This window comes from Vicia villosa, linkage group LG2 (assembly GCF_029867415.1).
Source record: "Vicia villosa cultivar HV-30 ecotype Madison, WI linkage group LG2, Vvil1.0, whole genome shotgun sequence".
Classification (NCBI taxonomy): domain Eukaryota; kingdom Viridiplantae; phylum Streptophyta; class Magnoliopsida; order Fabales; family Fabaceae; genus Vicia; species Vicia villosa.
Genome location: NC_081181.1, coordinates 92,587,597 through 92,656,929, shown reverse-complemented (window position 1 = coordinate 92,656,929; position 69,333 = coordinate 92,587,597). Strand labels below are relative to the sequence as shown.

At 37.0% G+C, this 69,333-nt stretch overlaps 5 protein-coding genes across 7 annotated transcripts; 4 read left to right on the top strand and 1 right to left on the bottom strand.

Annotated features, from left to right (window-relative positions):
• Positions 1-6,470: 6,470 nt before the first annotated feature.
• Positions 6,471-8,868, bottom strand: LOC131646433 (pentatricopeptide repeat-containing protein At2g02980, chloroplastic-like). Its single transcript, XM_058916464.1, has one exon. It carries the CDS (start codon positions 8,693-8,695, stop codon positions 6,866-6,868), a length of 1,830 nt encoding a protein of 609 aa, XP_058772447.1. The 5' UTR covers positions 8,696-8,868; the 3' UTR covers positions 6,471-6,865.
• An 11,881-nt stretch (positions 8,869-20,749) lies between these two features.
• On the top strand, positions 20,750-24,197 carry LOC131646432 (uncharacterized). 3 transcript variants are annotated; one of them, XM_058916463.1, is made up of 6 exons: positions 20,750-20,824; positions 21,762-22,177; positions 22,578-22,940; positions 23,125-23,646; positions 23,736-23,847; positions 23,943-24,197. In XM_058916463.1, the coding sequence occupies exons 2-5, from the start codon at positions 21,838-21,840 to the stop codon at positions 23,843-23,845; spliced, it is 1,335 nt and encodes a 444-aa protein (XP_058772446.1). In that variant the 5' UTR covers positions 20,750-20,824; positions 21,762-21,837; the 3' UTR covers positions 23,846-23,847; positions 23,943-24,197. The 3 variants fall into 3 exon arrangements, with proteins under 3 accessions (XP_058772446.1, XP_058772445.1, XP_058772444.1); XM_058916462.1 differs by having other exon boundaries at positions 23,724-23,847; positions 23,946-24,197; XM_058916461.1 differs by having other exon boundaries at positions 23,724-23,847.
• Positions 24,198-26,290: 2,093 nt separating this feature from the next.
• Positions 26,291-34,954, top strand: LOC131651650 (probable apyrase 6). Its single transcript, XM_058921319.1, has 8 exons — positions 26,291-27,108; positions 28,039-28,151; positions 28,348-28,455; positions 28,803-28,857; positions 29,415-29,606; positions 29,714-29,811; positions 31,015-31,211; positions 34,256-34,954. The coding sequence occupies exons 1-8, from the start codon at positions 26,505-26,507 to the stop codon at positions 34,524-34,526; spliced, it is 1,638 nt and encodes a 545-aa protein (XP_058777302.1). The 5' UTR covers positions 26,291-26,504; the 3' UTR covers positions 34,527-34,954.
• A 152-nt stretch (positions 34,955-35,106) lies between these two features.
• LOC131651649 (PHD finger protein MALE STERILITY 1-like) lies at positions 35,107-39,031 on the top strand. Its single transcript, XM_058921318.1, has 3 exons — positions 35,107-36,298; positions 37,084-37,369; positions 37,639-39,031. Exons 1-3 carry the CDS (start codon positions 36,001-36,003, stop codon positions 39,029-39,031), a joined length of 1,977 nt encoding a protein of 658 aa, XP_058777301.1. The 5' UTR covers positions 35,107-36,000.
• Positions 39,032-50,319: 11,288 nt separating this feature from the next.
• Positions 50,320-51,882, top strand: LOC131649590 (uncharacterized). Its single transcript, XM_058919344.1, has one exon. The coding sequence runs from the start codon at positions 50,320-50,322 to the stop codon at positions 51,880-51,882; it is 1,563 nt and encodes a 520-aa protein (XP_058775327.1).
• The last annotated feature ends 17,451 nt before the right edge of the window (positions 51,883-69,333 follow it).

The window sequence follows — 69,333 nt, the reverse complement described above, 5'->3', positions numbered from 1 at the left end:
CGGAGGTAGTATCGCACTAATCCCTGTGGAAACGATAAAGGAAATACTTACCCTTCTAACAGAAATGAAAAATCTATGGCAATAAAATAAAATTGCACTCATTAAGTTGGGTAACAATCACCCGATTATTCAACCCAATGGTGATTGAACCTCAAAGAAAAAAAAAGAACAACCAAGTTTGCTTATGTGGTGTACCAAATAAAAACCCTCGATCGATCTTGCATGCATGTGAAGATTATCATAATTCAAAAATGTCTTAAGTTGATTGTAAAATGAAAAGGGAAGAAAATCGAAAAGAGACTTAAGTCCAAATCGTAGCTAGACATGTGACCTAAGTAAGAAACGGTTGACTATATCTATTTTATGATTTTATGTTCCGGTAATGCTTTTGGTATTAGTGAGTAAGGGAGAACTTGAATCTCTGTTAGTCACAATAATGAATCGCCTATGAGTATCGATAGATTTCATCTTTTTGAACCTTTGAAGATCTGAAAACCGCTTGATCTTAATTCTTTCTAATCAAGCTTATTGCTTGAGAACAAGCAACGGTTCAAGTTTGGAGGTATTTGATAAGCGGTAAATGCATCATATTTATTGCTTGTTTTTCTTTTGATTTCATGTGTGTTTTCATCATTCTAGTTCATTTTTATGCATTTTTGTCCCAAATGTTTTTTCAGGTAATAAGAGGTCAATTGAGCGAATTGGGACAAAAAAGACCGAAGATCGCACAAAAAGGAATGTTTTCAGTGCAAAATTCCTGAGACCAACACGACCTGATAGTGCCCCATGACATAGGTCGTGTTGTCCCCTTGATGCCCCATCCATACAAGCAGCCATAGGATGACATGGCCAGCCTGTGTTGCCTAACACGACTCGTGTCAGTACTCAGACAATTACGAACCTTTGATCTTTTGACAGTGTTCTGTGACCTTTTGGCGTTTGTAACTTCCAAAACTTTAGTGATTATTGTCCATTAAACTCAAATTTAGTGTCAATAATTAGTGATTTCTGTCTTGGATTAGTATAAATAGAACTTATAGAAGCTTGAGTATCAAGAGAATGCATCATCTTTTACTACTATCACTCATAACAATTGTTGTTCTTTGTTCTTAGCTTAAGTTCTTACTAGTTTTCTTGTAATTTATGCACTTGTGATATTATAATCTTGCCTTCATTTTCCTTTTGCTATTTCTTTTCTTATTTTCAATTATTTATTTTTCTTGCAATGCCCCTAAACTTGTTTATTGTTGTTGTTCATATCACCATGCGTGAGTAGATCCTTAGGAACATGGGGATATGAGAATCCATCACATGATGAACCCCTACTAATTCATCTATTTGCAATCATAAGAAATATAAGTTTTCTTTATTTTAGAATTCAAATTCTAATTCATATCTATGTCGGTTGTGAAAGCAAAGGCAAAATACATGTTGATCATGTATCGAAAGATAACGATTTAACATCCGAAAGAAGATTACTAAACAACTAAGTTCGAGCGCCACTGACAATGCAACTTGATTTTAGTTCAGAAACAATCAAGATGCAACATCGCGTGACAAGGCGTAACGCTCTTGATTGAAATGTTTAGTCGTACTTGAAACACGTTTAGATGTTCATGCCACGAAATTAGATGTCACACATATGTATCTAAAATTTCTATAAAAATAACTTAGAAATTCTCTTGATTAAAATATAGATAATTATAGGGTTAAGTCTTGATGGATGCTCATAGTCCCTAGTCCTGATTTTTATTATTTGTTAAAATCTATTTTCAATCTGCATTAAATAAAGTTTTCCGATCGCTTTAGATAGACATAGTTGAGGTAAGATTTGATAATCATACATCTCCATGTGGGTTCAATTCTTTTTACTAATTGACACAACTGCGCACTTACGATTCACACACGATCATGGAGTGGTAGGTTTTGAGTCTTTGGCCGACACGGAACAATGGATTTTTCAACAAAAATACGTTATAGATCTATATAAAGAAACATGAATGAGTGGTAGTAGGATAGCTAACACTATATGAATCCTATTGTAAAGTTTTAGGGAGAAAGAAGTGTTTCTATTGATATCGGAAGATACTAGAGGTTAGTTTGTAAGATAAGTACTTATTTTACACTAAACCTGACATTTTCTTTGCAATCATTATGGCTCGAAAATTTATGCATTCTTTTTATGAATAACAACTAGTGGTAGATGGTAGTATATAGAAAACTGAGATAATTGAAGACCACTTCCAAAAATGTTCTTATATTTTATGAAGACAGATGAAAGAAATGTGAATATCTATATTAATGCAAGCTGAACAGATTCACTTTTAGATAGAAGATCAACCTCTACATATTATCATTTGTCTAGGGAAATCGTGTGACCATGAGAAGAAAAAAATAAATAATTGTAAAATTAAGTAGTACGGAAGTCGAGTTTTGGTTTATGGCTTGAGGAATTTGTAAAGGACTATGGATCTACAGAGAATTTGAGAAACTTAAGATGAAAATTGAGCTTCCAATAAAATTATATTCTCACAGTAAAGATGTTATTAGCAGAGTCCACAATCCATTTTAACATGATAGAAACAAACATTCTGAGATTGACTTTAATTTTATAAAAGAGAAGTTAGATGTTGAAATTATATGCTTGCCTTTGTAACTTTTAGTAAAAAAACTGAGGATGTTTTAAAAACTTAAGAAGATAGAATCTACACACCAACTTGAAGGGTGAGTTTTCTTCAAAAAGAAACCATGTGACTCTTTTAGTTAATGCATATTTTACTTCCTCAATGACAAATAAAACATAATGGTGTCTATTACTTGATATATTTATAATAAATTATTTTTAAAAGGGACAAGATTAGTTACATATTTATACATTATACTCATGCATACCTCCATTTCATTTGAGAAATGGAAATGTGAGATATTGGATCGAACTCTAGTATGGCCTAAGGGTAGTTTCTTGGTTCGACAGGATTAAGCATGAAGTCGAAGGTTGTTCACATGCTTGTGTCGAAGATGCTAGGGTTGTTAGCATGTTAAATTAGGTTTTAGTGTTTAAACCCTAATTTGTTAAGTTAGCTTGTTTATTAAGTTGACTTGTGTAATGGGCCTTGTGAAAAAAGCCCATTAGTTAGTATGTTAGGTTTTATTATAAATAGCATACTAGTCTCTCATCATTGCTCATGCTGATCTTTGGGGGCCTGCAAAGTGTCCATCACATTCAGGAGCAAGGTATTTTCTATCCATAGTTGATGACTATTCCAGGAAGTTATGGGTATTCATCCAGAAGACTAAGGATGAAACTTTTGAGAATTTCAAAAGTTGGAAGAATCTGGTCGAAAATTAGACTAGCAGAAAGGTCAAGAGGTTGAGAACAGACAATGGCCTTGAATTTTGCAATGAGGCGTTCGATAGTTTTTTTGCGGCCTCTGGTATTGCAAGGCACAGAACTACTGCAGGTACTCCACAGCAAAATGGTTTGGCTGAAAGGTTTAATCGAATTATTTTGGAGAGAGTCAGATGCATGTTGACGAGTGCTGGACTAAAGAAGGTGTTCTGGGCTGAGGCTGTTTCGACGGCAACATATCTGATAAACATATGTCCTTCGACAGTGTTAGATATGAAGACACCTAAAGAAGTTTGGTCGGGACATCCACCAGATCTCGACAAACTGAGAGTATTTGGCTGCGTAGCCTATCCTCACATTAGGCAAGACAAGGTCGAACCTAGAGCTCTGAAATGCATGTTCATGGGATACCCTGAAGGAGTCAAAGCTTATAGGCTATGGTGTCTAGAGCTAGGTCACAGGAGGTGTATCACCAGTTGAGATGTAGTTTTCAATGAAGCTGAAATGGCTTTCAAGAAAACGGATGATGATGATGATCGAAGTGCAGAAGAGCTGGAATAGGTAGAAATTCCTGTTGAGGTGGAGCATGTTGATGATGAATTGTATATCCCTGATGAAGTCGAAGAAGAGGCAGAAGATGTTGAGGATGAGGAAACTGTAGACGACTACCTATTGTCGAGAGATAGGTCGAGAAGAGTCATCAAAGCACCTCAGAGACTTGGGTATGCAAATCTTATAGCTTATGTCTTAATCTCTGCAAGTGAGGTTCTAGACGAAGAACCTAGAGACTACAAGGAAGTTATGAGGAGTCGAAATAAGACTGAATGGCTGAAGGCCATGGATGATGAGATGAAATCCCTTCATGATAATCATACTTGGGAACTGATCAAGAAACCTGTTGGGGTAAGGTTAGTCAGCTGTAAATGGATTTTCAAAGTTAAGGAAGGAATTGAAGGAGTGACGTCGAAAAGATACAAGGCAAGGTTAGTTGCAAGGGGTTTCACTCAAAAAGAAGGTGTCGACTTCAATGATGTGTTTTCTCCTGTTGTGAAGCATATGTCCATTCGAATGTTGCTTGCCATGGTGGCACAGTTCGACCTTGAGCTTGAATAGGTGGATGTGAAGACTGCGTTCTTGTATGGTGATCTAGATGAAACGATCCTGATGAGGCAACCTGAAGTGTATGTCGAAAGGGGGAAGGAAGATTATGTGTGCAGGCTAAAGAGATCTTTATATGGACTAAGACAATCTCCTCGACAGTGGAATAGGAGATTCGACAAGTTCATGGCACGCATAAGTTTCATTAGAAGTCAGTTCGACCACTGTGTTTACTTCAGATTTCGACCTGGTAATTCATTTATTATTTTGTTGCTTTATGTGGATGATATTCTCATAGTAAGCAACAATGTCGAAGATGTAATGAGGGTGAAGGCTGAACTCAATAAGGAGTTCGATATGAAGGATCTGGGAGCTGCTTCCAGGATTCTTGGAATTGACATTCGAAGAGATAGAAAGAAGTCGAAGTTATGCTTATCTCAAGAGGCATATCTACGAAAGATTCTCGAAAAGTTTGGTATGTCGAATTTGAAGCCAGTTGTGACTCCAACAAACCCTCGATTAAAGCTGAGTATTGATCAGTGTCCCAGTACTGATGTCGAAAGAGCCTATATGAATAGCATCCCATATGCTAATATAGTTGGTTCTTTGATGTATGCTATGGTCTGTACTAGACCCGACATAGCATATGCAGAAAGTCTTGTAAGCAGGTACATGGCAAATCCTGGAAAGGCTCACTGGCAAGCATTGAAGTGGATTTTAAGGTACATAAATGGGTCTTTGAACAGAGTCCTAATTTATGGTGGAGCCTTGGGTGAAGATAGTAAAGCAGTAATCGAAGGATATGTCGACTCTGATTATGCAGGTTGTATGGATTCCAGAAAATCTATTTCTGGATATGTTTTCACTATGTTTGACACAGCAATTAGTTGGAAAGCAACACTTCAGAAGGTTGTTGCTTTATCAACCACTGAAGCGGAGTATATTGCCTTAACTGAAGCTGTGAAAGAAGCATTGTGGCTTGAAGGTTTTGCGAAGGAGCTGAAACTTCAAGGTCGAGGTATCACTGTTAAATGTGATAGTCAAAGTGCAATACATCTGTCGAAGAATTCAACCTATCATGAGCGAACTAAGCACATTGATGTGAGGATGCATTTCGTCAGAGGAGTAATCGAGCGTGAGAAGTCAAATGAAGGTTTCAACTGAAGACAATGCTGCTGATATGATCACCAAGACATTGCCGAGTTGCAAGTTTTTCCACTGTATACAGTTGATAAAGCTGCATGGAGAAAGCTAGTTGTTCCCTTGATGTTGTAGAGTTAGATCCAAGGTGGAGATTTGTGAGATATTTGATCGAACTCTAGTATGGCTGAAGGGTAGCTTCTTGGTTCAATAGGATTAAGCATGAAGTCGAAGGTTGTTCACATGCTTGTGTCGAAGATGCTAGGGTTGTTAGCATGTTAAATTAGGTTTTAGTGTTTAAACTCTAATTTGTTAAGTTAGCTTGTTTATTAAGTTGGCTTGTGTAATGGGCCTTGTGGAAAAAGCCCATTAGTTAGTATGTTAGGTTTTATTATAAATAGCATACTAGTCTCTCATCATTACTAAGCTGCAAATCTTAATTTAGGATGAGAGGGGTTATTTGTTATTCTTGTAAACTTGTAATCTTGTTTTAAGAGAAAGTAAAAGAATAGTAGTTATAACTAATTCTTGTGTTCTTCTTATCTTTCCTAATTCCTATTATATTTTGTTCTTGACATCGTTTTTCACAACATAAAACATATTTATTCTCAGTAATTTGTAAAAAGAATGTAGAATTATCCTAGGTTTGATATTTACCTACAGCCATAAGAATGTATAATAGGTTGGCCATTTGTTTCAAAATTAATGCTGCTTCAAAATAGTCATGTGGATTAAGGACTGAATCTATAGTTTTTATCTGTCTCAATAAACCATAGTTGCTGATTTCTAAAGAACCATATTTTATTTCATTTAATATGATGGCTTTTTTCCATTCCCTAATAATACCATTTTCCAAATTATAAGACTTAGTTTTTTTGTATAGCACCCTTCTCCAGAAAACAAGAGGATTAAGGCCAAAATAGAACACATTACACTCGTTACTGCTTAAATTTCATGGTATACTCTCACAAGGTTAAAATACACAACGTGTATTTACATAGATACACTTCAATGTTAAAAAAATACCACAAAATAAGTTATATTACATGAGAGTGAAACTAAATCTTCCAAGCTAACAATATATGTATTTTATGTAAATATGTTTAATAATTATCCTGATATGTCAATCATGATCCCTTCCAAGGATTGCAGGAACAAACCTTTCTTCTGGGCTTCTATACAGTGGCTGACTGGCCGGTCCTTAAAATTTTTTGGCAATAAACTGACCAATTTATCAGATATTGTTTGTAAGATTGAATGTTGACTCAAGAAACTCTACTACCAGTAATCACCACAAGAGCATTTCCCATCTTTAAAATGGTGAAATCTTTGAACATCTCTGAGAATAATTTGCCTGCCAAATACCAATGATATAAATTTAGCAGCATTATGGCAATCTCCACAAACTCTAAGGTTCTTGACAACACGGATTGTTGTTCCTGGCGGCGTATTCGTAAGTCCAAAAGTAATGGCCAATTTCTCACTGTGATATCGAAGAATAATTTCTTTCTCCTCGTCTTCCATGTCTGCGTGAAAGACTAGTGACGTGTCAGCAACATACCCAGCCAATTTCAATTCCTTCATCAACTCATCAAGTGCACGGTGCAATGATGTAGAAATGGAATGAACTCCATCCCCGGCGAAGAATTCATGCACAATGTTGTTAACCTCTATAGAGCTACAACCAGGAATTTTCACGGCTCCTTTGTTTAACATCATTTTCCGCAAGTGATTCACATCATCCCATTTTCCATATCTTGCACACAAGTTCGATAAAATAACATAATCTCCACCATGTGAATCATCCAACTCAAATATTCTCTCAGTTACTTGCTTTCCCATTTCAACATTGCCATGACTACTACAAGCAGATAGCAACGTTCGCCACAGAATTGGTGTTTGCTTGATGGGTAATTCATCTAAGAATTTATAGGCTTCGTCCAATCTTCCGGCTCTACCAAGCAAATCAACCATACACCCATAATGTTTGATACTAGGAACAATCCCATACTGATCGGTCATACTACGAAAATATTCAAAACCTTCTTCTACCAATCCATTGTGGCTACATGCATACAATATACCTAAAAAAGTTATCTCATCAGGCTGCACTTTTTCTTTCTTCATTTCTTTCAACATCGATATTGCTTGGAAACCATCCCCGTGTGTTGCATAAGCCATGATCATCGCCGACCACACCTGCGTATCTCTCTTAGTCATGTCTCTAAACACATTAACAGCATCCTCCAAGCTCCCACATTTAGCATACATATCTATAAGAGCTGTATTTACCTTCACATATCGATCAAACCCATACTTCTTAACATACTCATGAATCCACCTCCCTAAATCCAACGATCCAAGCAAAGCGCAGGACGAAAGCACGACAAGCATGGTAACATCAGTCGGCTTAAGACCACTCTCCTGCAATTCTCTAAACAAAGCCAATGCCTCATTAGGTTGACTATTCCTAGCCAAACTAGTAATGATTGCATTATACGCAACAACACAAGGTTCTCCAATCTTATCAAAAACCCTTCTAGAAGCATCAATGTCACCGCAAGCAGTATACATATTAATTAGTGTCGGAACAACATATATATTATCACTGACCCCAAGTTTCAAAGCAAAACAATGCAGTTGTTTCCCTTCTTCCAAAGCCTTAACCTTTGAACAAGCCTTGAGAAGTGAAGAAAATGTATAATCATCAGGAACAAGGCCGGAGAACAGAACGTGAGAAAAGAGAATCATTGCTCTAAGAGGGTCATTAACGCGAGCATACCCGCGTGCCATGGTGTTGAAAAGAACAATATTTGGTTGAGTAATTTGGTTGAACAGGTGGTGTGCATGGTCTATGGAAGCTTCTGTGGGGTTGGAAGTGCAGAAATTAATGAACTTTGTGATGAGATTGGTGTTGTTTTGGAGATGGGTCTTAATGGAGTAAGCTTGGACTTGTTTGAGGTCTGTGAGATTGGTGCATTTGGGTATGAGAGAAAGGATGTGAGGTAGAGGTGAAAGTGTAAAGGTAGTAGTTTGGTGTTTTGGTGTTGTTTCTGTGTTGGATTTTGTGAGAGAAAATGAGGTCAATGGGAGAATGGGTGCTGCCATTTTTGTGTCATGCGAATTACTCGTTCATTGCTGTAAATTGTATCGGAAAATTTGGACTTGAAAGGAGAGATGAATGAAATGAAACAAATGGATAAAGTTCGAACAAGAAAGCACATGGAAACATAAGAAAACAGATTATGGTTAAGGATTTCTTTTAGCATGAACACAGGGAAAGTCTTGTCCACGACAATATTTTTGGATTGGGTTACTTTTCTTTTAATAAAGGCTTATAGGAAAAAATGATTAAAAATAAAAAATAAAAACTTAAAAGAAATTATGATTAATCTATTCTTTACAAAATAATTTTTAATTTTAATAGAGATGGAATAAAAAATATGGTGCAATTTGTGTTGAGATCTATATTTGCAAAAAAATCAACTTAAAAGTTTTTTTTTCTTGTATATGTGATGTGAGTGATTATGATGTTAGTATTGTTAGTTGGATGAATGTCACCTAATTCTCAGCCTCCAAGGAATCAAAAGAGGATTGGAGAAAATTTTGACTACCATGATATAATATGCTTCTTTTATCCAAAGCTTGAGTCAACCATGATTTTTTATTATTTCTATATGTTTCAAAACAACGGAGAATTCGGCATAAAAAGACGAACCAGGCCTTAAATTTTCTATAGAAGGTAATAGAAAATCTCCCTTGATATTCCTAAAAGTCCCCCACACAACCCTAAGCATTGGTATTGGGATTAAAAGCTCCATCACAAATGCATTTGTGTCATTCATGGTTAGGAGGACTATAGAGCACTTCTTTTATAGTAAGGGCTTCAGGAGAACGAATTCTAACTTCAAAAGTTTTAATGATAGAGAAATATGACATTGAAATTGAGAAAGTGTCGAGAGTGTTATTTTTAGCCATTTTTATCTGGGCCATGATCCAATTGATAGAAGAATTGATGTTTGTCTTTTAACTCTTATGCTTGAACTTGTTTCTAGAAATCCAAATCTGGTTGAGTAATAAAATCATTGTTGACTTTCAAAAGCAAAATGGGCTGTTTGGATTTTCTTTGATTGCAATATAAGAACTAGTCTTCTAAAGAACGAGGATGAGCTTAGATCCTTGGCTTTCTCATTAGCTAATGACAAAGTGCCTTGGCAAAGTTGCAATGGAGTAAAAGATGACTTGTGCTCTCCACTTCAGAATTGCAAAGACAATATTTGGAGGCCATTGAGATACCTTAAGTCATAAACATTGCATTAGAAGTGATTTTATCATGCATGGGTCTCCACACAAGAGTCACTTATTTGGAGGGATGTCATTGCTCCAAATTGCTTTAGCCCGAGAAGTTTTGGGGAGATGGTTATACTTGAAAGTGTAAGCATCCTGCTTTGCCCAATGAGTTCTCTGCTACTTAGCTTCAATGATTTGTGATTTTCTTGAGTATTTTTACCTATACTTGTGAAAAATATAGTTGAAATGTTCATACAAGTGTTTTATCCTCTTTATATGATATATTAAGGGTCTTTCATTTGATTTCTTGTGTTTTAAGTTAATAAGTGCTTATGTGAAATAAGTGATTTTGACACTTATCAACTCCCCCCACCTCATCTTTTTGTTAATCCTCAAATAGAATCATACAAATTTCAAATGATTCTAGTAATTTCATTATGCACACTATATTTATGGTTTATGACTTAATTAGAAACTTTGAAATCAATCACAGTCATTTAGCATGATTCATTTAAATGCAAATTTAAAATCAATATCACAACTTCCATAAATTATAGTATGAATGTAATACGGTGGGAGAACTGACTTTTAGAAATGTTGCGGATAGCAAGAGTCGCCACCGACTTTTATTTTATCCAATTTTAGAAAGGCTAAAAGAACAGAAAAAGACCTTTTAAAAGACTTTGAGTTCGGGGGGTAAGTTATACAAAGGGAAGGTGTAAGCACCCTTTGTATCCATGGTTATCCATGGGCTCTTAATTGCTTAGCTCGCTTTTTGTTTTCAAAGTGTTTGAAGTGTAGTGTATGAATAGAAAAAGGATTTGAATAAGGACTTTAGCTTGTAAAATAAGCGTAGCCTTTTTGAATTGATTTGAAAAAGGGGTGTGAAAAGTATTTTTGATTTGAGTTTGAATGGAGCAAGCATTTAAGAGCACCTACCCTAAGTTTAAATTCCTTCTGTTCTTTAAGACTTTTGTTTGAAAGGGCTATCCATACCATAAAGAGGGCAGGTAGTCTTTTCATTGGATGGGAAAAAGGGTCATCGAGAATTATCGTTCGCCATAAGGCTATCCATACCATAAAGAGGGTAGGAAGTCTCTGGGAAGGATATAATAGTCATTTAGGCAACAAGTAAGGATACCTTAGCATTCGAAAGGACTATCACCATTAAATCGATGGACTAGATCATTTATACCGAAGGCAACATTGAAGGGACTATGATCTTTAAATTGAAAGGACATGGTAATTTTGAATCGAAGGCAGCAAGCTAAGATATCCCTACGCTCGAAGGGACTTGACTATTTTCCGAAAGGCAACAAAAGAGGAGTTACCCTAAAGGTGCGTGGGTGTAACAATCACGTGATTATATTCGAACATTTTATCTTGCAGTTTAGTGATTAGCTAGCGATTGATTTTAATTATTGTCACTCCCTAAATTACTAACCACACAGTTTAAATACAATTTAATAATAGCATAAAATAAAGCAGTTATAGGGTGCGGAAAGTAAAAGCAGGAAAAATAAAAGGTCCTAATTACTATTACATCAAAATTGAATAAGCGACCTATACACCTTCTAATATTTAAATAACAGAAATTAAATAATTAAATAAATGGCATAATTAAATAAAAGGCAAAATTAAAATGAAGGCAGAATTAAATAAAAGGCAAAAATAAAAAATAAGGTACATGCGACAACCACAGAGTATGAGGTGAGAAAATAATTCGTGCACAAAAGAAATCCAATGTTTGACAAACAATTAAAGTAATCAGGGTTACAAGTCAAAACTTAAGGTTAAGAAAAAGCCTAAAGTTATAATTATAGTTAAAAAATAATAAGCTTAAGAATAATTAGCCTAAAACTGAAACCTAACCCTGATTGGGTTTGCAAAAATTAATTGATGTTAAATTCGCCTAAAATAGGGCTCGTGGCAAGTGGCAAGATAAAGTGGAAAAGAATGTGATGAATCCTAAAAAAACCAAAGTGTCAAAAACTTAATTAATCACCTAAATTAATTTTACGACTAAAATTAATCTTATTCTATTTTTTATGATTTTATTAATTTTACGACTAAAATTAATCTTATTCTAATTTTTTATGATTTTATGTTTTATAGAAAAGCAAATTTAATGTTTAAAAAGAGTTTAGTGGTTTTTAAAATAAATAACATAAAGAAATAGAATAAAGAAACCTGGCTGGAATCCCGCGTGGTGAGATCCTGGAGGTGCATGGTAGGGAGGCGCGTCCTGGGGCCTTTAATCATGTTCCATGGAGATCTGATGTTAGCGCACGAGAGTGTATGATGTTCCTGGGTGAGAGAGGAAGCGCTGGATCTTGAACAAATATTTGAAAAAATAATTAAGGCAGACCTGGGATCGAACCCAGGCCTTTTATGTCACACAATCTCTAGGTTTACCAAGCCAACTGCATTTGTTGGTCATTAATATAATATCTTAAATGAATTATAAGAGAAAAACCAAATCCTTAATGGAATAGTCAACAAATACTCAAACCTGGGCCCACGTAATCCTGAATGAACCAATCACAGCAAGAAAGAGAAATTGGAAATGTTGACTGGCTACTCACAGAAAGACACGCGTGGAGAGAGAGGAGAGATTTGTTGACTGGCCAATGAGCACCAAACAACACACGGTCAAAGAAAAAGGATGTGAAAGATGGGAAAGATAGGGCTTCACCATTTAAAAAATCAGAACCCCATGCTAAAGAAAAAGGATCATAGTCGCTAACCGATTTCCCCTACTATGTGCGTGTACGGATAACGGGCTTAATGTGATTGCGCTTGAATGAAAAGAGTGAAAGAAAAATAAGAGATATAGGTTGAGTGATAATGGCATGATTCGAATTGGTTTGTATAAGGAGGGAGTTTTTGAACATTGTGTCGTTACGGTGTCCTTGGTTTCAAATATCTGGTACCTATCGATTTAACATTAGCCTAGCATCCACGTATGATTAGGAGTCGTGTCGTGCCTTTGTTTAAAAAAAATGCTTAATCATTTTCTTTTACCGTGTTGGTTGATTACTTGAGGACAATCAATGGTTTAAGTATGGGGGTATTTGATAACGCGAAAATGTATCACATATTTGGCTTGATTTATATAGATTATTTCCCTACTTTATTTTAATTAAGTTGCTTTATGTTGGTATTTTCATTGTTTCAGGTATTACATTCATGCGAGAATTAATTGTCAAGAGAAGAAGAAATTAGACTAAATCGACTTAAAAAGACAAAAGAAAGAAGAGGGGAGGTGAAATAGCAAGTGAGGTGCAAAAGTGAAAGAGAGAAATAGGAGTGCATCCAGCCCACAAAGGGGCGAAGACGCCTGTCTCCAAAAGCAAGGAGGCTGAAACGTCGGTCTCTCAAGCCCAATGCCACGTCTCCAAATGGGAGACGCCCGTCTCCAGTGGGTGATGCCACGTCTCCAAATGGGAGACGCCCGTCTCCAGACTTATTCAAATGCTCCCTATTTTTCCTCACACGTTAACATTTTCTCAACCACCAAATGAAGTCACTAAGTCCACTCACCCATGATTTTCTCAACTTCTCCCACCATGATCTCCACTATCTCCACTACCTCTCACGTGATAACTTCCAACAATTCCCACTATATAAATAGGAGAGTATTCATGTAAAAGGGGTTGTACCATCCTTTGTCCCAGCCATAGTTTTTCTTCAGCATTTTTATTCCAGCATTTTATTTCCAGCAATTGTTTTTTATTCCGTTCATCTTTTCTCACAACAATTTCTACACCGGAAATTGTTGTGAACTTTTAACTGCATCTAACCTTACGTTAGATCATAGTATTTTGATTCCTTGTTTTTATTATTTGATTGAAGAATTCTAAGAACAAATCTAACCGACTTGTGGTGGAGTGTTCTCTATTTGAAGATTCAAGAATTAATTCAAGTTATACTTTTAGGTTTTTATTTTTATTGTTTATTTAATTTATAGTTTTATATTCCTTGCTTATAAATGATTGAATATGTCTAAATATATTAATTACGATTGTTTATGCATGTTTAATTTAATAAGTATGTCTGGCTAGTTTAATCAGATGTCGGTATGTAAATTAATCTAACCAAAGGGATCCGAAATAAATTGGCCTAAATAATGTTTTTATTAAAAATCACCTATTTCTGATTTTTGTGTCTAATTGTATTTATTAAAGTTATAAAATCAACAGAGCGAAAGTTTTAGGTTTTAGGACTGATTAAGGTTAAAATCAACAGAGCGAGAGTTTGAGATCTTTAACCGGATAGTAGACACATGACATTAGTTTTAAGGACAACGAGTACGTATTATAACTAATTAGATACGGGACAGCGAGAGTGTACGTTAGAGAATATTAGCATAATCTGAGTCAACAAAGCGAGAGTTTGAGACAAGGATTTTTAATTAAATAACGTTTGCATGAAATAGGCATTTTATCAATTATGATGTTTTCAAAAAGCGTTTCTAAATCTGGTGCGATGGCGAGAGCGTACATTATGAGTTAGGATCGTAGTCTCAATCAATAGAGCGAGAGTTTGAGAGGAGGACTTTTAAATGACATAGTTAGTAAAGATTTTTAATTTAATAAAGAACCTGGCCAATGAAACTTCGGATTACCTAAGTTAGACGAATTACATACCGATATCCGCGCATTTATATTTTATCTAGATTTAAGATTTTAGTTTCCCCTTATAAACAATTCAAATATCATTAGCCTTAGCTTTACATAGTAACTTTAGATAACGGTAGATCGATTTATAATCCCTGTGGATTCGATATCTTTTAAAACTACACGACATGAATGTGCACTTGCAGTTTTCCGACTAATAGACACGTAAAGTCGCGATCATGTATGCAGTTGATAAAGCTGCATGACAAAAGCTAGTTTGTTCTTTGATATTATAGTTTGTTCCAAGGTGGAGATTTGTGAGATATTAGATCGAACTCTAGTGGGTCGAAGAGTAGCTTCGGGTTCGACAGAGAATGTATTGAAGACCTACATACTGTAGTCGAAGTGTGTTCTAGTATGCGTGTGTCGAAATGCTAGGGTTGTTAGTATTTTGAATTGGGCATGGTTGTTATGTCCAATTGTTTAAGTTAACTTGTACCATAAGTTGGCTTGTAATGAGTATTTGTGAAAAAAGCCCATTAGTTTAGTATGTTAGGTTTATTATAAATAGCATACTAGTCTCTCATCATTGCATACGGCAAATCCTAATTTAGGGTGAGAGAGTTATTTGTTATTCTTGTAACACTTTTTTTGAAATACTTTTGATTCACTTTTGTTTTGGTCGAACAACAGGCTCTGCAATACTGGTGGTGCTTTCAACAAAGGTATTTGAACCTTTCCTTCTCCACAACACATTGAGAACTTAGGATTAGCAGAATGTCGACACTTGTTCTTCCTCTCCAGATACCACATATTTGCACCATATTGCTGGCACTCAAATAATGGATCACCTAAATCGTAGTATTCTCCTAAATGAATATATGCATTTGTTAGATAAAATACGCAGTGAATCATGAAATTTGGAAAAAAGACACATGTTTATAAATAATCAACAACCTGAATTGTGTAAATCTATTTCTTCAATGTCAGTATCGAAACTTTCGTCATGCTCGTCCATAGAATAATTAGAAATTAAACTGCAACCTTTCATAACATATAAAATTATTTTAGTAAATAAAAGATATTTATAGATTGATGAACATTACTTAAGTTAAATATCAGTTAATGAACAAATTAAAAAATGTTACTTACTTTCTGAAGAATTACCGGACCCTACATCATCTTCACTGTCATCTTGGAAAAGTTCGTTGATATTCGAATTTGGATGTGTTGTATGGCTTGAAGATGCAGTAGCACGATGCATAAGCTCATTATCAAATCTCCTTCCCAGGTTAACTCCTAAATTGTTAATGTTCCTGAGAGAAACAACTCTTGTACGTTTTTTTGTTAATGTACTTGGCAAAGTATTCAAAGTTGATTTAGTCTGAGTTTTCTGCAAGCTATTTCGATGAGATATGCTGGAACTTGGGATATTTGGAGAAATAGTAGACAGTGGAAATCTGATATGTGAAGATACAGTATCAGTGTGTGGTTGAGCTTGTTCTGCATTTTCTTTGTTGATTACCGCCAGTCTCTTTGCTCTTTTTAGCTCCAAGAACGTGTTTTCTATGTTGTCTAGCATCGAATGATCTTTTTCTTCTAAGAATATTTTTAAAGTGGTCACGTTCAACACTTTGTTGTTTATCCATGTTATTTTAGACATAAGCTACCACCATTATGCAAGCTATGGCTGAATATGGATCAAAGCAGCAAATATATGGGCAAAATTTTCCCTCCAAACTTTTTAGGTGCAGTATACGATAATCAATGCATATGAAAGGTTTTATTATAATAAATATTTTATACAATTCAAAAAGATTGTGAACTCATCAATAAATGTACTAAACTAATAGTTTTCATATATCATAATGATGTAAAACGTGCAGAGGCAAGAAGATGACAATTTTTGCATTGGTGGTAAATGAAAACATGTATTAAATATGATACTATAATAATTGCTACTGATATTAGGTTAAGCAGGTATGATGATTGACATCATGCTGGTGCAGTATTCAAGAGTTATATTAAAAAGCAAATTGTTTCTAATGTCACTAATATTAAGTTTATCAGGAATGGTGATTGAAATTAGTATGGGGCAGTATTAAAGATTCATATCAAATTAAAAATGTTGGTAAGGGGATTATTATTAGCTTTAGAAAGCATGATTTTTGAAATAATAAAGAGACTTGTTTCAACATCAATTTTGGTTTGATTTAATAAGGAACAACAACTATATTTATATAAATACGATACTTATTTTAGTTATCGGTTTATTGAGGGCAATCTAACAGATATATGTAAGTAATAAAAGCATGATATAAAATAAATAAAAGCATCATAAAAGAAATAAAAGCATCATATATACTTTTAATAAAAAAACATATGTAAGTAAGTAAAAATCCCAAAAAGATGCAGAATCTTGTATGCTATTTTTTCTAATTTTTTATGGTTGAAATTTTAATCTTGAAATATTAAATGGGTATCAAACACCTATTACATTTAAGGTCATTAACATGAGTAGAAGATAGATGTCTTCCCTAAAGAACAATAACCATTATAAATAAAGAAAAAAGTTTTACTACATTTAACTGATCGTAAGAATGATACATCAAAATCTGGTTTATTAAAACAATTAATTTGCAAGTAAGAAAAAATACACTATAGAATAATTTATTCAAAATTTTATAGTGCTTGATGGTTGAAATTATATTCTTGCAATAATAAATGGAGCATTAAACACATATGTCATATATGTCATTAGCATTGCTAAATGAAAAGAGTAGATTACAAAAAAACTAACAGTAACCATAATTAATTGCAAAAATCAAGTCATATATAGAAAATGCACCGTAAACAACTCGTGTCTCTTGTTCAATAATAGTAAAATAACAGCAAACTAATAATAATCTTTAGATAAAATTGTTTCATAGGAGTCTTCAAGCATTTGATTCAATCTTCACTTTCTTTGATGTTTGGTTCCTGAAAGTTGAGTAGCTTCATAAGGTTGACAGTCAGAATCTTCAACATCATGAGTAATCGGGCTACCTTTGGACGACATATTGGTCACAACTTTATCAGGATCATTTTCTCCATATGCAGACAAAGACTCCTTGTATAAAATTTAAAAAGAACAGTAAGTATTAAGAAAATGAAGTAATATAGTTTTTATTTTTCAATAGAAATTAACATATAATGGAATCATCGACACAATCAACGGCTGGGTTGTTGGTTAAAGGTATGCTATCACCCTGCAGATCTGAAAATGAGATCAAGATTAAGATACAAATATTCATAAAAGTCCTATGTATATGTTCACGAAAAACGCCAAACCTCATTAGTAATATAATCTTTCTCAATTTACTTGACAAATCCTTCATCATATGAAAGTTTCCAAACAGATGCTTGGCCAAATGTTGGCTGAACTTTAGCCTTGAACGCCATTCTTTCATCGGGAAGCACGTCAAGTTCAGTGATATCTGGAATGTCTTCGTTAATTAGCAATTTAGATCCACTCCATCCATTTGAGACTGAAATAGATAAAAAATAAAACATTAAATGAAACTTCAGACAGAGATCACAAATTAATGAGAGGATATTGAAAGTACACACCTTGTGAATCCTTTATCATTGCATGAGTTAGTACAATTACAATAGCACCACTGTTTTTTTTTTCATCATGGTAGAAATCCAAAAAAGTTGTTCTGTAGGTCTCCCATAACGTGCAGTTAAGGATGTTACCTTTGTAGAAACAAATATATAAAAATCAATATGATAGATTGAAATTACTATAAATCGTCTACTTATATAGGAGAAAGTTGAAATCAAATAAATTACTTCCGGTCTTTAACATTGAGGGAAACAAAAGACTTTTTTCCAGGGTTGTTATAATGAACAGTGTTGATCTCTTGAACAACACCAATAATATATACAAACAGAGTAAAAAATAAATTTTTGAAATATAATAGATTTGAGTTGCAAGAAAATAAAAAGCAGAATCTATTTACCTTCAAGTCTATTATGTTGACATTTGCCTGCAAGTATATCAGAAAAGTCTTTGAAATAGTAGCTTTTCGGAGGAAGATTCTGAATATCAACTTCCTTCAGAGTCGTACCACCAATAAACACAAACTTCTTGTCATGATCACAAAGCTTTCACTGGAAATCATTATCATAAACAGTTCCATTGTTGATTATGTAAGTCATGTTTTCATGAATTCGTTCTTTTCATTTGGTGTATGATCAGCACGAATCAAAACTTGTATCCTATCGGCCTGATGATAAAAAAATGACAACATCAGAACTGAAAAATATACTATCATACAAAACGATTTGAAACAATACGAAATATTACCGATACGTCCATTATAACCATCTCCAAATGCTCCAAACCCTTGCTGTTGATAACACTCCATAAATCAACAACTCGAAAGGCCAATCTCCATGTTTCCTTTGAATCGTTAATGTCCTTAACGACGCTAAAATTTTGGCTTATAATCTGTTTAGTAACAACATGGAAGGAAAAAAAAATATCAGCTTCATGACATATAGTAGTCTAACAACAGAAGGAACAAAAAAGTATTGATTGGAAGAGAGGAAGACGGGAAAATGGGGGGAAGGAGGAAGAAAATAAACCTCAGAAGTGAACAGAATAAAACGAAGAATAGTGATGGCATGTTCCTTGAAGAGTATGACTTTATAAATGGAGGAAAGAAATTGAATGAGTTTAGTGTTTTTCAAAACTGAAGGTTCCAATGCATTGAGCAGACAAAAACGTGTTGCAATGTTTTTCATATTCCAATAAAAGGTTTAAATTAATTAGGCTGTTGCAATTAAATAGGTTTAAGTGTATAATTACTTTTAGGGGTATGTAAAACTATCTTAAATTGATTTTTATTAGGATAATTAAGGAAGTTTAGTTGTAATTACTTTTTATATATTAATTAAAGTAGAAGTGTCTTTAAATATAAGAGAACATAAATTCATGTTTATCTATGTTGCTTCAAAATTTCTCTTTTCTTTTTCCACTTACAATTTATTTGGTAATTTATGTTTTTCTTTGACATTTTTTTCTTTAATTTTTTATTGTTTTTGTCAAAGTATCTTCCTTTTTCTAGTATTTTTTATCGTCAATTTTTAGCATATTTAGCTTTTTTCTAATAAATCTTTTCTCCTCACCTTTGCATATCCTATACGACTATACGCCTGTACCCTTTGATTGTAATGTTTTCCTATTTTAAAGATAAAATGTGAACATTAATTTTTTTAAATTTTTTTAAATTTCTAAGAGTTATTACTTTCAAAAACAAAAAGTCTAACATTTTAGTTTAAAAGAGTTTATCAAAGAATGACTTTGGCTAATATGCATAAAGATTTTACTTATGCACCATGCATAAGCCTACATAAGTATTGGATCATGTTTTTAATCCAGTATTGAGTATTAAGTATTGAGTATTGAGTGGTGAGTATTGAGTAATAATAATTGATGTCTAAAATTTGATTCAATGATCCAAAGGTCCATAATAATCTATGCATGGTGCATAGATTTTTATCTATGCACGGTAACTGCACCTTCAAAGAATCACTTCTTCAGTGGTTAGGCTTTGACCAACAAATCTTTTATTAGCTATCCATATCATAAATCATGATTAAGAAAATTTGAAAATATAGATTTAAAAAACGTTGGAAATTTGAAAATATAAATTTAAAAAAAAAAAAACGTTCGGCCTCTGGAACATATACTCTTGCATAAAAAAAATTAATGAGTCTTAAAAAACATCCTCAAAATTTTTCTTCACACATACTGTTTATAAAAAACATTAAATAATTTGGTCAAAAAAAACATTAAATAATAGATTTTAATATATTTGATTGCTTTTAAAAAAAATATTTTTTTAAATTACTATTTCTAACTTTAAGTTAAAAATAAAAAATTATTTTGAACTTAATTTAATAAAAATCATATAATTTAAATCAACTATTAAAAAAACAAAAATATATTTAAAATAACATGCATTTTATAAATAAACTCCTTCTTCTAAAATAAACAGTATTTTATTTTACTGTATGGTAGTCCAGTAGTCGTAGCATAAAGAGAAGACATTCCTTAAACCATGCCCCACTTCCCTTTTTGATTCCTCGGAGTCTCCGTTTAGGGTTATTATATTATATTCTCTCTTTTTTATTATTTTTATATTAAATACATTTATTCATTTTATTTATATTACTCTTCACTATCTTTCTCTTCTTTCTCTTTCTCATTTCTCTACTCCATTCCATTTTTCTACCTCAACAACACAAAGCAAAAAACAAACCATTTTCAACTTATATGGTAACTGTTTCTCTGTAATATCCTCTAGATTTTTCAGTCATTTTTCATGCTATCATTTCTATCCAAAAAAGTTTGCTTTTTTTTTTTTTTGAATTTATTTTTGGTCCCCACATGAATCTTTTCACTGTTTTGCAGAACTGTGCCATTTTTTTACTTATACCTGAATGATGTTGAAAGCTTCTCAGCTATTCTTGCTTGCTTTGAATGCAACTTTTTTTTAGTATTATCCATTATTAATGTGTTTGATGGAGCTTTATACTTTAATTTTTGTGCAATGTTTGAAACCCATTTTTCAGGTACCCTTAAACTGTTTTTTTCCCTTGGATTCGGTTTTATCCTTTTAGCTGTTCTGTTACCATGTGACTGTGTGGCTGGTTCTGTAACAAACAATGCTATGTTTGAATTTTCCTTTTCTCAATACATGCACATCATTTTTCTTTTGGTTGAGCCATCTCTGGAAAAACTAGTACTTAGAAATCGGCAATTTTTTGAAAGTATGAAAGTGATCTAACTTAACAGTACTCGAACAATGTTGTATTGATGTTGGATACCAGCACATGCGAAGTAAAATTCGCATGTGACATAACTCGAACCGGTGGAGACCCACCTGAACCTGCCTCGAGTTTGACGGGGAAAATTCGCTTTGACTAGGTTTGGGTTCATGTTCGGGTTTGGGGGTTGAGAGTGAAAAGTAAGAAGTGAGATGAACTGATTATTATAGTTTAATCTCTCATGAGTCATTAGATTAAATAAGTAAAATTATTGTTTTGAAACTCTAGAGTGAAGTCGTAGAATCGTATGTGTTTATGGTTTTTGTTATCAAAATTCAAATTAGCTTACTCAAAAACTCATTCGTGTAAATTTTGAATCGTATGAGTTTATGGTATTTGAGTTTGTATTTGTTTTGTATTTACTAAGCATTTTTTGTTTCGTGTAGAAACATTATCGCTCAATGTTGTAGCATCTACTATTCTCGTTTCTTTGAGTCTCATTAACACTCAAATTGTTGGAAGATGACAATTATGCAAAGTGAGCAGCCTAAGCATGGCCAACAAGAAAAGAGCTGTAATAATCTTCATAACAACTTTGATCTAAATGTAACTGCTCAAGAGCTGGAGGAAGAGCCCGATTTGCAGTGCGAGTTAATAGAAAATCACTATAGCCAATACCGAGAGAAGCATGTAGATAACCATAATATGGAAACTGATAAACATGAAGAGCTGGTACCTCGAGCAAAGACTTCTGATGGATCCGTTGATCACTTGTTGATTCTAGCACAATCTGCTGAGATATTAGCAGCACAATCTGAGGATAGCGGGCCTAGCACACATACAACAAACAACCAAAATCAAGGTTTGTGATCGACTTCATATAACTGATTACTACAATGTCCATTTTCCTCTGTTAAGGTTTATCTAGCAAACTAGTTGATTACACGTCTCAAGAATATGCTAGCGGTGTAACCAGTGTTATCAAATAGCAGCTATAGTATAACAGAATTTGAACTTATAGTTGTTGTTTTGCGATACGCTATTCGGAATAAAGTCTTGTCAAATAGCAGCTATAGGCTATAGTAACTCTAAAGCTATGTAGCACAACAAAATTTGAACAAACTGCTATTTTTTGCAATCTGAGGATAACACCGATGATACTATCTTTATTTAGTTTGCACATGCATTCTATGCACTTCAGACTTCATAGTCTCAATGTGAGAACAATTTGATTACTATAACTGCTATTCTTCTGTTTATAGATCACACGTGCTCTCAAGAACTACTTGATAGATCGTCATCAGGAACCCGATTAACTCAAATACGGAAGCAAGCTAGATCTAAATATCTTATATCTGATCAAGATACGGATGAGGTTAACCAATGCAAACCTTTACAAGGAAAAACAGTGCGCCTGAGCGAAATAAAGCATCAAGCTAGATGTAAAAGCAAGAATGATTTGTCATCATCACAAACAATCACTGGACTGAGAAACTACCAGCGACAAGGAAAGATACTGCGACTAAGTCAGATGAAACACCAAGCTCGTTCCAAAAACAACGCAGCGGTGAAAGAAGGGACAGAGGAACATATGTGCATAAGTCAACATTCTAACAGAGATAGAGGTGAATAACACTTACTGTTTTAGTCATTATCGAGCACTTGTACATCAACATTTATATGATTCTAATTCTAATTCTACTACTTGTCTAGCTAGTAAGTGTAAGATTGATATATTCTAGGCGATTTAACATCAACAACATTTAGCAGACTACAATCTATACGTAAACATTCATTATTTTTCTACAGTGATGCGGGATAGTGAAAATCACAAGGAATGTCAACATGATGCAAAGCGATTAAGGTCATTCAAGACTAAAAAACCCAAGAAACAGTTAAGGACGGAGTGCGTAAGAAGTTCTGCAGGTACAAGATTGCAAGATGGTGCAATTTTGCCAAAACATAAAGATCTAATCAGTTGTCGACAAGAGCTTCCTCAAACTTCTGGCTGTACTGAGGATTTAGAAACAAACTTTAGTGTAAATAAACTCCGCGCACATCATGGATCAAATGAATCGTCAGAGCTCAGATGCGAATCTCTTCAATATATTCCAAACAGACTTCCGGTGCCAAACAATGTACTTTTGTTCACAGGATTACCAAATTACACATTTCAGCTATATGATCCAAATTTTGGGCCAATGTTGTACATGAATCATGTGCAGCTCAAGGAATATCACCGTGTTATTTCGCGCCGGCATAGAGCAGATCGTATAAAAGAGCTAAGGGCGTTGAAGTATAAGCAACAAAAATCAAAGAATTATGTACTAGGTAAGATAAATATACAAATTATTCATTCATTTATCAGTATCAAATACATCTCCATGTGACAACTTAATGTATATCAGAAACAAATTCAGAGGTGCAAAAAGAAAATCTACCTGTAAAAAGACTACGCTTAACTCAACTGAGACGTGAAGTTCGTATAGGGAATCAATGTTCTGTCATGCAAGGACCTGGTGAAAATTAGAGGTAAGATGCTACTTTAATCTCATCATCTATAATCAGTTATGCAAAAAACTATATGCAATCATTAATGAGAGATCAACCTTGTGTTTCTTGTGCAGAAGTGTTTGGCTGTAGCAAGAATTTTAGGGGACTAGAATGCATTACAAGAACAAGTCCTGCAAAGCTGCCGTGGACATTTGTGCTACCCTGCATTTTAAGATGATGTTTTGTATATACTCTTCATGACAAAATTCTGATAAGTTTTATTTGGTAATTGTTTATCCTTTGAGATATATAAATACAAAATGATTAAACAGTTGTTTGAGTCTTTGAATATGTCGGCGGTATCACTATAATGTATCGGAATTACAAAATCGTTCCTGAATGTGTGTTGTCACAGTTTGATTCTCAAAATGTATCTTTTGTTAATCAGTTTGAAGTTTTGATAATCAAAATAGTAGCAATGAACCGAAACAGTTAGAGTAGTAGGCTTCGATTTTTTAATCAGGTCCATGAACATGAATAATCAAATGAGCTGAACATGGAGACTAACATTGGTCTACTTGTTTGGTTCATAATCATCTTGGTTTGATTATATTAGACATTGGTAAAACAAATTCAGTAACAAGAGGAGAGTTTACTGTCACTGCTTTTTCTGCAGGAGATGGCATTTTTATTTATTTGGGTTTGACTATAAACAATTTGATTTGGGACATTAGAACCAAGATTGAGAATTGTTTCATTAGGATGTTTAATTTTTGGTTAAAAGAAAATAAAAGAACATTAATTGCATCAAAAGTTGATGTTGGGTGCCATGGTTGTGAATTGATGAAAGGTTACTTGAAGCAATTTGACACTGACATTGGAAAAGATTCTGGGAAAGAAATCAATTCAAAGAAGTTTGAGAAGTCGAAAAAAATGTTGAGAGTAACACGAAGAAGATGAACTTATTCATCATTGCTTTTATTTTTTCTTGGATTTATTTTTGCTTTTTTTTGTAAGTTGATAAATCAATTGTAATGTTTTGTATTATGAATGTAATATCAAATATAAAGTTTTTAGTTAGATGGATGGTGAAAAGATGCACTAGACTTCCGTGTGGTGCTGAAATTAAAGAGATTTGGGAGGGGGATGAATTTGAATACTTGATAATGACACACTTTTCTCTTTATTTACTAGGAGCAGGTAAATTGTCCTCGAGGGACACGACACGCCATGTAGGGAGCCGTCTGATTGAAAAGATGCATTTGACTTGCGGTATAGTGGTGTGGTGTTGGACTTTCAAAGTTAACACTCCATCATCTAAGTTACTGAGAGAATCAAAGTGATGTGAGAGGGGGAATGAATTTGAATACTTGATAATGACACACTTTTTTCGTTATTTACTAGGAGCAGTTAAATTGTCTGCGAGGGACACGACATGCCATGTAGTCAGCCGTCTGATTGATTAGGATGGTAGATGATGCATCAGCGTACGTTGACAAGAAGTGTTAGATTTAAGTTTGAACTCGCGTTAAGTTTCTTATTTGACCTTGTTCGTCCTTCTGATAGAGTTCGTTGCTATGGAGGTAGCCCCCACCATGATTCGGAAAGCAAAAGGAGATAATTCAACAGATTGGGTAGATCAAAAGATGTTGGATATTGCTTCTGTCTTTGCAGGAATGATCTAGATCATGTTTTTACTGAAGTTAGGTCTTCATTGGGTTGGAGTGTGTTCCTTCTAAATGAAGATAAAATGATATGCTGATAAATACGAAGACGTGTCATTCCCTTTCATGAGTGCTTATTCTTTTTAATAGGCTTTCGTCTTCCTTTCAACGACTTCAAGATAGACATCCTGAACCACTTGGTAATTGCTGAACCACTTGGTAATTGCTCCTTCACAATTGCACTTAATAAGTTAAGCGCACATCAAAAAATTTCAACATTAGTACGAGAAAAGTACGTAAATCTTAGAGCTCTAAATTTCAACATTAGTACGAGAAAAGTACGTAAATCTTAGAGCTTTTCTTTCATATAATTCTGTGATTCCTTTTGGTAAACTCAAAATAAATATCATATAGTAAATCTTAGAGCTTTTCTTTCATATAATTCTGTGATTCCTTTTGGTAAACTCAAAATAAATATCATATAATAATCGGGAGGTCAACTCTGACATCAAGTGGGTCAAGCCCACTCCCGATCGCAGTTGTGGGGATCGAACCATAGTCCTTCCTATAAAATCAATCGCCAATCACCACTGAAACAACTAACGATTAGTAGTGGTAACTTCTTTTTCCACACAATTTTTTTGAAGATTGTACCTTCAATCAAATCAAATACTAGTTAATAACATTTAATTATTATATATAATAATATAATAATTCAAAATTTTATTTTTTTAATACACTTGATTTTGAATAATTTACTCAACATTTTGAAATTGATAAATAAGATACATGGCTCGGGTAATAGCTACTTACAATTTTCTACTAAAAACAATTTAACCACTCAAATTTAAAATGACAAACACGCATTAATTCTGTCTCTCCCACTCCGCAAATTTCTCTCCCTCTCTCTCCCTCCGTCCGCGCTCGGGGAGAGGTCAGAGCCACCACCGCCGCCCACATCTCCGCCACACCACCACCCCTTGACATGATCAACAATCCCCCCTTCCTCCTCCATCTTCCGAATTCCATTTGATGCGACGATTGAATGCTCGCAATCGCGTCGGCTCAAATCCAAACCAAATGGATCCAACCGTGAAACGGATCCAAATCCGCTCCACAAATCTCTTCGCTCGCAACAACAACAGCAACAGCAATTCAAAGTGCCTCTGTTTCAAGACCACGTTCATCGTCCCTCTCTTCTTCTCGTTCCTCCTCATCCTTTCGTATTACACCTTCTTCTCCTCCTCATCGGGAGCCAGAACTAGAGCCAGTTTCCGGTACAGTATAATTGTCGACGGTGGGAGTACAGGAACTAGGGTTCATGTGTTTAAGTATAGGGTTAAAAACGCGTTGGATTTTGGGAAAAAGGGGGTGGTTACGATGAGAGTGAATCCGGGTTTGTCGTCGTTTGCGGAGGATCCGGATGGAGCGGGGAGTTCGTTGTCGGAGCTGGTGGAGTTTGCGAAAAGCCGGATCCCTAAAGAGAGATGGAGGGAGACGGAGATTCGGCTTATGGCTACGGCTGGGATGAGGATGCTGGATGTTGAAGTGCAGGAGAATATTATGGATTCTTGTAGGAGGGTTTTGCGTTCTTCTGGATTCAAGTTTAGTGATGATTGGGCTTCTGTTATAACAGGTTCTATTTGTGAAGTTGAATTTGCTTACTTTATGTGCATTTGAAAATTTGAAAATGAGATTTTTGTGCATTTGAAATACTCCTTTCCATGTTGAATATTAGCAAAAGTCACTAATTTTACACTTGTGAAGAATTTTAGTTCAGTGGAGTAAATCTTCTTAATCCTATAAAAATTGGTGTACTTTGAATAGTGTCACTCATTTAAACTTGCTTTATGGGAATTAAAGATTCATTGAAAACTAAAACGTAGGTTAATTGAGAGGTATGTTAGGAATGATATTACTTAATAGAGTGAAAGAAGTTAAATTTGTTTATATGTGAGACTAAGATTACTAGGAACGTTTTTGTTTATATTTGAGACTAGAGGGATTAAGTGTATTGTTGGTGTTTATGAAGCGGGGCTTTGTTAATTTACTTGGCAAGAAGCAGGATTCTCATGCTGGCAGGTGATAATTGATATTAGTATTACAATAATGTGTGTAGTATTATATATCAATAGCGCTTGGTTTAAAGATTGATGAAGAATGTGGCCTTTTAGTTTTGAGAAGGAAGAATGTAAATGGCAGAGAGGGAGAATGACCAAAGGGAATGTTTTTTTTGACTAAGTGATTAAAGAAAATATATTTGCGTAAGATTGATAATGAAAGAGAATGCTTGTGGATACCTCAAGGATTTACAATGTAGTGAACCTAGTTGTCTATCATCTCTTTCACATTTTTTTTCAATCATAGTTTGGCTTGTTGTCATGCCAATATTCTTGGCGTTAGCAGCAGCATAACGTAAATGTGATGCTTCTTTTGTTTTCTCCTTCATTCATCCTAATTTTGAAGTAATTTTTTAGTAATTTTAAGCTCTGTCACTGTCTACGTTAATTGGTGATCTGGTTTATGTAACTTTGTTTTAACTTGTTATTCTATTGTGGTTTTACAGGTTCTGATGAAGGAGTGTATGCTTGGGTTGTTGCTAATTATGCACTGGGAACTCTTGGAGGAGATCCGTCGGAGACAACTGGGATTATTGAACTTGGTGGTGCTTCTGCTCAGGTAAGACTTCATCTTTTCCTGATTGCCTATGATAAAAAAATTCCATTTTGGTTATATCCAAGTTATATCAATACGTAATTGTTCATAATTTGAGCGCAATTGCTTTAGGAGTTTTAATTTTAAAGCCTATGTTTTAGATAAAGATATACATATATGGAAGCATGACAGATGAATTTCTACCTTACTCTTATTTTAGGTAACCTTTGTATCAAGAGAAGCAATGCTGCCTTTGTTCTCACGCACTGTTAAATTTGGGAATATCACTTACAACCTTTACAGCCACAGCTTGCTTCATTTTGGCCTGGTGATTATTAATCTATTTTCTATGTTGAGTATGTTCTTAAGGCTCATTAGCATGTTTGTGTCTACTGATGTACTGGATTCTTAATCACAAGTTACCAAAGACGTTCCACTGGAAAGGAATTACAACTTATGAAATATGTGTTTTGATGTTGTTACTTAAAAGTTGGAATGGTGATGTTCACCCTTTTATTGCTTTAATATCCTATCCATATCATAAGGTCATTAGTTCTTATTGGTTTCTTCTATTCCAATGTGATTCTCTTTGCGAGTCAAATGGCTGATCATGCGTTCTAGATTTGTAATGACTCCCCGGTATCTGATACTTTCTGATTGTTATTCATTTTGCAGAATGTTGCTCATGACTCATGGAGAGAAGCACTTATATCAGGAGATTTAAACCTGGGTAATTACACATGCTGAATTCAAGAGACCTTTGAACTTAATTACCGTACTGTATTGTTCTTATAATTTATGCTTGACTTTGCAGTTTCAAACCATCAAATAACTCTAAAAAGAATTATTGTATTTTTTTACCATGAAATATATAAAAAGTTAAATAACAATATTCTATTTGCAATTAAAGTTATTCTGGATAAAATACTATGGAAGCATTGTATCATAGTTCTTATTCAGTGGTGAGTTTTTCAAAGTTTATAGGGGTGAACAATTGTGACGTGCTCTTCTTATACTTTTATGTGAAGTACTTTCTCTGTCTAAATTAGTGAACAGAAATTTTTTTCTACATAATTTTGGCAAAATATGTTGATGTATTTGATGACTATATGCACTCCTTTAGTTCTGCTATGCCTCGTTTATTTATTTATTTTGTCAATTTTTTCACTAGGAGGCAACCTTCTCTTTTTTAACCACTAATTGCAGGCTTGCACTTGCATCAGAATCACATGATCTCTTTAGATATTAAAATGATTTGGTATTGATTCTTTATTATCCTCAGTGCAGCTTCTCAATATATTAAGGATGGATTGCACATAGATCCTTGTACTCCGGCAGGGTACTCTTATAATGCGGATTCGTGGAAGTCGTCGCCTAGCTCACATAGTGAAGAAAGCCAAAATCAGCACACTGTTCAAACAAGGGGAAACTTTTCGGCGTGCAGATCTGCAGCATTGACCCTATTACAGAAGGGGAAAGGTTGTATTCACTTTTACTAATTTTGTATTCTTAGATTCCCTTTTATTGAGATTTTTCTCATTGTTGATTTTGTCTAATAGTTGGTCATTTCATTTTTACTTTTGCAGAATCGTGTTCTTATCAGCATTGTGACATAGGATCAACTTTTATACCTAAGCTTCAGGGGAAATTTTTGGCTACAGAAAATTTCTTTCACACATCAAAGGTTCTTTTTATGCTTTTTAGTTATTTGGGGTTAATATTTTAAGCTTCATTTGCTGTTTTCTCGTCTACTATCTACTATCTAGTATGATTGTGCATTTTTGTTACCCTAAAAATAGATGCATTGGAGTGATATTAGTGTACCATAATCCACAACTCTATTATTTCTTTAGCAACCAAGGTTGTCAAACCCGAAATTTTATGACTACTCGACATGTCTTCGTAGAATCAACTCGTAAACTCATACGAGTTTACCTTTTATTAAAATTATTATATACATGTCATACATACTTATACAATACTATGAATTCATCAATAATTCAAAAATTTGACTTAATTATTAAACAAAAATATATCAAATTACCATAAGAAAGTGTTATGCTCATATAATACATTGAAGCATAATGAATAAGATCTAACCTAGGAAGTTCTTTAACCTAGGAAGTTCTTTAGTCTAGGAATACTAACAATCACTCTAGAATATCTACACTCATAATTTATTCTAACACTCCTCCAGGCATACATGTCATATGCACCAAGCTTGTTACAAATAGATTGAGCTAATTGATCATTTGAACCAACAAAATCAGTTATGATTTCTCATGAAAGAACTAAGCGCATAGAGATTGACTGCCACTTTGTAAGACATAAGGTTATGTCCCTGGGTGTCCATTTAATTTAATATCCATCATTAAACTCACTTGTACCCTACCTTGCTCTGATACCATATTAATTTTGTAAATTTTGTGTGTATCAAGTTAGATCATACTACATATATTTAAAATAGTGTTACAATAAATACATTGAAGCTTATTGAATATGCACTAACCTCGGAAGTTCTTTAGTCTAGGAATACTAACAGTCACTCTAGAATAGCTACACTCATAATTAATTCTAACATTGATAATACACCCTTTCTACTCAATTACAGTTTACAAGCAAAAAAAATTCGTGTTTGGTAGAGAGTATATAAACAAATTCCAATTAACATCACCATGTTACACTGAAAAAAAAACTAACTTTGCCATATTGAACATTATGTTATCATTTTCAAAATACTCTTCAACAAATACAAGTTCTCATAGAAAATTAAATAAACAGAAAAGATGATTTTGTAGCTGACTTTGTATTTACTTATTTTTGCTTATATTTGAGTTCATTGAATACATATTGTACACTGATTCTTAATTCTTTGGTGCTGTATTAGTTTTTTGGATTGGGGCCACGGGCTTATCTCTCCAATTTGATGACTGCTGGGCAAAAATATTGCGGAGAGGATTGGTTAAGGCTAAAAAAAAAGTATGTCTCACACGATGAGGAAGATTTACTTCGACATTGCTTCTCTTCTGCGTACATTGTTGCTCTGCTTCATGACAGTCTTGGGATTGGTATGAATGATGAGAGGTATTCCTGCGTACTTTCTTTTAAGATATTTGAATATATAGTGTGAAAATAGATACTATTGCCTTATTTGCATGGAACACTCAGTCGCATTCCTACACAAAAACACCAAAGTTAGGATGAAGTACCATATCTTCCTAAAGTTTGGTGTTGTTACTTATACATGATACCCTTCTTGCTTGTACCTATGCATGACACATTAACCTCTCTACGGGTATGTTTGGTTGTGATGTGAAGAAAGTGGGGGAGAGAAATAGGAAACAAAGTTTGAGAAGAGAGAAAGAGGTAAGAAATAAAAAAAATACAGTTTTATATTATTTTGAATTTAATTTCTCATACAGAAAATAATTTTTGTTTAACTTATCTAATAAACTCACTTGATTTAAGTTGATTTAATCAATCAATTAGTTTCATTTTATTACATTGTTAAACCAATTTAATTAACCAACATGCTTTGGTCCGAGTAAAACTAGATTTGGATCTCTTAAGCAGGGTCTAGGGTTCAAATTTTATGGATGAAAATAACATGCTCAGACTTATTAAACCATTACTTGCTCAGACTAAAACTAAACAAAGCCAACAAGTTGGAAACAGAAAGAAGCAAAAAATATCCAAAGTTAAGTCCAGCAATTTGCAAACCAGGGATAGAAATGGGTAAAGCAAAAAACAGAGGCTCCATCTCTGTGGCATTGCTTCTCAGAAGTGGAAAGAATACAGATAGGTGCAGGACCCGCTGTCTTATCTGTATATTATCCATTTTTCTGCGCACTAAGCAACAGGGAATATACTCTGTCTCTCACCTTTTTCTCTCTTCTCTATTTCTACTAAACCAAACAAACTGATACCAAATGCACTGATAATGTGAAACCGGATTCATTTATTTGTAAAATATATTAAATATGAAATTTCCTAAGCCCTCTGTGAACACCTATTCACTGCCGAAAAAAAAACTATAGTACCCTGACTCTCTACTGAAACCTTTTACCTATTCTCTTCGGGTCTTATGAAACCCAGCCATATAAAGGAAGTTGATGAACAGAAGAGGGTTCAAGGAAGTTGCTTGTGCAGCTAGCTTTGGTGTCTGGCTTTAGGGAGAGTAGTAGGCGCCCACGCTTCCAATTATTGGTTGTTGTGCAGTCTCTGGCTTGAGGGAGAGTAATAGGCGCTTCCAACTTGCTTGTGACAATGTAGGCAAAGATTTGTTGGTTTCTGTTGATGAATTGCAACCGGGTCAGGTGGTGGAAGGGGATGTTCACCAAAGAGGAGCTCTATTGGGAATAGTAAGGCTATTCAATTCAAACGCTTTGTTGGAGCTTGGTGTCATTTTGGCCTCAAATGCCAGTATTGGTATCTGGAACCCACTTCTGCAAGCCTCAGTGGCGAGCCCCCATATCTCCATCGTCCTAAATGAAGAACATGAAAAGAAGATCCCATTGTCTTGATAGCTGTTGACTTAACAAAGTTATTTCTGTGGTTGAATCAGTGATGGTGATTATTAGAGAGTATTCAGTTTCTGAATTTCTATTTATTAAAAAACACGGTGCAACTAACAATAGGTTAGTTGCAACCATTCTAGATAGGCTTAGACTAGCTTTGCTGTATTGTAACTTCTATACACCTGCTGTACTGTATCCCCCTATGTCTAACTAATCCCTTAAAATCATGAAACTAACAGAAGTTAGTCAGAATCTCGAGCTATCCTCTGTTCTATAAATAGATCAATCGCTGTGAAATTGCTTAGAATTCGTAATATAGAAATTTTGTGATGTCTAGATGGGTCTAGTCTTCGATATGGCTTATAGGGAATTCTCAATTCAGTTTCCACACTTACATAATCACGTGACTTTGTTACCATTAGTTTTTCTGTAGTGCAATATCATGCAAGCATAACAATGTTGATAAGATTTTGAGTTTACCCGTGGGATTGCATGATTCTGCTATCCAAACATCCCTTTATGCGCTGTGATGGGCATAGGATCAAATACCTGAAGATCGCAGAGAAATTGTAAAGATCTCTGTCAACTCGTGGGATCGCAAGTTCATTGCAGATGGGTTTTTGAACCCAGGTCCATTTTTTTGCAGAAAGTACTCGTTTAGTCTGCCAGCCTGACACCACCTGTTCCTTCCACTTTTTTAAATTTGTAAAAATATTTATTTCAGCGCAAGTACCCGAACAAAAGACATATCTGGATGCTTTAAGGAAGTTACAAACACAATACACCTATGACTGGGTAACTGCGACGCACCATCCCCTTCCTTTCTTTGTTTCCTGTGCCGCCCGCCGCCTTTGACTCGCCCTCCTCTCCCTTCTTTGGTTTTCCCTCTCCTGCGCAGCCCCTCGGCGCCTCTTGTTTAGTTATTAGTTGCTGGAGGAAATATTTATGGTTTAAGTGAGTAATGTCCTATAGGGGCCGTAGCGTTCTTTAATATTTTCCCCTCTTTTGTTTTGATTAGTTGGATTCTCAATTAAGCTTCTGCTTTCATTGTTTACTTCCTTTTTTGTTTTAATATGGGCCCCGTGGATGGAGTATTTATCTTTCTCCTTTTAGTATTGTTTACTTCTAACTTAATTAATTGATATACTTAAATACAAAATTGTATTTGAATATTTTTAATCTAATTCAATTTAAGATAAGTTTAATATTGTGAATAAAGACTATTTTTCTTAACTATATGACTTTTCATACATTTGTAAATATACAGACATAGTTTTGTAATTAAGTAGGATTTATAATTTGTGTTACAATCCTCGAGTTACAATTTTTCAACATCCTCCCAATCTTTATATAAACTCTCTGAATTTCACAACATTGATCCAAAATAAGTTAATTGAGAGGAATTACTACTTATCCCTTGATGCCTTTTTTTGTACTTGACCTGTAAGTCTATATTTTCCTCGGCTTCACTTGGTAACAATCATTCCGGGTTCATGTTTGTGTGCCTGCACTTTCACTTGTCCATTTTTGTGTGTTTTTTGGTTTTCTTGAGTCAATTTAGTTGTGTCCCTATTTGTTGAATCTTAATTGATTAGAATCATTGTTGGGCAGGATCAAAGTTGCTAATCAGGTGAGAAATATTCCGCTCGACTGGGCATTGGGAGCTTTTATTCTGCAAACTACAGCTGATACAGATCCACATAACCATAACTGGATTGCCGCCATTTTCAGCAATGAATCACCCACTCTCCTCACACTGGTTGGAATATTTATAATATTGTTGTTTACAGCATGGTCTATATCTAGGTGGAGAAAACCTCAGTTGAAGACAATTTATGACCTAGAAAAGGGACGATATATAACTACAAGAGTTGCTAGGTAATGCTTGATAGTAGATCAGATCTGGGTTCTTGGTATACATACATGGCTGCATGTTGTGATTTTGACGAAAATATTTATCATTTCAAACTCGATTGCCGCTTGCGTCATACCATCAAGGCCATGCTAGTTGAGCTGAGATTGTACAACATTGGATTTGGATGCAGCATGTGAAGATTGGGGAACTAGTGTAGAGTAGTAAGTTTAATTTTGTGTTACGCAACATGATATACTGGTTACAGATAAGAACAGAAGGGCAAGAAGTTGAACAAGTCAGCCCAGGGAATTGCCTGGTGGAATTGGATGTTGCATCCTTCAAATGAAAATGCCAATGTTGTGTGATCTTTTGTAATTGTACCCAGCTTTGTACCATTAAAAAAACTCAACTGGTATTTGCCAATTGCTAAATGCAAAGAGAAACACATTCACTCACATTTATTCTCAATTGTTAAAATTTTAATAGTCTCATTAATCATGTATGATTGTGGCAGTGAGTATGTTTTTAGTATTTTTGTTACTCCCCTTTAACTCACACAAACCTTTAATGTGGTCGTATGATACTTGTTAAACTCCTTAGTACCAACACCTCGGAAAAAAATGGTGTGTCCGTGTTAGAAATTGACACGACACTTGTAATCTGTGTCAGAACCGACACCGACACTTGTAATTATGTTCAATTTATTTTTTTTTAAAAATTATTACTGATGTTGATGTGGCTTGGTTTCAATGAGAAACTTTTTACACCAATATTTCTAAAAAAGCACACATTTGAAAAGTGTATTTTTAGACAACATATTTTGCTTAAAGGTATGCTAAGTCATGTTGGAGGATATAGAAAGTTCCTGATAACATAAGTATTGCTAAAATATTTTTTATATGCAATTCTTTGTGAAATACAAGATTCACCAGCATTATTAAAAATTAAAACTCAACTTTCAAGCCTGATACAAGAGTTCCACATATAAATTAAGTTAGACGAAAAACACCCTTGGCACAAACGCCATATAATATCAATCACTTTATTTAACACTAGTTAATGTTAAGATCTCTTTGCACAAACCAATGCATAATGCAAGTTCAACTTAATTAACAAAATTATGTTCCAAAACGGTAGTTAGACAAGAAATGTTGCATTTCCCTATAATCCCATAAGAAAAGAATCAACTACTCAAAAAATTTGACCATAGAATTAGTAGGAAAACATAAGAGGCTATAATTGCATGGCACCTATAATTTAAATCAAAACACCAACCATTTCGTAGGTTACTACGATAAATTTTCAAGGAAATCCAATTTTGTAACAAATCATGCAAATAGAAGCATTGCAACTCTATTTTAACATGTCCAATTTTATTTCAAGGCACTAAGTGTGTGAGTGTACATGTGACTATATAAAAACATAACATAAATCTATATATAACACTTCCCTTTGGTTCCAACATGTTAGAAGCTCTTCAAACATCCTCAAAAAAAGTACAATGTTGAATGTTGATGTTGTTGGTAACAAGAGAAGGAAAAGATGTGGGAGGGTTTTCAGGTTCAAGAATTTCGGGGAACAAGGTTATCCTGTCATGTTTAATGGTTCATCGTTTCGTGAAAATGTGAATGTTTTACTTGAATATGCGAATTTGGAGAGTAATATAAATATGGGAATGCCTATGTGGTCTTTTCAACTTGAGTTGCATCATCATCCACCTTTGCATGTTTTGTTGTTTGTGATTGAAGAATCAATTGAGGCGGCTATGAATCGTCATTGCAACCATTGTCAATATGTTGGTAATGTTTATTAATTTAATATTTGGTTTGCATTGTGTAATTAGATAATATAATGTTCAATTTGCATTCTAATTAGCTTACAAAAAGTTGGTTTATTTTTTAAAAAAGTTAATAAGTTAAAGTCACATGATTTATTATACATGATTTTATGAATCAATTTTTTAGCTTCAAAATCCGACATAAGCCAATCCATTCAAATCAGATGATGTTTTATTTAGTTTGATGTTTTGAACCTACTAATCCAATCCTTTGATATGTCACATTATTATTTTTTTAATATAAATTTGTCTAAAATAACCTTTAGTATACATGTTTTTTATTAGAATTATAGTTTTTATTAATTGTAAAAATCAAAGTTTTGATTGATTGTGAGAATATTTTATGTAAAAATTTATGTTTGAATCTACCAGATCACCACTTTTTCCCACAAATGTCTAGTATGTGTCAAAGGTGAATAACTGAAATATAGTAGATTCGAATCCATATACCTGCACAATTATTAATTGAGTTGACTTAATGACACAATTTACATATTTATTTGGTTTGATTTTAGTGATGATACTAAGGTTTAAATACTTTATCCAAATTAAAAAAACTATTGATTGACTTTAGATATTGAACTTTAAAAATGATTATGATAAAAATAGGAAGTTTTTAATAATCCGACAAAAATCTGATTTAATGTATAAACTATATACAAACTAAATTCTTTTATTTAATCCATATTATTTTGGCTGAATACTATAATAATCTTAATTACATAAATTTGATTGGAGTTTATTTAGGTTGGGGCAACCATTTAATTTGCAATAAGAAGTATCATTTTCTATTACCTTCAAAGGAGGCACTAAGTAGCTGCACTACCTGTGAAAATTGCTGTGACTCAATTGGTACAATGAACAATGGTAAGTCAAAATTAATAGAATTAGAAGGCCATATGATGCATGGTGTATTTCACTCTAATGGATTTGGACATTTGCTATGTGTCAATGGCTTGGAAATGGGTTCTAATTTGGGTGGCAACCAAATCATGGAGTTTTGGAATCGTTTGTGCAATGGATTGCAAGCAAGGTTAGTCCATTTCCACACACTTTTAATTATGAATGCATATTCACTACATTCGCGGATGCACGCGTTCACGCATTTGGTGTATCAGTGACCGTTTAATCGAGACTTTGATGATTCAAAAATATGTTTCTTAAATTTTTAATAATAATTTAAAATATAAAACTCAAATTTAAACCGTTTAATATTGATTGATCAGTCATTGATGCGCCGAATGCGTAAATGTCAAATAACTATACAAAGACTAATTACTTAATATGTATTAAACATGATAGGAAAGTGAGTTTGAATGACACATCACAAAAAAGGGGCATGGAATTGAGACTTGTGAATGGGATAGCATATAGTGAACCATGGTTTGGTCGTTGGGGATACAAGTTTGGTAGAGGATGTTTTGGTGTAACACAATCAATGTACCAAAAAGCCATAGAAGCAATAAGAAGTATGCCACTATACTTACTCACACACCATATTGCAAACTCAAGTCATGAAATCCCATTAATTTTCTCAAGGTACCAAACACTTTCTGATCACTCTCTTATAACCCTTGGTGACTTGTTTCACTACATGTTAGAGCTCAAGTCGCGGCTTCCACGCGAAACATGCATTGGTTCCTACAACACAAATGCCCTAGTTGAAACAAATTGCCGTTGGTCGCCTAAAAGGATTGAAATGGCGACGAGGGTTATCGTCGAGGCCTTGAAAAGAACAGAATTCAGATGGATTTCAAGACAAGAAGTTAGGGATGCAGCGCGCGTTTACATAGGTGACACTGGTTTGTTGGATTTTGTTTTGAAGTCGCTCGGTAACCATGTTGTTGGAAACTATTTGGTTCGTCGGAGCTTGAATCCGGTTACCAAAGTTTTGGAGTATTGTTTAGAAGACATTTCTAATGCTTACCCTTGTCATGAAGGGTTGGTTATGAGTAGTAGTAATAAAGTGAAGGACAAGTACAAGATCACAAGAGGTCAACTCATGAAAGACATGATTTGTTTGTACAAGTACATACTTATTGATACAAAACCAATTATAGGGTCTGAATTTCTTTCGGCTATACCATTGGCAGCTAGAATAATTCTTGATACAAAGTATCTTATCAAAGACTATGGCGAGGTACCTTTGCAAGTTGAATTAGGATCAGAAGGAAAATTCAATATTTATTGCACAATTTTGTTGAGGAATGTTAACAATGTAGGACATGATCATGAGTATTATTTGAACAATGAAATGTCAATGCCTCCTTATGAATGTATCACATTGAAAAATTGTGCTACAATTAATGACTTAAAGCTAGAAGTTGAAAGGAATTTTAGGGAAATCTATTGGGGGTTAAGGGGTTTTGTGGTGGAATCAAATGAGAATTTGATGAATGCAAAAGGGAATGAAATGGTTTTTGGAATGGTTGAAGTTGGTGGAAAGCTTGTTCTTGAAGGTTGGCATGGTAGTGACATGGTTGAGCAAATATGTGAAAGGAATCCAAATAAGGGAATTGTGGATTGCACTTGTGGAACTAAAGAAGATGATGGTGAAAGATTGGTGTCTTGTGATATTTGTGAAATTTGGCAACACACTAGATGTGTTAGAATTCCAAATGATGAAGAAGTCCCTCATATTTTTCTATGCAAAAGGTGTGAGCAAGAAATTGTTCTTTTTCCTTCTTTGCCATAATGAAATTGTTGATTTCTTTGTTAATGTTTAGTCAATCGATCTATTGAGGTCTTTTTTATTAGTTACATTGATTTTTATGTAAAGTTAATTTAATTTATGGTTAATTAATAAAAATATTTATATTTTAATTTAGGGATTATTACATCTACAAACTGTATCGTCTCTTTTCTGAAGAAATTTTTCCACCCTTTACATTAAAAAAAAAAAACTACAAGTATTTTTAGAAATGTATATTGGAATAGCATATTTCTTCGATAAACTATACAAAATTTATGTTTTTTTTAGGAGCGTGCTTCTAAAGAAAAATTGGAGAGGGTATAAAATTCCTCTCTATTAGATCGTGTGTTAGGGAATGTCATCAAAATTATAACAAGAAGACCAAGAACATGATAATATTGGTTACATAGATAAATTTTGAAGGGTGTGTTGCTTATTTATATATGTGCGAATATACAAATTAAGATAATAGTAAGTAAGTGTTTATTAACTTTAAGTGAAGTTTCTTGATTATAGTCGGGGTGGTCCTGAACACGGGCTCATGGAGCAGGAGTCTAAGGCACCATCATTTAGGGGTATCAAAGTCAAAATTATTAAATGGATGTAATTTTTCTTAATTAAAATATAAAGTAGAATAAAATCAATTAATATATTCATAATATTAGCAACTAAAGAGTCTAATTGGGACGTTAAAATTAAAATAATGATATAGGAAATATAAATCATTGAAACTGTTATGAAATTAACTAAAATAATATAGAGAGATGAGTGAGAGAAAGAGAAGAGAGAAAATAATCTTGTATTATCATCTTCAAAAGTATCATTTACATTGCAATATGAGTCTTATTTATAGGACACAAGGGAGATGGAAAGTCACATCTATTAATAGAGAATATGAAGATGAAAAGAAAGAATAAGGATAGACATCCACTTTTATCTTTATTCATAACACTCCCCCTTGGATGTCCATTGAGGATGTGCCTCGTTAAAACCTTACTAGAAAAAATCCAGTGGAAAAAATTTTAGTGAAGAAATTAAAAGAGTATAATATTCTTTAAATGTAAATTGCCTTAAAAACCTTATCAGGAAAATCCAGTGGGATAAAACCACGGTGAAGGGAAAAAGAATGCAAAACATATGTATTTCTCCCCCTTATGCAAACATTTATATGTGAGACAATATTCTTTGTAGCTATTGCTTAAAAGTTCTTCTTGGAAGAGACTTCATGTGGTGCATGATTTGATGAATTTGTTGCTATGAGTTGTTGCATAGATCTCCATGAAATAGTTGTACCATCGCATGTAAACAAATAAATTGTTTCTGATATACCATTGTGAGAGTCTGACAAGTAACCTGCATTTCTACGATTACAAGTTTATGTTTGACTCTGTTTCAATGTCTTCATGTAGCTGAATAATTATATCTTGCTAATAGATTGGCCACAAATGATATATCAAGACGTGTAGAATTAACAACGTATAATAGTGCTCCAATTGCACTAAGATATGGTACTTCAGGACCAAGCAATTTTTTAAATCTTTTTCTCGAGGCTTGAAAGGATCTTTCTCTATATTTAATGATATAACAATCATTGGAGTAGACAACGGATGAGATTTGTCCATATATAAGCGTTTCAACACTTTTTTATATAACCTTCCGATATACAAATATTTCATTGTCCAAATCTTCAATTTGTAAGCCTAGACATAATTTTGTTTTTCCTAGATCCTTCATCTCAAACTCTTTCTTTAAGCAATTTATAGCTTTTGGAAGCTCTTCAAGAGTTCCCATAATATTTATGTCATCCACATATACAACTATTATTGCAAATTATTTTCCATATCCTTTTATGAAAATACAAGGACAAATTGAGTTATTTGTATATCCACCCTTCAGTAAATATTCACTAAGGTGATTATACCACATTCTTTCATATTGTTTCCACCCATAGAGAGACCTTTTCAATTTGATGGAGTAGTTTTCTCGATATCCAAAATCACGTGCCTCTACTAAATTGAATCCTTCAGGGAGTTTCATGTAAATGTCACTATTAAGTGAACCATATAGATAATCTGTTGCAACACCCATCATGTGCAAATTAAACCCTTCATGTGCTACAAGGCTTATTAAATATATGTCTCGTCAAAATCAATTTCATGTCTTTGCGAAAATCATTGAGCGGCAAGTCGAGCTTTGTATCTCACAATTTCATTATTTTCATTTTGTCTTCGCAGAAAACCCATTTGTATCCAACCGACTTCAATCCTTGAGGTGTTTGAACTACAGGTCCAAACACTTGTCTCTTGTGAAGTGAGTTTAATTATGTTTCAATTGCATATTTCCATTTAGGCCAATCCTCACTTAGTGTACAAACTTTAATAGACGTTGATTCATGATCCTTTTGTCATTTATCATATTTAGCGCTATACTGTTAGAGAAATATCATCAATGTCAACTTCATGTCGATTCCATTGTATTCCATTATGGACATAATTTATCAAGATCTCTTTATTTTTATAAGTTTCAGGTACCTGATCAATCTCTTCTGGAGATAAAATGTTTATTTTGTCTGAAGATTCTTTTAAATTTTCTATATCCTCAATTGGGCCATCTTTATTCTTAGCTCCCTTTCTTGTTCGAGGATTTTTATCCTTGGAACCGATTGATCTGCCATGCTTCAGGCGTGGTTGAGACTCATTGGATTGTCCAACAGGGATATCAATTTTTATTGGAGAATTTGCAGTTGGTATATATGATTTAGTCACATCTTTTGAATCAGTGAATGCATTTGGTAATTAATTTACTAAGTTTTGCAGCTGAATTATCTTTTGAATTTCTAGTTCACATTATTTGGTTCGAGGATCAAGATGAGATAATGATAATTCATTTCAACTGATATATTTTTCCAACTTCTTATTCTCTCCCCCTAATGGATAGATGTAGATTCATATCTGACATACCCCAAAATTTGCCCATCTTATTTCAAATAATTTGGTTCAAGTACTGATGAATAAGCTCACTTACCTATCTCTTAAACAACAAGCCTCCAACCAAGGTTTTGCTTTTCTCCAGGTAAAATCAGTTTCTGATACCTCAGGTGAACTTAATGGCTTCCCATATGCTTCAAAGTATCCTCATGCCAATTTTCAAGCCCTGATTCGTAAGATTGCTCATTCAACTGCTCAAATGGTCCACAGTCGACCAGTTTGACCTAAAAGTCAACCATGGACAAATCACAGTCAAAACTCCTGATTTTTTGTCAACATCAATATTTTGTTGTCACATTCATCAATTGATCAAGGGTTGATCATGATTAATCAAGGAAAGCTCAGAAATCATTAAAACTTGAAGTTGCTAAATTAGGGTTTCTAGGAGAAAGTCAACCCAACTTTGACTGGCCATAAGTCTCTCATACTTCATCATAAATTCCCAAACCAAAGCTCATTATCAAGGAAATTCAATTATCTACAACTTTGATGTTGGGCCCAAGTCCAAGAACTACATCATTTGAGAGATAGAAGCTAATACATTACAGGTCCTTCTAGAAGCTCGCAAAAAGCTGTTTTTTGTCAGGAGCCATATCTTCAAAATAAAATCTCCAAATGGAAAAAAGGTTCCAAAGTGGCTTGTAGAGAACATTTTGGGCTTCCCAGAAAGTCCTATAACACCTTCATAGGATAAAAATTGAGGAAGTGAGCTAAGCAAACTAAGAGCCCATGGATAACCATGGATACAAAGGGTGCTTACACATTCCCTTTAACCTACCCCCCGAACTCTTTTTCTCAAAAGGTCTTTCCTGTTCTTTTATACCTTTCCTAATTGGATAAAATCAAAGTCGGTGGCGACTCTTGCACACCGCAACATCTGTTTGTGAAATATTAAAGTCATTTCTCCCATCGAGTTACAATATCCAACATATATTCTCATCCTCCTTTGAGGACCCATCTTATTGCGTCGTGGTAGAGAAATTGGAACATACATTACACATCCAAAAATTCTTAGATGGGAAATATTATGTCTTTTTATCAAAAATTAATTATAAAGGTGAAGAGGTGTGCTAACTCGTTGGCCTGATGTGAATCAATGTTGTAGCAAGCAAAATTGCATGTCCCCAAGCAGAAATTGGGAGTTTGCATCTCATAATAAGCGGACTTGCAATTAATTTCATATGTTTAATAAATGATTTTGCAAGTCCATTTTCTGTATGAACATGTGCTACTGGATATTTAATGTATTAATTTCAGTTGACATACAATACTCATTAAATGCTCGAGATGAAAAATTTTGAAGCATTATCAAGACGTAATTTCTTGATAAGATAATCGGAAAAATGAGCTCTTATTCGAATCAGTTGAGCTAGAAATCACGCAAATGACTGGTTGCAAGTTGACAACAAACAAACATGTGACCATCTAGTTGATGCATCACCTAAAACCATAAAATATCTAAATGGTCCACATGATGGGTTATTGGCCCACAAATATCATCATGTAAATGCTCTAAGAAACTGATTGATTCATTTCTAGTTTTTGTTGGTGATGCCCGAATTATCAATATCAATTGCGAGCAAGAGTTGCATGAGAACTTATTTGAATAATTTCCCCACTCATTAATTGATGACCGCATAAATTTTCAATTATTTTTTAAATCATTATATAACCAGGATGACCCAACTGGTCATGCCAAATTAAAAATTTATTATTATTTGTAAACTTCAGGTTTATAGTTGTTAATATTGGAACTTACTTTCCTATCATGCTTCATACACGGTTTTAATTCACTTGCAATATAAGATTATCCAACAGGAGAATCCATTTCGACTGTAGTATTAGCAGTTGTAATTGGTTGTATAATATTTACAAATGAATAATGTTTCGAACTTCAGGTTCATATTGTTTTGTACGGGGATCAAGATTTAAAATTGTTTATTTGAACTTCTCGTTCATGATTTCAACTCCTTATTCCCTCCCCTTAATATTGAAAAAATAATTTATTAAGTGATAATCAGTCTACTGGGCTGCAATCAAGTATTTTGTTATTTGCTCAAATTATATCCTCAAAATTGAGATTCATATCAATATTCTTTCATGACTCATCTTAATGTATTATATTGGAGCAATTGGAATATACACTACACATCCAAATATTCACTTAGATGAGAAATATTAGAATAAATGGTAAGTTTAGGGAGGGTTAATATATAGTATCTTGTTGGCTTGATGCGAATAAATATTTAATGTACTTGATTGTGTGTTCACAACGCATAATTTAGAAGTTATAATCTCATAAGTATCAATCATATAACTGCCTTATACGTCTAAAGAACGTATCTTCAAGTCCTTTTTTTTCATATGAACATATGCTACAAGATATCCAATATCAATTTTTAGTAATATATGTGATACTTATCAAGAAAGTTCTGGAAAGAAAAAATTCAGAAAATGAGATCGCTTTTTGAGAAAAAAAATTTCACAAACTTCTGGTTGTGAGTAGACAATAAATATTTTGCATGATATTTTGGTCAATGCAACAATCAATGTCATGAAAAGCTCAATTTATCTGATTTTTAATTTCCTTTAGAAACACAACAATATACTGGATTGAAGAAACTTCTGGTTCTTCAATATTAATTATTGTTGCACCCCAATTTTTGACCACTGAGATCCCACCATAGCCTAAATATTAGGATCATCATTGTCATCATTATCATCATGCATTTATTATTTGCTAACCAAAAATACAAAAATTGTTGTTTGTTGCTTGTGTCCTAAGACAGGAGACTGATCAAGAAGAAATTGAGCAAACTAGGGTTTTGAGGCCCACAAAGAAATTCAACATTCTTCTATGATTCAAAGGGTTCTCCAATCAAAACCAAGGTCCAAAGATGGTTCAATGCAAGATCAATCACCTTCAAGTTCATCAGAAGCTCCAATTAGGGTTTTTGACCTAATTTCTATGAAGGGTTGACTTTTAATCAAGAGATGGTTCCAAGACTCAAAAATATGATTCAAGGGCATCCAAATCAACATTATAGTCAATCCATATCATTCATTTGAAGAGGAGAGCTTGATTTATTTAGAAATCACAAAACTGCAGTTTATCTGGAAAAAGTCAAATGTGCAAGTCAACCTTTGACTTTTGAGAAAAATAGTCAACCATGGACTTTTAAGGATCCAAATAATCATCATATGGATATTGAAGATATTTGATCAAATAAAATTCAAAGAATTCATCAAGAATCAAAAAGTCAACAAAAAGTCAAATTAAGGTTTTTAAGTGTATTTTGACCTAATTCATGGATCTCCAAATTTTGCCTACACACTCAAAAATCTCCCAAAATGAAAGTTGTAGATCTTGGAAAAACAAACAACTTATCACAATGGAACTTTTTTCAAAAAGTGATTATTTTGAGAGTGTTGCACCCCAAAATTTGCCCTCTTTATTTGAGCTATAAGTTAATAATGACGTTTATTTCGTCATTTCAAAATTGAAGAAAAATAATAAAGAGTTTTCATGGGTTTAAGAAGAAAGGCGTGAAAAATGGTTTAAACAGTGGAAATACGAGAAAAATTCGCAAGTCATATTTGGAAGGTGATATGAGCTTAGTTCCCGCGTTATCTTGACTGTTTCGACGATGTCTACAACTTTCGTGTTCGGCTCGGAAGCTAATTCTTTGAAGAAGGTCGTCGAATTTGCAAATTACTTGAGGTTTCGCAGTGAAAAACGGTGCTGAATGTAGGATTTTCGGACAATAAAAATTCATATCTCACAATCCGCTCGTCGGATTTGCTTGAAAATTTAACTGGAGGTTCGTGTCATCATTATCAAGATTTCATATGTTCGGACCGAAGACCAATTATGCACTGAAAACTCCCAGCATTTTAATGATCGTCGCACTGTTTCGGTGAAAAGTATGTTTTCGAGTGTGTCGCACCGAGTTTGAAAATTCATAACTTCTTCGATTTTTATCGTATGAAGCCCATTCCGGTGGCATTTTCTTGGAAATTTCGTTAGCTTCGATTCTTCGTCACACATGCCAGGTCGGATTCTGAGCCGAAGATGAGGTTTTATCGAGTTCTTTGAGCGGTACGCGCAAAATTCTGCACAGTCGCGTTTGTTTGGACCGACGTTTCTCGTCATTCAAACGCGCGTATTTTCTTCGTCGCTTATCCGTTTGAGGCGACTCTCGCGGCTATGATCTACAATTTTAGTCACCTTCGAGTGGACGTTGATTTCGTTCCGAGATTCAGAGCCGAACCGAGTTTCCTTAAAAACGAGCCAAAACAAGACGAACCGAGGGCAATTTAGACATTTCGCGTTGACAATATATAAACATTTTGCTCTTCACAAATCAAAGGAGGACTTTCATAATCTCAATTCACCAATTCTTCACAAACGCATTCTCTCAATTCTCTCTCAATTCTCATAGATCAAAAACCACATATCACATAAAACTTCCATCAATATTCATCAATTTTCTTCAAGATCAAGAACATGGATTGAAGATCAAGATCGAAGTTCGAATTTCTCTTCCTCTCTCCTCACAAGGCCGCGCGACATCCCTCTCTCTCGCTTCGGATTTCGTTTTCGTGCTCGCGTTCGTGTCGTGTTCGCGTTCGTATCGTGTTCGTGTTCGCGCTTCGGTTTGGATCTTCATCCGGTAAGCTTTCGAATCTTGAATTAAGTGCTTAATTGTTGATTATATGTGAATTCAAATCTAAATCTACTCCTTGTTCTTGATTTATGGATGATTGATAATGATTGATCGGTGAATTTGCGTATTTTTGTCCGAATTGATCGTGTTCATGTAAATTGTGATTGGATTTGATGTTGATTGAATATGATTGATATCCGTTGATGATGAATTGTGTTGTTCGTGTTCGGATCCGTGATTTGTTGTTGACTTTGTGTGCATAATTGTTGTCGATAGTTTGTGTTGCTTGTGATGTACTCCACGTGTTTGTATAAATGCATGTGATGCAATGTTGCTCGATATTTGCTCTATTTGACGAGTTGCACTTAGCATAATTGTTAACACGTGGATTATTTGATGTGTGGATGCATGTAAATTGTGTTGTTGATGTTTGCTTGTGCTTAAACGGTACGTTTTGGATTGAGTGCGAATGACTCCAAGGCCTTTAAAATGCTTAAAAATCTGTTTTTACACGCCAGGAACCGGGTTGTCCCAGGCGGGAACCGGTTCCCACTCTATCCAAAAATGCTGATTCTCTGGTTTTTAGTACCAGGAACCGGGTTGTCCCTAGGGGGGAACCGGTTCCTGGCTTGCTAATTTTTTGTGTTCTCTGGGTTTTTTGTATGGGGAACCGGGTTGTCCCTAGGTGGGAACCGGTTCCCAGCTTGCTTATTTTCTCATTCTCTGTGTTTTTGTACCAGGAACCGGGTTGTCCCTAGGTGGGAACCGGTTCCCAGTTTTCTAAAATGTTCATTCTCTGGTTTTTGTATGGGGAACCGGGTTGTCCCTAGGAGGGAACCGGTTCCCAGTTTTCTAAAATGTTCATTCTCTGGTTTTTTGTATGGGGAACCGGGTTGTCCTATGCAGGAACCGGTTCCTGAGTGTAATTTTTTCCATATTTCATTTTCTAACTTCAAGCTTTCGTATCTTTTCACTCGTAACTCCGATTTGTGCGTTCTTTATATCGTTGGAAAGCTTGTGAAACGTGCTATCTCATGAGATGATTGATATTGATTGTTTGTTAAGTTCTCCATGTTTGATTTTCCTTTTCATGTTGATCGTTTATCTTACATTTACATAACTTGTCCGTTTCTTTTCGCTTTATGGTAATAACGCAATTCCGATTGCGATATTTGTTATCTCTAACCTGTGTGCTAGTGTGCAAGGCGTTTGGACGGTCTCCGATTGATACTCATTGCCTGAGTGTTCCGCTTCACTTGCGGAATACAATTCTATCTCATTTACTCGTGTCGTGCTCTCATCCTGGAGACACGTCTGTATTACTTTATATCTGCTTGTTTGGTTTGCTTGTTCCTCTTGCAGGTGTATTGTGATTGTGCTCGACATACGAGTCGACATTTGTATGCTTTGTGGCTAATCGGTGTGCTGAATCGGTGTGCTGACTATTTGCTTTTGCTCTGCTAGCTCGCTCGCGGGATTCTAGTTTACTCGCTCTCTTCGCTTTAGTTTACGGATCATCATCCGTTTGGTATTGATTCCGTTTCATTTTATTTCTCTCACACTTTATCGCTTTCTCGCATCATCCTTTAACATGAGAAGTAGGACCTAGACATGCATCTGGCCAAGCCCTCGAAAGAGGCTCTGTTTTTGTTGGTGTGTTTATATTTGTGCTTTGCGGCAGGGAGTCACGGTGTAATAAGTCCTATATGGCACTCCGTTAAGTCCTCATGGAAGGCATGCGGTCAAGGGTTCGTAATCAACCCCCGCCTAGTCTCATCGAGTCTGTTCAGTATGCGCACGCCTCGCGTTGCTCGCTATTGAACGTGCAAAAGATCTTGTTATCGAGTATGTCAGGAAAAGGGTTCATGTAGCCGGACCCCCGCCTTTCCTATAGCTCATGTCACTCGACGTTGATGCTCGGTGTACGCACGCACCGTTTTCCTTTATGATCCGTGACGGCTTGGTTGCTGAGAGGGGTCCGCCCTCTTGTCTATGGCCCGATCATTTTCACGAGGTCTAATGCTTGGTTGACTTGGGTTGAGCTGCTCCCCTTGGCTATGGCGGGACCGCTTTTCTACCACTCGGTCAGTACCGTTGGTTTGTTTGCTTTACGAGCGGATCCTCGTTTGTGTGATATTATTGTGTGCTTCCCCTTTTTTTCTCGTAGGTTGTTAGCTTAGCTTAGACTTGTACCCTTTGTATGATAACATTAGGTAGCAAGCTTTCCCCCTTAGCTTAGGTCTTCCTCATGCATTCTTTTAAAACACAAACCACACTCTTTGATTTTCTTTTCTTAAGAGCTTGTTATTTCCGCTCCATTCCCAGCATAAGTCTCCAAAGGTCGAGCAGCGGAGTGTGAATGTAACTCGTTCACCTAAAAAACACAAAACAAACAGAAATTAGTTAGCCGAGCTACGGTAGCTCTGATTCTGCAAAACAGATACGTAGGCAGCGGGGTAGGGCCCGTGCGAGCACAATCTTTTCTTTTCCCTACATTCTGCATTCATTTTAGTCCAGATTAGCGTAGATTTGTTACACACCCATAGTTTTAGACACAAGCGTGGATACCATCGAGTACGATGGGCGCGAGGGGTGCTAATACCTTCCCCTCGCGTAACCGACTCCCTTACCCTTTTCTCTGGTCGTGAGACCGTTGTTTTGTTTTGTGGTTTGCTGGCATTCCCTTCCTTTTCAGGATAAATATGTTAGTGGCGACTCTGTTAATTTTCGCGGTAGCGACAGCTGGCGACTCTGCTGGGGACGTCTCGACCTGTTGCTGGTCCGGACTCAGCGAGTCGATCCTAGCGCTTGTGTGTTTATCTTTGGGTGTTTTTACTGCTTTGCATATTTATCTGTTTGCATTGCATTCTATGTGCGTTTTTACTTTTCTGCATCATATTCTGGACTGGCTGGATCTCTGTCTGTTGGGTGGGTGTTTCAAGAGGTAAAAGGCCCAATACCCAGGCTATGTGTGAACCATAGGAACCCTAGGATAGAGTGGGAGCATGGTTTGTCTCGAGGTGTACGTCTCGGGATGGACTATGTGAACACGAGCAGAGTAGTGGTTTCAAACGGAGGTATTATCATCACCCGCTTCCGCGCTGTGATGATGCTTACCTTCGGGCGGACCGTATACTGCGTTTCATGACCTTACCATTGGCCTAGATTTTACCCGTGAGTGGGGCGGGAATCAATGATCATATTAACAGGTACATTGTTGGTGACCGCTGTTCTCGTTCGTGGGTACCGCTGTTCTTGTTCGTGGGTTACCGCTGTTCTCGTTCGTGGGTTACCGCTGTTCTTGTTCGAGTGTACTATGGTCCTTGTTCGTGGGGTACTATGGTTCTTGTTCGAGTGGTAGTCTGTGTTCTATTCCAAGTGTGTTATTGACTATGGGCTTTGGTTCTGTGGATTGACATTCTATATTCCGTGTGGTATAACATTTGGGGGCCGAACCTTTGGCTCTATACTATATGTGTTACCGGCAGTCCAGAATGCCTGGTGGGCGGCAACAAGTCCCACCACTTTGCATCATAGCATATTTATTTCCAAAAGAAACGCAAAAAAAAAGATATGTATAATAAGCATTTGCATGTCATGTTTTTCAGGGACATTCAGGAGTTCATTCAAGTTAAAGATGGACACTCCCATTGATACTGTCAAGGAGGCAAAGAGACATACGCACACCTACAGCTTTTTTCGAGAGCCGTTGACCGCCTTAGAGGGTTTGAGTTCGTTAATGACCGCTTTCTGCTTGAAGAGTTTCACAGATAATTATGGGAATATTTTGACTTTGTTGGAAACCGTGGTTGAGACGCCTGTTTTGCAAACTTTGATGCAATTCTATGATCCCGAAATGAGGTGTTTCACGTTCCAGGATTACCAGTTGGCTCCGACATTGGAAGAATACTCTATCATTCTTAATCTCAAGGTAAAAGGCGAAGTGCCATTCATCGACGTTCCAAAAGAAGTGAATTTCAAGTTGATCACTGCTGCTCTTTATTTGAGCATAAAAGAAGTATCTGATAATTGGAAGTCGAATGGAGGTGTCTCGGGGTTCTCTTTGAAGTTCTTGGTGAGAAAAGCTAAAGAGGAATTTGAGAAAAAGAATTGGAACGCGTACAATGCATTGCTTGCTGTGGCTATTTACGGGATTGTGATGTTCCCGAATGTTCCCAATTTTGTAGACTCGGCCGCGGTACACATCTTCATGGGAAAGAATCCTATTCCTACTTTGTTGGCCGATACTTACTATGTCGTTCATTCCCGATATGAGAAACGTGGCGGTGCTATCACTTGTTGCCTTCAATTGTTGTTCATCTGGTTCCTCTCTTTGTTGCCCAGCAAAGGACCTTTTGTGAAGACAAGGGAGACACTTAAGTGGACCCACAGGATTATGTCACTTACCTCTTATGACATCCAGTGGCCAAAGTATCGAATTAACGTTTCTGAAGTGATTGTTGGATGCGGTAAGTTTGATAATGTTCCTTTGGTTGGTACCAGAGGTTGCATCAATTACAATCCCGTGGTATCCTTGCGTCAGTTGGGGTATACATTGAAAGACAAGCCGGCAGATCACTTGATAGCGGAGACAGTCTATTTTGAGAAGGGGTCGGATCCAGAAAAGTTGAAGGAGATAATTGTGGCTTGGAAGAAGATCCGTAAGCATAATGGAGCCCATTTAGGGAAGAAGGAATCACTTGCTTTGACACCGTATGTTGAATGGATTGTGAAACGGGTTGGAAACTTGTTGCTGCCATATGACAGGGTTGCACCACTTCAAAAGCAACCTCCTTTGATTCTATCTGAATTTGTGCCAACAGAACTTTACAAGGATGCTCTGGTTACCAACTACAGGTTGCATGAAAGAGAGCAAGAGACCAATTTGAAGTTCTTTGAAGAGAGAGATGCAAAGATGAGGTTGATGCACCAGCTCAAGCAAGTCGAAGGCGCAAGTTCAAGTCAAGCCAGTGCCCGGAGGCGTCCCTATGAGTTGCTAGAGGAAGATTTGTATCAGAAGCAGCAAGAGTGTCTACAGTTACAGAGATCAGAGAGTAGTCTCAAGAGGCAGAAACGGGATTCAGATAAACAGCTAGCGGAAGAGAAGGCTAAGACTGCTCGGCTTGAAGAAGAACTAAGAAGACTCCGAGCCCAACGGAGAGGAGATGGAGAAGTTCATTCTGTTGCCAGGCGATCCTAGTATCACTGTGGGGTAGATTTGTTTGATCCATGATGGTGGATTTGATGTTTATGCTTGATATTTGTCGCCCATGTCCAGGATTGTTGGATGGGGTCGCATTTTGTTATGCTGGATTTCTTTTGTATACCTTATGAGCACTTTGTGACACGGTTATGTGTTTTGTTGTATGAACTCAAATTCTCAGTTATGTTTGAATGAAATTTGCTCAGTTTGCCGATTTATTCTCGTGTATGGATTGTTATTCAAATATATTCGGTATCAGGGTTGCTATGTCCTACCTGAAAGTGGGATGAACTCTTGGATACCTGAAAATTGACAAACATCTCATGCATATCATTCATATATCATACATGTCATATATTTGCAGGTTTTGCAGGTCTTATATCTTATGTCTCGCTGTTTTGTTACCAGAAGGAGTTCTAAGACGGCTAATCACCCGTATCCGACTAGGAGCAATCAGAGAAGACAGATGGAACAGATTCAGGAACAAATGGCTGAGATGAGAGCTCAATTGACAGAGCAGATGAATGCGCAGATGGCGCAGTTTATGGAAGCATTGACTAATGTGACCAAGGGGCAGGATGACTTGCGAGTTCTCGTCGAGAATTCTAGAAGGGTTGAGAATGGAGGACATTCGAGGCTGTTCGACGATGTGTCTGGCAGGATTGACGATCACCATGATCCGAATGAGTTTGATCACGTGGGAGGGCACTATAATCCTTTCAATCAGCATCACGGGTTTCCACCTCCACCTCCGTCTCGTCTGTTGGGAAGGAGAGATAATCAGAACCGTGGTAATTTGGATTTCAATGTTGAAAACTTTGATCAGGTATCGAGGCATAGTGCTGAAGGTGCGCATGATGAGGTTGAAAGGTATCGTCTGATTGAAGAACGTCTCAGAGCTGTGGAGGGCAAAGGGGTGTTAGGCATGGATATCAATGACTTGGGGTTGGTTCCTGGTGTGAGGATTCCCCCGAAATTCAAAGTGCCATCTTTTGACAAATACAATGGGGCGACTTGCCCTATGACTCATGTCAAGGCATATTATCGTAAGATGTCGGTATACTCTGAGGATGAGGGTTTTCTGATGCACTTCTTCCAGGATAGTCTTGCTGGGGCTTCCTTGGAGTGGTATGTTCAACTCGAACGCACTCATATTCATTCTTGGAGAGATCTTGTGGAGGCTTTCATTAAGCACTATCAGTACAATGTTGATATGGCACCCAACAGGACCCAGTTGCAGAGTTTGGTTCAGGGGTCTAAAGAATCTTTCAAAGAGTACGCTCAGAAATGGCGTGAGTTAGCCGCAAGAGTTCAGCCACCTATGACTGAACGTGAGATGATTGACATGTTCACCAGTACTTTGTCTGGACACTATTATTTGGCTTGCAGTGCTTCAGCAAACTTTTCTGAAATGGTGAGATATGGTGAACGAGTTGAGATGGGTCTAAAGATGGGGAAAATTCAGTTGGGAGCTTCTTCTAATTCTGCTGTTGGTAAGAAGCAAGCTGAAGGATATGCCAGAAGGAAAGAAGGAAATGCTGATGCCATATATGGAAGAAGGGGTTCAGGGAGAAGCAATTCACAGGTTAATGCTGTCATGATCCCAGTACCACAACAACAACATCAGCAGGGACAGCATTCCAGTAATGATCGCTATCCTCCCAGGACTAGGCCTCACAGAAAGATTGATCCGATTCCTATGACCTATGCTCAGGTGCTGCAACATTTGCTTAAGATTGAGAAGATTACTTTGAGAGATGCTCCGAATGCTCCGGACACACAATCTCCGAATTACAATGCGAATGCACGATGTGCTTTTCATTCAGGTGCTGCTGGGCATGATACCGAGAGGTGTATCGCGTTAAAGAACAAAGTCCAAGATTTGTTGGACCAAAAGATTATTCAGTTCACTCCTACACCCAATATTGTCAATAATCCGATGCCTGCTCACGGAGGTTCGGGTGTGAATGCCATTGAGAGTGAAGAGATAAGGGTTGTATCTGAAGTGAGCTGTTTGAATTTTCCTCTTGTATCTGTGAAGCAACATCTGATTAATAGCGGTATCTTCCCGGGCTGTGGTGTTGATTGTGAGAATTGCAAGAGTCAACCTGAAGGTTGTGCTGATTTGAAAGGTATGGTACAAAAGCTGATTGATGAGGGTCCTCTTCAGTTCTATCGAAGGTTGAGAGGTGCGAAGAGTAAGGATGGTGAAGTGTCTGTGATCTCAATTCCTTATGATCCAGTTGTTCCAATATGTATTCAGGTGCCTATTCAGATACCTGTCAGTATCCCGTATGAGGAACAACCAGCGGCGTTGATGATTACGGTGCCAGGGCCTATTCCATATGAGAGTGAGAAGGCCATCCCTTGGCATTATGGTTCAGACGTATATTACTATGGCACGAAGGAAGAAGGCGAGCCATCTAAAGAGAAGTTTGTTGAGGCCTCAGTTGCAAACACTGATAACTTCGCCGGTACTGGTAGGATCACTCGCAGTGGTAGGGTGTTCTCCCCTCAGCTTGTTCAAAACAATGCAGATGCTTTGGCTAAGGCCAAAGGAAAACAAGTATTGCCCGATGTCCAGAACTCTCCGATTCAGAGTGGGGCACCTGATAGTGCTGTGTCTTCCAAGGATGTGGAGGAATTATTGAGAATCATCAGGAAGTCTGATTACAAAGTTGTTGAGCAGTTGGGTCAGACCCAGTCAAAGATTTCCATCTTGCAACTGCTGATGTGTTCAGAAGGTTATAGAGATGCTCTCTTGCGAATTCTGAATGGTGCTTACGTTCCGCATGAAATATCTGTGAATCAGCTAGAAGCGGTAGCCAATAATATCTCCGCTGGGAACGGTTTGGGATTTACGGATTGTGATCTTCCTCCAGAAGGGAGAAACCATAACAAGGCTTTGCATGTTTCGATCGAGTGTAAGGGGACGACTTTGTCCCGTGTTCTGGTTGATACTGGGTCTTCTTTGAACGTGCTTCCCAAATCAGCTCTAATGAGAATTGACTATGCCGGTGTGGAGTTAAGGCCTAGTGAGTTGGTAGTGCGCGCCTTTGATGGTTCAAGGAGGTCTGTTTTCGGAGAGGTAGATCTACCAATCCAGATTGGTCCTCAGATCTTTACTACAACCTTTTATGTGATAGATGTTCAACCTGCTTACTGTTGTCTGTTGGGACAACCGTGGATTCACAAGGCTGGTGCTGTGACATCCACTCTTCATCAGAAGTTGAAGTATCCGGTTGACGGTAAAGTGGTGACGGTTTGTGGTGAGGAGGATTACATCGTGAGTCACTTGTCTTCTTTCCGGTATGTGGAGATCGAAGGTGAAATACATGAGACGCCATTCCAAGCGTTTGAAGCTGTAAATGCTGTGAGAACTCCTCCTTATGAGATAACGAAGCCAGAAACGATTATGTCTTCTCTGAAAGACGCTCAGGTTGTTGTTGAGACTGGAAAGGTGGAAGGCTGGGGGCAAGTAATTGATGTGCGTCCCAAATTTGACAAGAATGGTCTTGGTTTCAGTCCTGGAAAGCGTATTGCATCGCCAAAGCCTGATATCCTTAGCCCGATCAAGTTTGTAAGTAGTGGTGTCATTCAAGATGGCCAGGTTAATGCCATTGTCAATGGCGAGGAGGTGGATAGTGATTGTGATTTTGATAGCTGGATTCGTCCAAGTATTCCTAGGGAGATGCCTCGCAACTGGACAATTGAAGATGTCATCCAAGTTACACAAGCTCAGGAGTAAATTCCTTGTTTTTACTTTTCTTATCATGACATAATTCCTACGCTCTGCCCAAGGCGTAGTGAATCATTTGTAGGGCCATGCAGTTCGCATTTTCAAAGTTAATCATGAAATAAAAGGACGTTTTTGCATTCAAATGTTTTGCTCTTTGTCTTTCCTTTTAACTTTTTTTTCCTTTAAATGGCAATGTTTTTGCACACACTTGCACATAGCTTAATAAAAATAAAACTAAAATAAAAACATCAATCATGCAGATGTTCCACTACCACGGATTTCATTGGTAACAGTTCCGCTATTGCTTATTATGATTTTGACAATCCGATCTACCAAGCCGAGGAGGGAGCTTATGAAGATTGTGATCTTCCCGACGAGTTGGCTAGATTGTTGAAACAGGAAAAGAAAGCGATTCAGCCGCATCAAGAGGTAATCGAGATGGTAAATGTTGGTACTAAAGAGCAAGTCCGAGAAGTCAAGATAGGGGCTGCGCTTGAGAATAGTGTGAAGCAGAGGCTTATTGTTATGTTGAAAGAGTATGCAGACATCTTTGCTTGGTCCTATGAGGATATGCCTGGTCTCGATACAGATATTGTGGTACATCGTCTACCTCTCAAGGAAGATAGTCCTCCTGTTAAGCAGAAGCTTCGAAGGACTCGCCCAGATATGTCTGAGAAGATTAAGAAAGAGGTTGAGAAACAATTTGATGCTGGCTTTCTGCAAGTTGTGAATTACCCGCCGTGGGTTGCGAATATTGTTCATGTGCCTAAGAAGGACGGAAAGGTCAGGATGTGTGTGGACTATAGAGATCTTAATAGGGCGAGTCCAAAGGATGATTTTCCTCTTCCTCACATTGATGTGTTGGTGGATAATACTGCTCCTTTCAAAGTGTTTTCCTTCATGGATGGTTTCTCTGGGTACAATCAGATAAAGATGGCACCAGAAGACATGGAGAAAACAACGTTTATCACACCGTGGGGAACTTTCTGCTATAAAGTCATGCCTTTTGGGTTGAAAAACGCAGGGGCAACGTATCAGCGTGCCATGGTGACTCTTTTTCACGACATGATTCACAAAGAGATTGAAGTGTATGTTGACGACATGATTGCAAAGTCTCACACTGAAGAAGAGCACTTGGTTCACTTGCAGAAGTTGTTTGAAAGGCTTCGGGAATTCAGACTGAGGTTGAATCCAAACAAATGCACTTTTGGAGTGCGATCCGGAAAGTTGTTGGGCTTTGTTGTTAGTGGAAAAGGTATTGAGGTCGATCCTGCCAAAATAAAAGCTATACAAGAGATGCCTGAGCCGAGAACAGAAAAAGAGGTTCGTGGTTTCTTAGGGAGATTGAACTACATTGCTAGATTCATCTCTCATCTTACGGCCACTTGTGAACCAATATTCAAATTACTAAGAAAAGATCAGACGGCCAGGTGGAATAATGATTGTCAAAAAGCATTCGAAAAAGTGAAAGAGTATCTGCAGGAACCTCCGATACTAATGCCTCCAGTTCCAGGAAGGCCTTTGATTATGTACCTCACAGTTCTTGAAAACTCAATGGGATGTGTGCTGGGTCAACATGACGAGTCTGGCCGAAAAGAGCATGCAATATACTACCTTAGCAAAAAGTTTACCGACTGTGAATCCCGATACTCACTGCTCGAGAAAACTTGCTGTGCTTTGGTGTGGGCTGCTCGCCGGCTGAGGCAGTATATGTTGGTTCACACCACCTTACTGATTTCCAAGATGGATCCTATTAAGTATGTCTTTGAGAAGCCCGCTCTTTCCGGAAGAGTAGCCAGGTGGCAAATGATTTTGACTGAATATGATATCCAGTATACTACCCAGAAAGCTATCAAAGGTAGTGTGTTGGCGGATTATCTTGCGCATCAGCCTGTTGAAGATTATGAACCGATGAAGTTTGAATTTCCCGATGAGGACGTCCTGTACATTAGAGATTGTAACATTCCCGGACCAGAAGAAGGACCCGAACCAGGATCGCGATGGACGCTCGTGTTCGATGGTGCCTCTAATGCACTCGGGAATGGTGTTGGAGCTGTAATTACTTCTCCATCAGGTTTTCATTTTCCATTTACAGCCAGAATCTGTTTTGATTGCACTAATAACATGGCTGAATATGAAGCCTGCATTTATGGTATCGAAGCTGCGATTGATTTGCGAATCAAGTACTTGAAAGTTTATGGGGATTCCAATCTTGTCATTAGCCAGATCAATGGAGATTGGGAAACTCGCCATCAGAATCTGATTCCGTACAGGGAGCATGTGATGAGACTCATTCCGTATTTTGATGAGATCACATTCGAGCATATTTCTAGAGAAGAGAACAATCTTGCTGATGCTCTCGCTACCTTGGCTTCCATGTTCAAAGTGAAATGGGCCAATGAAGCGCCTAACATCACCATCAACAGATTGGACGAACCAGCATTTTGCTTCGAGGCTGATATTGAGTTGGATGGTAATCCCTGGTATCATGATATCAAAAAGTTCCTCGAAACTCAAGAGTATCCTCCCGAAGCGTCGGTGACTGATAAGAAGTTTCTGAGAAGGTTTGCAGCTAAGTTTTACCTCAACGGTGGTGTATTGTACAAGAGGCATCATGACGGTGTGTTGCTCCGATGTGTTGTGAAGGAAGAAGCTTCAAAAATCATAGAGGAAATGCACGAAGGCGAGTTTGGTACCCATTCAAGTGGGCATACAATGGCTAAGAAGATCTTGAGGGCTGGTTACTATTGGTCCACTATGGAAACTGATTGTCATAACCATGTCAGAATTTGTCACAAGTGCCGGATTTATGCTGACAAAGTGCACGTGCCGCCTGTGCCGTTGAATGTTTTGACTTCTCCGTGGCCTTTTGCAATATGGGGCATTGATATGATTGGAGAGATTAAGCCTACTGCTTCTAATGGACATCGCTTCATTTTGGTTGCCATCGATTACTTCACCAAGTGGGTTGAAGCCGCATCTTATGCGAATGTCACCAAGCAAGTGATTACTCGCTTTATCAAGCATAATATAATCTGTCGTTATGGGATTCCTGAGAAGATCATTACTGATAATGGATCAAATCTCAATAACAAGATGATGAAGGAGCTTTGCGAGTCCTTCAAGATCAAGCATCACAATTCTTCTCCGTATCGTCCAAAGATGAATGGCGCTGTTGAAGCGGCCAACAAGAACATTAAGAAGATTGTGCAGAAGATGGTAGTGACCTACCGAGATTGGCACGAGATGTTGCCTTTCGCTTTGCATGGTTATCGTACCTCTGTGCGTACATCGACTGGGGCAACTCCTTTCTCACTTGTTTATGGCATGGAAGCAGTATTGCCAGTTGAAGTTGAGATTCCTTCCTTGAGGATTATGAAAGACGTCGAGCTTGACGAGTCAGAATGGGTACAAAATCGGATGGATCAGTTGAACCTCATTGATGAAAAACGCTTAGCGGCCATCGGACATGGTCAGGTGTACCAAAAGAAGATGAGGAAAGCTTTTGACAAGCGGGTGCGACCCCAAAGCTACAAGCCAGGTGATCTGGTACTCAAAAGAATCATTCTCCCTCAAGGCGATCCTTGAGGCAAGTGGACTCCGACGTATGAAGGCCCCTTTGTTGTGCAGAAAGTATTCTCTGGCGGCGCCATGATGCTTGCAACAATGGATGGCGAGAACTTTCCGCACCCTGTGAACGCAGATGTAGTCAAAAAATACTTCGCATAGACCTGATAAAGAAAAAAGAAAAAAAAGAAAGAAAAAAGAAGAAAAGAAAAAAAAGAGAAAAGAAAATGAATCAGGCAAAAGAATGAAAAAGAAACTAATATACCCGCTAAGTTGAAAACCCGGAAGGGCGGCTTAGGCAAAAAAGGGACAAAAGCGAACGACTACATCTCGCATGCCACCATGGCAATCACTCTTCATACATGCTTAGGGCTCCCGACCGAGGGATAAGCAAGACTTCGTGTTCTTGAGTTTGCACCGGGCAACTCAAATCCCTAAAGCATTCTCCAATTCCAATCGTCGTGCTTAGGGCTCCCGACCGAGGGATAAGCAAGACTCCGTGTTCTTGAGTTTGCACCTGGCAACTCAAATCCCTAAAGCATTCTCCAATTCCAATCGTCGTGTTTAGGGCTCCCGACCGAGGGATAAGCAAGACTCCGTGTTCTTGAGTTTGCACCTGGCAACTCAAATCCCTAAAGCACCCACCAAACCCCGTCGGGTCCACAAGTTCGGTGACATTATCAGATCGGGCAGTGATCAATCCTAATGAGTACGGTCTTCCAAAGCAAGGAGATGAGAACGTCGAGATTATAAAAGTGATAGCGGGATCGAAACTAATGGATATCCGTTTCACATTGCCATTTCTCTTGTATTCAAAAATTGTGTGGTTACCTCCTACTAGGAACTACTTCTGAAAATTGTATGCCTTTCTTACGAGCGCTTTCGTTCTCAATTAATAAAGATCTTTCTATCTTAAACACCTGTTTTCTTTTACTGTTTTGTTTGCATAAAACGTCCTGAGTTTGTGTTAAACTTTGCATATGAAAACTGCATTGCTTTTACAATACATGACTAGAAATGATAAAAAACCTTGAATTTGCTTCGAAGTCTTGTGTAACCAAGATGCCATGCTATATCTTGGGGCGTCTTCATGTGTTTTACCTCGCAGGTACCATCCTTTCAAGTATGCTATGTCTGCGCGTTGGTGGATCTATCCAAACAGGAGGTTCTCACTCCCCAGCTAAGCGCATCTTAATGAAATTTCCTCATTCTCTCCAGCTGAGTGCGCACGAAGGAGATTTCTTCATTTCATATCCTCAGCAAAGCACGTCTCAATGCAAACTCTGTGTTTCAGAAGCCTTATTCCCCGGTGGAATATCTTCTCCCCAAGTTGAATCATGATTGAATGGTATCTGATTCCCTAGTAAGCTCTTAATGAGGTTCCTTGACCGAGATCCTCATTCTCCCCAGTAGAGCGTTTCTCTCCCCAACAGATTAACCTGTTTTCCCCAGGAGAGTCATCTTATTCCCCAGCGGACTGCTTCTCTCCCTAACAGGGTGACCTATTTTCCCCACAGGAGTCATCTTATGCCCCAGTGGAGTTGTCTTAACAAAAGGTTCTTATGCTAAGCTCCTTATCCCCAGCGGATTTCTCGTATCCCTAGCGGATCGATATGCGGAAGTATTCATCTTCCCCACTGAGTTCTCTCCTCAGCAGAGGTTCGCATGCATCCTCAGCAGAATCTGCATCCTTCGAGGATTTCCCCAGCGGAATACTTTATCCCCTAGCAAGTCTGTCACTCATCACCAGAGTTATCTTCATGGCTTGTTCTTATCTCCACATCCCCAGTGTGTCGAAGATTGGCTTCCCCAGCAAGGTTCGCCAGGATATTCCCCGAGTTCAGTGGGATGCTCTTATCCTCAAGCAGGATTCATTCCCCAAGCAGAGCTCGCATCCAGATTTGATCGTCTCCAGTAGATTTCTGATCCATCTTTGCCAGCTCGCAGTTTGTGACTTCTGGTCACTCATCTTGTCCTCCCCGCGGAGTTCCATACTCTCTCCAGGACTTCTTCAGCAAATCAGTGCTCCTCCGCTGTTTCCCCAAGCAGCGTCTGAATCATGCATCATTTACATAGCATTCTCAAAAGCGTGTAGCGTCTTCCTTCTCGGGAACGTTATTCCATACACATTCATACATGCATCATGCATAAATCATATCATGTCTGTCTCTTTTCTGCAGGAAAGTTACCCAGATTCAAATGCTCCCCAGAGAGCAATATTCGCCTAGTCATTACAGGCGCTCATCCTGATGCTTTGTCATGCAGAAGAGGATTGTTCTACTTATTTTTTGACGCAGTTCAGATCAGTTCAAAGACATTCCTATTCCCGATGTCCCCAGATCGGTGGAAGATATTTGTTCCTATTCCTGATAAATCAGACTTTCAGTTGAAGGAACCGCCTCCGGATCTCCCAAGATCTTCCGAAGGAGCAAGCCCTCTGATACATCAGATCAGTTGGAAATATCTACTCCCTGACGATTTAGTTCGTTCAGAAGAAGAAATTCGTTTGCCCAGTCCTGATGCTTAACCATCAGTTGAAGACGTTTTCTTTACCCGGCGTACACAGTTCGGAAGAAACATCCGTTCCTATCCTAATATCCAGTTTTAGATTAGTTGAAGGAACCGCCTCCGGATCCCCGAGATCTTACTAAGGAGCAAGCCACTGATATCATTAGATCAGATGGAGATGTTTGCCTGATCGACTTTGTCCTTCAGATGAAGATTGTCCTACTTATTTTCTAGCATCATGTCTAGATCAGTTTAAAGGCATTCTTTCCCCGGCGTACACAGTTCGGAAGAGATATTGTTCTTATCCTGATTACCAGTTCAGTTGAAAGAACCGCCTCCGGATCCCCGTGGTCTTACGAAGGAGCTAGCCGCTAATTCCCAGATTAGTAGGAATATCTACCTGATGATTTAATTGCATCAGAAGAGATGTCTGCCCAGATTCCCAGATCTTGATTCCCAGATCAGAGATACCTATTACCCGTTGATGCCCAGATCAACCGGCGTATCTCCTTCGATTCCCAGATCGACCTAAGACATCTATCCCGATGCAAGTTCGGAGACATCTGCTACGTTTGATACTCAGATCATTCGAGATGTTCCTTCTCTTGATAACCAGATCATTTGAAGTGTTTCCCCTGCCTGTGGGTGCCCGTTCCTCCTTTTTCACAAGTTGGAGCATATTTATTATCCGGATCAATTGAAGTTTTTTCTCCTCGCCTGCGGGGTGGTACATTCCTTCTCATTGCAAGTTGGAATCTTCTATTGATCAAGAGCGCAAATTTTCGAGTTCATTCTGGTATTCAATCTCCTTCCACCTCAACGGTTCGAAACTTTCGTTTCTCACTCGTCAGGTTCAAGAAGTTTGAATAGGGGCAGCTGTTGCACCCCAAAATTTGCCCTCTTTATTTGAGCTATAAGTTAATAATGACGTTTATTTCGTCATTTCAAAATTGAAGAAAAATAATAAAGAGTTTTCATGGGTTTAAGAAGAAAGGCGTGAAAAATGGTTTAAACAGTGGAAATACGAGAAAAATTCGCAAGTCATATTTGGAAGGTGATATGAGCTTAGTTCCCGCGTTATCTTGACTGTTTCGACGATGTCTACAACTTTCGTGTTCGGCTCGGAAGCTAATTCTTTGAAGAAGGTCGTCGAATTTGCAAATTACTTGAGGTTTCGCAGTGAAAAACGGTGCTGAATGTAGGATTTTCGGACAATAAAAATTCATATCTCACAATCCGCTCGTCGGATTTGCTTGAAAATTTAACTGGAGGTTCGTGTCATCATTATCAAGATTTCATATGTTCGGACCGAAGACCAATTATGCACTGAAAACTCCCAGCATTTTAATGATCGTCGCACTGTTTCGGTGAAAAGTATGTTTTCGAGTGTGTCGCACCGAGTTTGAAAATTCATAACTTCTTCGATTTTTATCGTATGAAGCCCATTCCGGTGGCATTTTCTTGGAAATTTCGTTAGCTTCGATTCTTCGTCACACATGCCAGGTCGGATTCTGAGCCGAAGATGAGGTTTTATCGAGTTCTTTGAGCGGTACGCGCAAAATTCTGCACAGTCGCGTTTGTTTGGACCGACGTTTCTCGTCATTCAAACGCGCGTATTTTCTTCGTCGCTTATCCGTTTGAGGCGATTCTCGCGGCTATGATCTACAATTTTAGTCACCTTCGAGTGGACGTTGATTTCGTTCCGAGATTCAGAGCCGAACCGAGTTTCCTTAAAAACGAGCCAAAACAAGACGAACCGAGGGCAATTTAGACATTTCGCGTTGACAATATATAAACATTTTGCTCTTCACAAATCAAAGGAGGACTTTCATAATCTCAATTCACCAATTCTTCACAAACACATTCTCTCAATTCTCTCTCAATTCTCATAGATCAAAAACCACATATAACATAAAACTTCCATCAATATTCATCAATTTTCTTCAAGATCAAGAACATGGATTGAAGATCAAGATCGAAGTTCGAATTTCTCTTCCTCTCTCCTCACAAGGCCGCGCGACATCCCTCTCTCTCGCTTCGGATTTCGTTTTCGTGCTCGCGTTCGTGTCGTGTTCGCGTTCGTATCGTGTTCGTGTTCGCGCTTCGGTTTGGATCTTCATCCGGTAAGCTTTCGAATCTTGAATTAAGTGCTTAATTGTTGATTATATGTGAATTCAAATCTAAATCTACTCCTTGTTCTTGATTTATGGATGATTGATAATGATTGATCGGTGAATTTGCGTATTTTTGTCCGAATTGATCGTGTTCATGTAAATTGTGATTGGATTTGATGTTGATTGAATATGATTGATATCCGTTGATGATGAATTGTGTTGTTCGTGTTCGGATCCGTGATTTGTTGTTGACTTTGTGTGCATAATTGTTGTCGATAGTTTGTGTTGCTTGTGATGTACTCCACGTGTTTGTATAAATGCATGTGATGCAATGTTGCTCGATATTTGCTCTATTTGACGAGTTGCACTTAGCATAATTGTTAACACGTGGATTATTTGATGTGTGGATGCATGTAAATTGTGTTGTTGATGTTTGCTTGTGCTTAAACGGTACGTTTTGGATTGAGTGCGAATGACTCCAAGGCCTTTAAAATGCTTAAAAATCTGTTTTTACACGCCAGGAACCGGGTTGTCCCAGGCGGGAACCGGTTCCCACTCTATCCAAAAATGCTGATTCTCTGGTTTTTAGTACCAGGAACCGGGTTGTCCCTAGGGGGGAACCGGTTCCTGGCTTGCTAATTTTTTGTGTTCTCTGGTTTTTTGTATGGGGAACCGGGTTGTCCCTAGGTGGGAACCGGTTCCCAGCTTGCTTATTTTCTCATTCTCTGTGTTTTTGTACCAGGAACCGGGTTGTCCCTAGGTGGGAACCGGTTCCCAGTTTTCTAAAATGTTCATTCTCTGATTTTTGTATGGGGAACCGGGTTGTCCCTAGGAGGGAACCGGTTCCCAGTTTTCTAAAATGTTCATTCTCTGGTTTTTTGTATGGGGAACCGGGTTGTCCTATGCAGGAACCGGTTCCTGAGTGTAATTTTTTCCATATTTCATTTTCTAACTTCAAGCTTTCGTATCTTTTCACTCGTAACTCCGATTTGTGCGTTCTTTATATCGTTGGAAAGCTTGTGAAACGTGCTATCTCATGAGATGATTGATATTGATTGTTTGTTAAGTTCTCCATGTTTGATTTTCCTTTTCATGTTGATCGTTTATCTTACATTTACATAACTTGTCCGTTTCTTTTCGCTTTATGGTAATAACGCAATTCCGATTGCGATATTTGTTATCTCTAACCTGTGTGCTAGTGTGCAAGGCGTTTGGACGGTCTCCGATTGATACTCATTGCCTGAGTGTTCCGCTTCACTTGCGGAATACAATTCTATCTCATTTACTCGTGTCGTGCTCTCATCCTGGAGACACGTCTGTATTACTTTATATCTGCTTGTTTGGTTTGCTTGTTCCTCTTGCAGGTGTATTGTGATTGTGCTCGACATACGAGTCGACATTTGTGTGCTTTGTGGCTAATCGGTGTGCTGAATCGGTGTGCTGACTATTTGCTTTTGCTCTGCTAGCTCGCTCGCGGGATTCTAGTTTACTCGCTCTCTTCGCTTTAGTTTACGGATCATCATCCGTTTGGTATTGATTCCGTTTCATTTTATTTCTCTCACACTTTATCGCTTTCTCGCATCATCCTTTAACATGAGAAGTAGGACCTAGACATGCATCTGGCCAAGCCCTCGAAAGAGGCTCTGTTTTTGTTGGTGTGTTTATATTTGTGCTTTGCGGCAGGGAGTCACGGTGTAATAAGTCCTATATGGCACTCCGTTAAGTCCTCATGGAAGGCATGCGGTCAAGGGTTCGTAATCAACCCCCGCCTAGTCTCATCGAGTCTGTTCAGTATGCGCACGCCTCGCGTTGTTCGCTTCCGAACGTGCAAAAGATCTTGTTATCGAGTATGTCAGGAAAAGGGTTCATGTAGCCGGACCCCCGCCTTTCCTATAGCTCATGTCACTCGACGTTGATGCTCGGTGTACGCACGCACCGTTTTCCTTTATGATCCGTGACGGCTTGGTTGCTGAGAGGGGTCCGCCCTCTTGTCTATGGCCCGATCATTTTCACGAGGTCTAATGCTTGGTTGACTTGGGTTGAGCTGCTCCCCTTGGCTATGGCGGGACCGCTTTTCTACCACTCGGTCAGTACTGTTGGTTTGTTTGCTTTACGAGCGGATCCTCGTTTGTGTGATATTATTGTGTGCTTCCCCTTTTTTTCTCGTAGGTTGTTAGCTTAGCTTAGACTTGTACCCTTTGTATGATAACATTAGGTAGCAAGCTTTCCCCCTTAGCTTAGGTCTTCCTCATGCATTCTTTTAAAACACAAACCACACTCTTTGATTTTCTTTTCATAAGAGCTTGTTATTTCCGCTCCATTCCCAGCATAAGTCTCCAAAGGTCGAGCAGCGGAGTGTGAATGTAACTCGTTCACCTAAAAAACACAAAACAAACAGAAATTAGTTAGCCGAGCTACGGTAGCTCTGATTCTGCAAAACAGATACGTAGGCAGCGGGGTAGGGCCCGTGCGAGCACAATCTTTTCTTTTCCCTACATTCTGCATTCATTTTAGTCCAGATTAGCGTAGATTTGTTACACACCCATAGTTTTAGACACAAGCGTGGATACCATCGAGTACGATGGGCGCGAGGGGTGCTAATACCTTCCCCTCGCGTAACCGACTCCCTTACCCTTTTCTCTGGTCGTGAGACCGTTGTTTTGTTTTGTGGTTTGCTGGCATTCCCTTCCTTTTCAGGATAAATATGTTAGTGGTGACTCTGTTAATTTTCGCGGGTAGCGACAGAGAGATATGGAATTAAGAAGATAACTTTCAAAAGACTTAGAGAAATTTTCAAGTGTTTTACTTGGATTTTTTCTTAACTTTATGACCATTTTTCTCAATGATCCAAAAGGAGTTTGAGGAAACTTTTAACTACTCATTTGAATTATGTAGCAAGCGCTTTCCAAAGAGCTAAGTAGAAGGAAATTTCATGGCTTGAGCAAGGAAATATGATTTTGTCAATATGCCACCATGAACACTTGAAAATGAAGAAGAACATGAAGAAAGTGAAGAAGTTATGAACCAAACTTGTTCAAATTTGAAAGATTCCTTTCTTGCAGCCCATATAACTTGTCAAAGCACCATAATCAGAAGATTACACTTGCTTTTGAGCTATACAGAGATGTCTTTTAAAGATCCTAGATTCAATTCCTTATAAGAAACAATTTTTGCTTTTTTAATATTATTAATTCATAATTGTTTAAAAATAAAATTAAAAATAAAAATCAATTTAGTACTTAAAAAATGAAAAATAAAAAGTAAAATCCAACGTGGCAGTCTAGTCACGATTCAAAAGTATGAAAAAATATCAATTTAAAAAAATTAGTAGAAGGACTAATATGATTCGGTTAAATTTTGTAAGGGATTAAGTTGAGTCTATTTTTTTGTGAGGGACTAATTTAGCTTGTGTAAAGTTTGTGAGAGAGAAAAATGAATCTTTATTCTATATAATAATAATAATAATAATATTCTTTTTTCTTTTAAAATATAATTTCGTAAAATCAGTTTAATTGTAGTTTTGTAAAAAACATATGATGGTAAAGACAATGAAGTATTCATGGGGACGAATACTATGATATTCGTGTTCTCAAAATCAAATTGTTTTTCTAAACACACACGACACCTTTCAAACATTTCAAAAAGTGAACTAAGCAAACTAAGAGCCCATGGATAACCATGGATACAAAGAGTGCTTACACCTTCCCTTTGTATAACCTACCCCCGAACTTTTTTTCTCAAAAGGTCTTTCCTGTTCTTTTATACCTTTCCTAATTGGATAAAATAAAAGTCGGTGGCGACTCTTGCACACCGCAACATTTGTTTGCGAAATATTAAAGTCAGTTCTCCCACTGAGTTACAGAACTGGCGACTCTGCTGGGGACACTTTAAAAAGAGGGGTTACCTTATAGTTTAGTTCACTTTACTATTCACTTGTATGACTTGTTTGCTTTATCTTTAAAGGTATTGCTGTGGTATTTGCTTGTGTTAAAGGTACTACACTCGGATCTAGTGTACCTTAGGTATGTGGAAATAGACCAAGGAGACTGTACGGCTCGTCCCGATATGGTTGATCTGGTAGCCACCGTTAGTGCGACACTTTGGTTTGTTCTAATGGCCCTTGAACTTGATTGAGGAGAAATTAGGCTGCCATGTAGTGTCATTAAGCACTAATTTGCCCTTAGAACCTTAGTTGAACTTAACTTTGGCCTATTAAGAAGTAGCGAGATGGTCGGCTTTGTATTCATGACCAAAGTTCGTTGATACTCGAAGCTACACTCATTGAGATCAATCTTTCAAGATATTTTCGGTCAGCCGCCCGAGTGCTGATTGAGATAATACTTTCGAGAAAGATCCATGATATGAGCTCCCTAGAACCCGATTACTATTCTAGGACAGGTTGAAGCAACTAAACTTCAGTGGGGAGGGTACTCACCTATGGACTACATGCAAGCCTTTAAACCTAAGGACTCTTGTGTGACTTGCTTGTGTGTGCTGCTAACCCTTTGATTTCCTTGCAGGTTTTGCTTGTAGGACTTATTTGTCCCTACCACCTTATGCGTTTGCCTAATGCATGACATTTGCATGACATCAGTCATTATGGCATCATAACATAGCATATCGACTAACCCTTTCAAGGATCTTAGGGATTTAGGACGCACAATTTTAGGTGCTCTTATCAAGGGGCGAGAGGATTTATTTTCCTCCGACCATATGTCTTCTAGTCCAAAGGCACAATACCTATCAAGGGGCAAGAGGATTTATTTTGCTCTAGCCATATGCCTTCAAATTCAGAAGTACCCCAAATCAGAGGCTATGACCCACTAGATATGGTGAGCTTTATTCCCATAGAAGGACATCCAAAATGAAAGTTCTTCAGACGAAGATGCGATCAACTTTTTTTTCCAAAGCTGCAAACTAAATTCCCTAAAAGATCCTTGAAAACATTGCATATACATAACATCGCATAACAGGTTTCCACGACAGGTTTCTCATCTTCTCTCGCTGTTTATTTCAGCATAAATGGATCTCGAACAATCATTCAAAAACCTTCAAGCCCAGAATGTCCAGTTTCAAGATCTGGTCATGAACTTGTCCAAGAGGAAAGATGAGCTGAAAGCACTCCTGACCAAGAAGGAGAAAAAGTCCAGAAGATCTGTGGGTGTCCTTAATATGGGAAGAAGATTCCGAGGTCCACTTAAGAAGGCTCAAGAAGTCAAGGTTCCTGAAGACAATAACAACGATCAAGATGACGATGCTAGCATCAAGAATGATGTGAAAAGCAACCACGATTCTGTCAAGCCCTCTAAGGAAGAAGAGGACTACTACTACTATAGGGATGAACATCCTGATGAGAAATACCAGCTGCTGAGAGAACGTATGAAGGCTATGGAGATCCAGAAGGTACCAGGGCTGGATTTTGAGGAGCTAGGACTCATCTCTGGAGTTTTCATCGCTCCGAAGTTCAAGATTCCGACTTTTGCTAAATATGACGGAGTCTATTGTCCTAAGCTGCATTTG

What these genes read in the sequence shown, in the direction of transcription:
- LOC131646433 (XM_058916464.1), bottom strand. Translation starts at nt 8,695, where the DNA reads ATGGCAGCACCCATTCTCCCATTGACCTCATTTTCTCTCACAAAATCC.
- LOC131646432 (XM_058916462.1), top strand. Translation starts at nt 21,838, where the DNA reads ATGACAATTATGCAAAGTGAGCAGCCTAAGCATGGCCAACAAGAAAAG. An exon ending in ACATTCTAACAGAGATAGAG is followed by an intron (nt 22,941 to 23,124) that starts GTGAATAACACT and finishes ATTTTTCTACAG; the next exon opens with TGATGCGGGATAGTGAAAAT. An exon ending in ATCAAAGAATTATGTACTAG is followed by an intron (nt 23,647 to 23,723) that starts GTAAGATAAATA and finishes AATGTATATCAG; the next exon opens with AAACAAATTCAGAGGTGCAA.
- LOC131651650 (XM_058921319.1), top strand. Translation starts at nt 26,505, where the DNA reads ATGCGACGATTGAATGCTCGCAATCGCGTCGGCTCAAATCCAAACCAA. An exon ending in CCTATTACAGAAGGGGAAAG is followed by an intron (nt 29,607 to 29,713) that starts GTTGTATTCACT and finishes TTACTTTTGCAG; the next exon opens with AATCGTGTTCTTATCAGCAT. An exon ending in ATTTCTTTCACACATCAAAG is followed by an intron (nt 29,812 to 31,014) that starts GTTCTTTTTATG and finishes GTGCTGTATTAG; the next exon opens with TTTTTTGGATTGGGGCCACG.
- LOC131651649 (XM_058921318.1), top strand. Translation starts at nt 36,001, where the DNA reads ATGTTGAATGTTGATGTTGTTGGTAACAAGAGAAGGAAAAGATGTGGG. An exon ending in CAACCATTGTCAATATGTTG is followed by an intron (nt 36,299 to 37,083) that starts GTAATGTTTATT and finishes GAGTTTATTTAG; the next exon opens with GTTGGGGCAACCATTTAATT. An exon ending in TGCAATGGATTGCAAGCAAG is followed by an intron (nt 37,370 to 37,638) that starts GTTAGTCCATTT and finishes TAAACATGATAG; the next exon opens with GAAAGTGAGTTTGAATGACA.
- LOC131649590 (XM_058919344.1), top strand. Translation starts at nt 50,320, where the DNA reads ATGGACACTCCCATTGATACTGTCAAGGAGGCAAAGAGACATACGCAC.